Below are 72,089 nucleotides of genomic sequence, written 5' to 3' on the forward strand. Positions count from 1 at the left end.
AGATGAAATGTTTATAGTCTCCAGCTATCTACGCTAGCTTCTTTCATGAATAGTAACGTGTGTTCCCGGACGGCGAGCCTTTATTGCAGGGCTATCGGAATGTGTTTTTGAATTCAAATCGGACTTGCTTCGCTTTGGTAATGTTGACCATGTAATCGGTCAACGGCCATAAATTGCAATAATTTTCTTAAATAAATGATACCATTATTAACGGTCTCGGAGAACACACATAAGAAATATCGATATTCCCAATAACTCATGAAGAAAGCTGAGAGTAAATATTTTCTACGCTGCTTGAAAGTTAATTTCGTTTGAAAAGTATCCAGTGACCCTACTGTGACTAATTCAGAAAGTATTGAGAGAAAAAAACTATCTGATCGACGAAAAGGAATTTAAAAAGTCTCAGATTTAATTACAAGGAACAGACAGAGTAGTTATTAACACCGGTATGTTTTAATATAAAGATCGTTCAGCGACAAATTTGAATTTTTTAAGAATATAAGAAATAACTTGTGATACATTAATATTTCTTGTTATTATTTATTTTTCATGCCCTAACAGTTCACAAGAAACACAGCTTGGACGAGACAAACTGGAAAACTTCAGTCGGTGCAGTGGCATGAAGCAATTCTCAATTAAGATATTATTGCTTGTTTCAGATTTATTTTGCTTCCCACTGAACCGCAATTCTGGTTTGTTTGAGGTTCATAATTGGATTTATTCGATTCATAAGTAGCAAAATTAGTTCTAATTCCTTCATGAATATTGCAAACAAAATGGCAGGTGGATTGTGCTATGTGGCCCAGGGGGCCAAGCACTGCTACATTGTTTTCCGTTACCAGTGCGCCTTTAATTAATAACTGACCCTCAGTTGGTAATTAATAACAGTGGAAGCACTATTAATTTTTTATTTTTAGCTGATATACCTACAATAATATTGTTAGAATTTCGTATTGAGTCACGTAATGGCTAAAATTGTGAAATAACAATTTCGTATAGAATCTGAAACGCATACTGATTACGAATGCATCGACTGAACAAGCAACTAATAGAAATTTTCTGTTAATTAGAATTAATTGCTATGACCACGAACAGTATTATGAATGTAGCAGGCGAAATTTCTTCGGCACAAAATATACCGGCCACAGAATTGAGCGTAATTTCGTCAACACAGGCGACATTGTCGTCTATTATGCTAGAGGACCTAAGTGGAAAGCAGGTGAACATTGCGAAAGAATTAAAGGCTTAAATTGCGGGACTAAGATCAGCTCAGGAAGACTTACCGGAGACTATAAAGGAACTGACTGACTAAGTTTCGACTAGCAGTAAAGCACAAGAAACATCGTCGGACACCAGCAGCTATCTACAAGAATAAATAACATTAGGTACTGCTAAACATGACAGTACGCTGCAATAAAAATTTGATTTGGAAAGCCAGCAATCTTCGAATGCTTTTTCAGACTGGCTTTCTGAAAGAGACGACCAAATTAACCAAAACGTTGAATCTCAAGTAAATGTTGCAGTGCAACAGTTCATTGCAACCGTGATCTCTGAACGAAAGAGTTCAGAGGAAAGTAAGCTGATTGGATTGTTGAAAAATCTAGGAAAGACCTAACTGACGCATGATTCTATTTCCATAAAAAAAAGGACATGAAATGAGATCTAACAGAAGTGAATAACGTGGTACACAACGTTCTATCAGTCGCGTGTCATTTCGAAGTGTGTCACATCATGTACCACGATTAAACAGGTCATGGGAAGATCAGTTCGAGCCGACAAACCCAATGTTTACTGACACACGGTATGTGGAATGTCCTGCGCCTACTCTATCGTCAGTTATTCTTGAAAGAAAACAAAAAAAAAAGTCTGTGAATTTCTAAGGGAACAAACTGATGAGGTCATCGGTCCCTAGTCTTACACACCACTTAAACTAACTTTTGCTAAGAACAACACACACACCCATTCCCGAGGGAGGACTCGAACCTCCGGCAGGAGGGGCCTCCCAGTCAGTAACGTGGCGTCTCAAACCCCGCGGTCAGTCCGCGCTCCCTACTCTTGAAGAAAGCTTATTGAAATACAAGCAATTTCAGATGTTTTTGTCAGATTAAAAAGATATTCATTTGTTGTTTTTGTGAAATCCTTTCTCTATGTATTACCACGTAACAGGGCAGGCAGAAAAGCCCTTTTATAAGAGGTTTTATTCAGTATGAGGGCACCATGTGGGCAATGGAAACTGTTGCCAAACTTATGAACGATTTGAAAGAGCATTTCAAATCAGAGATTTTAATGTTTTGCAGAGAAGCCTTCACAAGTATTTTTACAAGTATGTAAATACAACAGGATACTGGGATGAGCCCATATCTCACGGAGACATTCTGCGAACCTCTCTAAGTTTCCTACAGATGTTCAGGAAAATCTAGTTGACTTACCAGAGGCATAACTGGTTGATTTTATGTGAGTGCTTCATTCAATTAACCTCATACATGAGGAAGCTGAAGGAAAAACTGTGAGTGTGGTAGGCCTGTCGCAATAACAATGGAAGGAATGAGTCACGTAAATTTTGTGCCTATGTAAGTCACTCAGACAAGCGAATTTTGCGAGCGCATTGAAATGAACTCCGCAGTACAAAATAAAAGGATGACACTAGAAAAAACATTCAGTCGCGGTTACCAAACTAATAAGTCAGGAAACCAGTGACAAAATAGCCATGGTAACCCATACAATAACGGTCCAGGTAACCCATGGACGAACAATCATGGTAACCATGTCAGTACTGGTCCAGGGAATCAGTGGAATTCAAATACAGACAACCGCTGGCCTACCCTAATCCAAGAACAAATGAGACAAAATAATCAAAACCGACAAGAACAACGTCTAGTGGTAACTGTGATTGAAGTGACTGATGAAAGTCACTGAGCCACTCCAAGCCTAGATAACTAAAAGTAGCAACATCTTCTCCCATTGTGTTGGCAACGGAATGAAGTAGAGGCAATCACTGATACCCGGTAGTGCAATTATTAAGATGTAATGAAGGATCGACATCACGGAGGAACTGTTCTCAGTACCAAACCAGTGCACTGAACAACACATTGTTGTGCTCCAATCATATATTAACGCAAAGGTAGCGGGTATATCATTACCGTTATGAGAGGCACAGGTGCAGCTGTGCATGTTGTATCGACTAATTTATAGAAAAGCGTTTGCGAGGAAACTGAAGTACCACCATTATTGTTTCTGAACTGGAGGCTCTTGGGAGCCACCAGATCTTGTTATGTTAACGTACCAGTTTGCCTTCCAATCACACTAGGACATGTAGCGGCTGTAGGTGCATTTTTGGTGGTGTATAATCTGATAGGAGACTATATCCCTGGTACAGAGTTCCTTAGGGAGAAACGGAAAGAAACATACAGCTCCACAGGCCAATGCCACATGAAAACAGAAGGGATGGCCATCACAGTAGATGTAATGAAATCGAAGGTAAACCATGGCAAATGCTACTAAGGTTACATAATTAAATTAATTAGTAAATGCATTCACAATTCAGAGCCGGAAACCTGATGCTAACAAGGTATAACTTTCTGAATAAATTATTAAAATCAAAGTTTCTGAATCGTTGTATCTATGCCCACATCAGAAAAGTGTCTTCATAAATACATGTTCAGACACTCAACTGTGTTTGAAGAAAAGTGTGAAGCTATCTATGCACGGTTATCATGCAGATTAATTTCGGCATGAAATGCACTTCTGACGTCCAACTCCATTCTGATGTCCTATCTATCTGTCGTTGACCATGAAATTCGGAAAATGTTGTCATGGGGTATAATAGGGCATAACAGAACCGTCAGCACCACCGTAGCAGTCTATTTTTGGCATGTTGATCCTGGAAGTAAGAAATAATTTTAATGAAACTCTGTAGACATGTTCAGGCGATAAGGAGTACTGTGGTATATCTTTTATAGCCCTACCATTATTGTTTGCTTCCAGTGACAGCAAGTATAAAGGCGTTAATTTTAGGAATTGTGTTAAAATGTATAGCTTTTGATTATCTAAATGATTTATTCAAATATGCTAACTGAAAATTTGGGGGCAGCTGATGGTCAAAGACGTATTACAAAAGGGCCTATGATGAGTAACAGCGGTTGCATAATTTAATTTGTGCTGGAAAACGTTTCACATGTGTACCTGTTGACGAATATTAGTGTTGAGAAACACTGTTCTAAGGGGACAAAATAATTCAAAGGTTTCTGTTTTGTAAGTACATACGTATATATTACTCATTAGAGAACATAGTCATGTGCATCTGCTCTGCAATTTTATAAAAAAACAGTTTTATAAGCAGGGCACCTGCAGCTGCTGAAGGCCAAGATGAATGAAAACACCGCTGACAGCTATCAGCGGTGTTTTCAGTCATCATCTGAAATTTTAGTTGTTTAGGCTTCACGGAGAGAGGTATATTTCTGCATTCATATGGTAACAAAATGCTTCAAAATTTTTGAACCAGTTGCTCAATACTGCACTTGGGGCGAAAATTATATGATGTTACTGTCTCTAGTGATAAATTCAATCGGGTTTTCCCTTTAAGTTTCTAGTGTTTGTGTCCTGGGACCTAATGAAAGACCGTTTCGTTGCACGCTTTGAACACGCTAGGTTGTGCAAAATATGTATCATATGTAGTGCGGAATTTCAAGTTTGAGAGCTCCCTGTCTCTTTTTCTCGTTCTCTAATTTTGTTTATACGTTATCAAACCTTGTCACTATTTGGTGCATAAATGAGAAAACTGACAGCTATTATGCAAGTAAGATATGGTATCAGTTTCATATTATTCTGTCTGTGCTATATATGACTTGTGTTCCTGAGGATGCCAGTCAAAGAGCGAAAGGGGAGAATAAGAATTTGACCTTGGAGCAGAGGTACAAGGTATTCAAATAGACGTGAGTAAAGTATATCACAGGAATGTGCGATTTGTTCATTGCACAGTTACTAGTAATATCTTTTGGGATTTTGAGTCCGGGCGACTATCTTAAAATTCAATAATAACAGAACTGTTGTGCTACAAACAATTTCTGTGAGTAAAAACATTATTACGTAGAAGTTCATTCTAGTGAAAGCAATACTTCCGCAGACGGAGATGATATGAATAAAACTGATTTTAAAAGCGCGTACTGAGAACTGTGTTTTGCCATTTACCTTTTACCAGGTAATGAATGAACTCGAACCTCACTGTCCATATAACGCCCTGAATTTTACATGAACATGTATAACGGATGTCATGTGCTTACTCTCTTAACTTCACGAAGAGAGGTATGTTTTCTAACCTTCCAGAAAGTGTATATTCTGATACAGATTGTAATGATTTATAGCTTCCATTAAATTCATTTTTTCGTAAATATGCACATTTTCTCTATTTAGATCAATTAGAGAGTGATCATAAATATTGAAACAGATATCATCGATCAGAGACTGTTCTTTTAATTACAAAATTTCAATGTATATACTGTATGTTTTAATTCAGTAGTAGGTATCTCCCAACCAGCCAGGCGTTAGAAATCCGTTTGGACATAGTTTTTACTGTTGTTACGCTAGCCAGTTAAGTCAGTGCTGCCGCACGTCCAGTCTGGGTAGTGAGGGGCGAACAGTGCCGTGTTTCTCCCCCGGCTCTCTCTGCCCATGATTCCTTGTCTTGGATTCAGCGAGCCTGCTGTGCCGATAATCTTTTTATCGTGGTTTGATAGCTGGTTTCGTTTCACTGAGTTGTGGACTGTATAAGTCACAAATAACCACTAGGAATTAACGTTTATAGTTTGCAATGACTTGCCATTACGATAGCTTTGTGTAAGCCCTAGAGCTTTTATTAATAGTGTTTCACATTCTGTCCATTTGCATTATGTTTTGGCCTCGCACCTCCTATGATTTCTAAGATCCATTTTTGATACTCTCACTACGCTTTTGACTTTTCAACCTTTCGACATGCTGCTGTCAATAAATTTTATAGTACTGCATATTTCATAGACACAGATGTGAGGGTACCGTTATCATTTAAACTAATATTTCTCTATGGAGCAATGTTAAAGATCTACCTCTTTCTCAAAGTTCATTTTAATGTATCCGATTCTGCTTTATGCAGAATCATTACGTTCATACTTCTGACATTGTGTGACACCATTGCATACCGCCTTCGACCAGCGACATATACGGCCACCCCTCCTCAGGCTTTTGAACCTTAGCTGTAAGCACAGTATGCCAGCGACGACCAGCCATTACGGGTCACAGTTGTTCACTATCCCGTCATGACTGTATTCTCGTGACGATGACATTTGTGGTTATTATTTTATTTGCTTGCTCAGTTAATTTCGTGAAGACAGTTACGCTTGCTAACCTTCCAGACTATGTACAATACGTTCTTGCTCGTAATGGCTGATAGCCTACTGCTACGTACAGCTTTTCGTAAATATGCACATATTCTGTTTTTAGATCAGTCTGAAGAGGATCATAATGATTGAAACTGGTAATTGAAGAAACAAGTATTCGTAGCCATAGATTATTTTGTTAGTTACAAAATTTTATAACATTGGGACGTTTTCACCTTCACATTGACTGTGTCACCCCTCATCAATATACATGGTGTACAAATCAACAAAGGTCGCTGGATGAATGCACATATGTAATTTATGGACAACAATGATATGTCATCAGTATTAAGTGTCCGTCACGACTTAGTAGAGAAAAGATAGTCAGCTGTTTGTGTAACAAGACGGTATAAAACGAAAACATATTCTACTGAGTCGTGTGTCGAAGGCTGTGCGCTCCAGCTCCACTTTAGTTTAATTTCAGTTGTGGTATTAAATTTATTAAAACAAGTATCTCCGTTTATGTGTACCGACGACGTTTATATTCCAGGTGGATTTAGATTTTGTGTGTTATTCATTCGTATTTACGAAGTGTTTCAGAATTCTATTTCATGCGCTGATTGCTGGTCTGATGAGCTGTCACTGATCCACTTTGAAGATTCCCCATTCTTCTGAGCCTTCCTCATACTTCTGGCTAACCTATTCACCAGTATGCACACTGCATCCGACCACAATCTACAGCATCTATGCTACGACCTGAAACATCTGTATTATAATCTACAAATTCTGTACTACAATCGACTCTGGGATTCTCCTGAATATATTTCACAGTAACATGTAAATTGTGTCAACTACCGTTCACGGGAATCAGTAATCCTGCATCAGCTAAACCTGCACTGTTATGACCTCAATAAATGTTAACGACTACGACGAATATAAAAAAAATCACTTAGATAAAGAAAGTATTACACATATTATTCTCATGTTATGACAAACTGGAATAATTTTTTTCAGATTGTCTGAAGACTATTTTATACTCTGCAGCGTGTAAAATATTAGAATGAAATGTTAAGTTGCACAGCCAATATAAATACAAAAAATCACTGTGCCATAAATGTTAATTTGAGGGATTGAAGACTGCGTCCGTCAGCTTTTTCGGGATTTCCCCATTCAACCTTGACCAAAATGGTCAACTACAGGGAATAAACAATTTCCCTGTCTCTTTTTAAAATATTCTAAACTCTAGAACAGTGCACACCTAACTTTCCTGTAATTACGAAATTCTTACATAACAACGTGAAGATCGTTTCTGACTTACTGTAAACAACCAAATAAAGTTTTTCCTTCTGTGGACTTAATGATTAATATAAAACGCTTTACTTTCATAATTTAAGGTAACTTGTGGACTTCAGATTATCAAAACCAGTAACCTGAACATCTATGTTCTATGTTTGAAAAATTCTCTTTTGTGTAACAACTACTATACCTACAGCTGAAAAACTGTATAGGCCCTAGAATAGTGAAAGCCATGATTACTGGCTATTTTCCCCATTCGGGTGCGATATGTAGTAGTTTTCGAGAAAAATCAAAAATCGCTGCAACTGTTGCACAAGTAATTTATATCACCTGTATTTCTTACACATTTATCAGTGATACTACAACAACAGCTGTATATATGGTTTTTGTTATATAAGTGCTGAATGTACTGCTTTCTTCCTACTTTTTTTGCCGCACTGATAGTATTTCAGTGCACTGATAATATAACTTACTACTTCTCATTGAAGGTTAATCCAAACATAAGATAAAATGTTTTTATTCTCCCGATACCGAAGCAAGATTCTTTTATGAACAGCAGATTGTTTTCTTTGATGGCCGAAAGTATTGAGCGTTTTTGCAGCTCTCTCACTGAATGTGTTTTTTAATTGAAGTCAGGCCTGCTACTCTTTGTTAATGTTATCAATGTAATCAATCAATGACAATAAAGTCAAATGTTTTACTTAAATAAATCGTGTCAGTATTAGGGCTCTGAGAATACATTTATCCAATATCAACACTGGCATTTATTCAGGAAGAAATGTAAGTAAATGTTTTATATTAACCTTTTATCAATTGTGGATTTGGAACACTGCGAATGTCTTCTTAAAGTTTCATGAATTACTGCATCCAATCGCCGTTTTTTCTTCAATTTTTATTTATTCATGACCGGTTTTGAATCGCTTGGCGATTCATCATCAGATGATACAATTTAGTTTGGAGTTTTGTGATGGTAGTGCATTTTTTGTATTCTTGTGGCAAGCCCTGCTCTGGAAAACATAATGTGTGCTCACCAGTATCGTTAAATATCTAGTGAAACAGGCACTTTTCCACAGATGGCGACTCCCACATACTTTACAAAATATAAACAAACCAAAGGGTGTGGCTATTGTTGTCTCCAAAGAGTTTTGTGGAGCAGAGATTTTCTTTGCTCGTTTTTCGTTTTGTGTGGCATTCGTAATAAAATATATATATATAACATTATTGTCTTTATAAAAATTATTATTATGTTCTTACATTGCAAAATATTCGTATGCTATTTACAAAATCTACAACAAAATGTATAGGACAATATTTCTGGTAGTGAAGTTATGTTTGGCATGTTTCTCGATGACCAGTAAACAGGATAGTATGCACATGTGAACAGGAGGTGGGGAAAGGGGGGAAGGACGGAGGGAGAATGGAGAGAATGGGGGGGGGGAGAGAGGGGGGAGGGACACTGTGTGTGTGTGTGTGTGTGTGTGTGTGTAAAAAAAAGAGGTAGAGAGGATGGCGTTTAGGTGTGGTATAAGTGAGGTGAGGAATGGGTATGGGAGTGGATGAGTACAGTATTTATTAGTTTTCAGATGTAAGGACACTAAAATTTTGGAAGAATGGGTTGTTTGCTAAATGAATTTGTTCATTTAAGATGGTGTGGGGTGTTTTATTGATATGTATGAAAATTTCTAATTGTACCAAGAGGTCCATTTTTATTCCTTTGTCTGCAGCGTGTAGAATGTGGAGGTTGGTTTTTATATCTATGACTGAATGACTATTTTGGGCTAGATGGGCTGCAAAAGTGGATTTATTTAAATTTTTTAAATGGAGTGCATCAGTGTGCTCTTTGCATTGGATTTCAAAATTTCTTTCTGTTTGTCCCATCTAGTAGCAAGAACAGCTGTCACAAGGTAGTTTGTATATACCTGATTTGTGATATAGTGGGCTGGTTGTCATAATGCTGTAAATTATTTTGTTTTGCATTTTGTTGTTTGTGTGGAAACTGATATTGACTTTGTGTGGTATAAATAGTTTTGCAAATTGATATGATACATTGCCAGGGAAAGGCATACAGGCATATTTAGTTTCTTCTGGTGCTGAGGGTAGGTTTGTTGACGGTTTTTCTTAGTTTTCTTTTTTGCATCTTGTTTGTCAACTGTTGTTGTGTCATAAGCATAATTGGGGCTATTGTTTTTAAAATGTTTAGTGGTTTTTACAGCAGGTTCAGCATGAATTTTGTTTAGACAATTGAGTGCTGATGTGAAAAATGCAAGTTTATGCTGAGTTTGGTGGTATGATGTGTTATTTATAACAGCATTTGTTGGGGGGGGGGGGGATCCTGCAAATTTGGAATTTGTGTTTGGTGTTGTGACATGTTATGTTTAAGTCAAGAAAATTAACTCCCTGTTGCATTTGGTGTTCAACAGTAAATTGTATTTTGGGATGTATATTATTTAGTTTAGTGGCTAAGTCTTCTATTTCAGTTGTTGTTCCATTGTATAGTATCAATGTGTCATCAACATAGCGTTTGTAATAAATGACTTTGTCTTTTTCCATTGGATTATCTTTAAGGACTTTGTTTTCCAGATCATTAATATAGATGTGAGCTAGTAAACCAGCTAAACTACTGCCCATTGCTAAACCGCATTTCTGAATATAGATTTTGTTATTGAAGGAAAACTAATTGTAAGCCAACACTAATTCAAGTGTATCCATAAGTTCATAGATTTCTATGTTACTTAGCTATTTATGATGCAATAAGTTGTCTTTGATTAGTTGGAGTGTATCTGTTATAGGTATGTTAGTGTACAGGTTTACATTGTCGAGGGATGTAAATTTCACTGTTGTGGGAATAGTGATATCTTTTATGCTGTCAATTAGTTCATAGCTGTTCTTTATGGAGTAGTTGATTGTAAATGTGTAGGATTTACTGAGAATGCATGAAGTTTTTTGGTTATTTTCTATCCAGAACAGTTTATTGAGTTAACTATTGGGTGGAGTGGGTGGCCTTATTTATGAACCTTGGGTTGTGATCTGAGATTTGGAGCTTTAGGATTCATTATTATGCAGTGTTTGGCTTCAGTGGTTAGACACTGGACTCGCATTCGGGAGGACGACGGTTCAATCCCGCGTCCGGCCATCCTGATTTAGGTTTTCCGTGATTTACCTAAATCGCTCCGAGCAAATGCCGGCATGGTTCCTTTCAAAGGGCACGGCCGACTTCCTTCCCCGTCCTTCCCTAATCCGATGAGACCGATGACCTCGCTGTCTGGTCTCCTTCCCCGAAACAACCAACCAACCTTAACCACAAGAGCATTATTATTAACTAGTTTTTATTAATTTGTTTTAATGTTGTAGCCTCATTATGTGTAATATTGTGGAGTTTTTTGTTTTCATGTTTTTCTTTATTATTTTATTTGCTTCATGTGCTAGAGCAATTTGGTGATTTTGATTTTGTTTTACTGATAGCCAGGCTACCTTAGTGTCAAATATTAGCCCTTTGCCAGTGTTTTCATCCAGTTTGGTGAAAATATTGTGTTTTAGCTCTTTATTTACTAATTTTAGTTCTGTGTTGTTGAAATTAATGTTTGTTGTGTTTACCACCCTCTCAGAAAAATTATGTTTGTAGTTGGAGTAGGAGTTAGTGGATTTTTTTTTTTGGCAATGAGGTTTCAGAGCTTCTTCCTTCGTTTGGATGAACTTTTCAACATTTATTTATCCAAAGATTGTTGAACTAACTCTATGAATGGTACCATTTGGGACAGCGTAAGGTGACTGCTTAACTCTAAGTGCAGCCTGTAGATGTCTTTGTTGAGTAAATCTTTTTTTATAATGAGACCTAATTTCAATTTTGGTCCTTGTGACTTCACATTTGCTTTTAGCTGCCTGAGCTGATTTACTCTGCTCATTGATTACAACTTTGACATAATTAGGAGTACTGTTTTCTAACATGCACTGCTTATTGAAGTTCATAGCAACAATAGTTTTCATTGACTTCAGTTTACACTTTCTATATGTATTCATTGTTCCTTCGTTAGGTAGCGAAATTAAACTTTTCACTAATATCAAGTGAAACAGGCACTTTTCCACCGATGGCGACTCCCACATATTTAACAAAATATAAAAAAACCAAAGAGTGTGCCTGTTGTTGTCTCCAAAGAGTCTTGTGGAGCAGTGATTTTCTTTGCTAATGTTTCGTTTTGTGTGACATTCATAATAAAATATATTTTTATTATATTACTTTCTTTATAAAAATTATTATTATGTTTTTACATTGCAAAATTTTCTTATGCTATTTACAAAATCTAGAACACAGTCCTTTTGACAATATTTCTGGTAGTGAAGTTATGTTTGGCATGTTTCTGATTGCTCAATAAATGGTGTAGTGTACATATGGGGACGGGAGGTGGGGAAAGGGGGGGGGAAATGGAGGGAGGGATGGGAGGGGAAGGGAGAGAGAGAGAGAGAGGAGGGAGGGGGAGATTTTGTGTGTGTGTGTGAAAAAACTGATGTCTTGGCCAGCAAATGTGCCTGATCTGTACCCACTGGAAGACATATCGGGCTCCAGCTGCGTGGCCGTAAACCACCATCACGTAATTTTCGGGAATTGTTTTACCTGTGAGTAAATTCTGGAATCCTGTTAAGGACTTGTAGAATCCACGCCAAGCAGAATGTCTGTTGTAATGTGTTTCAGAAGTGGAACCATGCGCTATTAAAGAGGTGGTCATAATGTTTTGGCTAATCGGTGGACATACAAACCAATTTCAATAGATATGTAGGAGAAGAAAACGTGAGAAACTGTTGCTGATAAAGACAATCAGTTGTACACTCTTAATCCCGACATGGTTTACTAAATGCATTGTATGTCTGAAGTTCTGATGATTTGGAAAATAATGCTAACTTGAGTAAAACATTATGAAACGGTTCATATAGAGATTTTCAATATTGATCCATGATTACATGAGTAAGAAAATATACGTATTTACCACATCGAACCATGTACTGAAAGCAAAAATACGATTGAATCTCAGTGAAATTGACGTATCGCCCGAAAAATAAGTCACTGAAAGAGTGGCTGTGGAGATTACAAATGGCAGCATTGAATTTGATGACCTAAGAAGGTCTGTTTAAAATAGGGAGTGGATGTATCATGTAAAAAAAAACGGAGAAAAAAATGGCTTCTGGGTAATTTAGAGGATTTATTGATGTATTTAAAAGTAAGTCGTCAGAGTGTCTGAAATGGTAAAGCTGTAATTTAAGTGTAACCATAAAAAAATCACAAATTTGTAAAAAGGCAACAGAAAGTATTATTTTAGTAATAGTGAGAAGGTTAATAAAGATAACTAATTGGCGGAGAGAAAATGCAGAATGGGAGAATGTGATTGTCGCTATTATAAACCGGAAATTAAGATGCGTTAGACATACAGAATGTCCCACATGGAGTAGTCAATACTCAGGGCGCTTGAGACTAATGAACACTTTTTCATCTCCGGTACCCTAAACAAATACCGTCTACTGAACAACTGCCCTGAGCTCGGTATGGGGTTTAGAGCTCATGTTCGCCAGGCACATTTCTTTTTCTTTTCTTCAATGCTGCCACCTCCAAAAATATAGACAACAAAGAGCTTGCAGTAGAAGAGATTTGTCTTGCAGTATTGAAGATGAAGAAGTGCTCATAGCTCTGAAAGCACGTGTTTCAGAGCCCGAGTTTACTGGACATTTTTGCTTCGAGTGATTGTTCCTGTCATAGCCCTAAATATCGACCACTCCTCCTGGAACACCCTGTATAATTTGCTCTTATAATAGAAAACGACAAACGCTACATTTTGCTTGGTTCTTCGTGTTTAGAAACGTTTTCTTCTAGACGCTGAAATAAGGGAAGCAGCGTAAGCTATATGAGGAACTGCCATGAAAACTTTGAATGTGTGTGCAACCGAATAATGGCGATGCCAATGATGAGACCGACGCAGTAACATTCCCTGTCAGTTAAGCCCTTGTACAGTCACCTGAATGAAAATTTGTTACAAAGCTGGGATTCAAACCTGGGTCTCCTGCTCACTAGGCAGATGCGCTAACCACTACACCACCCTGGCACAGTGGCTTTGCACAGCGACATAGGCTGCCATAGCACGCCTCCCTCCTCGATCCAAATTGCTATTCACGCCTCGTACCACTTTGTATTCCCTCTAAACTGCACCTCAGCATCGAGCGAAACGACGGCATAGATGCTTCAGTCAAGTGAAATTATATGGTTTTTAAGACTACGCATTGTTCTTACGATTGAGTTTCAGGGGGGATCCTTCGTTTCGTTCGGTACTGAGCTGCTCTTCCAGCACAGTTGGAGAGCCTCTGAAATGCTGTTGGAGTTTAGGAATAACACCAAGCGATCTGAGGCATGAATGATAATATGGATTGAAGAGGGAGGCGTACTATGATAGTCCGTGCAAATGTACAAAGCCGCGGCGGTAGCAGAATGGCTTAGTTGCCGCCACGGTACCTCACAGTGTTCGGTCAGTGGATTAGCTGCCCTCTGTAATAAAAAAAAACTGAGTTAATCGATCAACAACGAACTGAAACGGATGGCTTACGACGTCCGCCCCGAGCAGATGCAACGAACAAAAGCGAACAAAATGAGATTAAAAAAAAAAAAAAAAGTGGTTAGAGCATCAGCCTCGTAAGCGGAAGACCTAAGCTGAAATCCCGGCCTTGTTCCAAATTTTTATTTGCTCCTTAAAGCTGCATATAAACGTCACTGTGGTAAGGGTTTGTCTGTGTGTGTGTGTGTGTGTGTGTGTGTGTGTGTGTGTGTGAGAAAGCCAATGAAAATACGTAGGTTTGACTCTCTGGAATACGTCCACGTGTCTCTGCAACCATCTATCTCCGTTATAGTTATATGCACGCGATTCTTATCCTCGATACGTTTCCTTTCGGTATCGTGTCAACGGATACAGTGAACTGTCGTTGCGAAGTTAGAAAAAAAGTGATGGCCAGTCATGCAGCTATTTTCTGGTTTCCGCTCGAGTAGCAGTGCGGACGCTCCATCGGAAAAACAATCCACATATATGGACTCTGCGGTGTGTGACAGCACGCCACACATTGAAGCGGCTGGCCATTCCCATCAGCTGAGAGCGAGAAATGTCGCCTGCAGGCGTGGTTCATGTGCGACACCTGCCAGTGTGTGTGTGTGTGTGTGTGTGTGTGTGAGAGAGAGAGAGAGAGAGAGAGAGAGAGAGAGTGGTGGGAGGGGGAGGGGGAGGGGGAGGGTGAGTGTCACACGCGGTCCAAATGTCAGGGGTGGCGGCGTGTTTCTGCGGCCGGCCGCCAGCCCGCAGTGGTCCCTGATGGGCCGTGCTCGGTCGGCAGCGAGGCGCGGATGCGGCGCAAAGTGGTTACGAGTCCCAGAGCGCACACGGCGTGTGCCGCAGCAGCCGCCAGATCACACAGCGTCGTATTTTGCAAAACGGATATACGATAGATTTCTCAACTCTTATACTGCTGCTGTAACAAATCAGGGATGACGGTCCTAACTTTCAAGTACAACTGAAGAGGGGAAATATCATCAGTGCTATTGTGTTCTCGGTACTCTGCTACTTGCCCGACACTTGATGTAGGTGCGAAACCATAGCGAAAATGTTTCAAACATAATTTAGTAAGTGGCGCACGGCCGTTGTACTAAGCAGTGCTCCGCTCTAGAGTTCCACAATTTAAATGGGATGAGAAGTAGTTGTAACAAACTGCGCGTCTACTAGTAATTCTGTATTTCTATACTTCTATTGTGTGCCTCAGTATTACAGTCGTGCGGTGCGGCCGCGCAGTTAGAGGCGCCATGTCACGCATTGCGCGGCCCCTCTTGCCGGAGATTCGAGTCCTCCCTCGGACATGTGTATGTGTGTGTGTGTGTGTGTGTGTGTGTGTGTGTTTGTTGTCCTTAGCATAAGTCTTTTTAAGTTAGTTTAAGTAGTGTGTAGGTCTAGGGTCCGATGACCTCAGCAATTTGGTCCCTCAGGAATTCACACACAATTGAACATTATTAAAACGTCCCTTGCTGTTATTGCGTTGAAAACTGACTTTTTTGAGACCATAGGCGTAGACACAACGCGATCTGATTCTTGCAAAGAAGAAAACAACAATCATCCACTATTAACAATGCTATTCATCATCACATCTGTACTTCATTTGATGTTGGTTACATTATTTTAGTTTTTTTGTAACAACTGATGTAAAGAACACCAGACATAATATAAACGTGAGCAGCCGTCTGAAAATGAGCCTTTAGGTTCGAAACCGTTAACGGAGCTATTCGTGTAAATAAATAACATTATTAACAACGTCTGATTGCTGGTTTCTTCTTTGCGAGATTTTTCTTGTAAAAAAAAAATCCGTCGCTCCCGGCCGCATTTTCCCGCGCCGCGGCGCGCTTCCGCAGACCGCGACCCGTTTCTCCAGCAGAGGGCTCTGGTATTCGACGCTGTCTACGATTGGTCTTCGATGACGTTATGCCCCGCTGGCGCCTGCGCTGTTCTGGATAGGCAACATATAAATTGGCTTCTCAGGGACGCGACAGTAGCATCTGAAGATGGCGGGCAGTTGTCTCGCTGAAATTTTGTGCGGTTTCTACAATGATATCCGGCGTAATTTCCGGGAACCTATCAAGCAAAAAATTTCTCGATGGCACCTAAAACCAGTCCGTTTCCGAGTGTGGCACTTAGACCTTCTTCACAAAGTACTTAGTTTCTAATTTGTCTCCAGCATAATGCTATGGTATCAGGATATTTAGATACAAATCAGCTATCTACTAACAGGCATACATATTTTTTCATTATTTTGACAAATGTCGCATTTGGCTCTTAGAACAGTTGGCATTTCCCCTCTTCAGTTGAGGATTATTGCAAGTGATGAACTAAGCACGTGTTTGCTATGGTACCACCCGAATATGTTAGTTCAGTGATGAAATCCCACGTGAAATGTCATAAAGGAGTTCAGCGTAATGTCAGATACGTACACAGACTCTATATTATTACTCAGATAGCCAAAACTAAACTCTAAGAAGCCTCAGGTCATCCTCATAACTCACCGAAAGCTGATCAGCGGGCATTTACGTGAAACCGTTTCTCCATTGCTTCTTAATCGTATCCAGTAACAGTTGCAGAAAACCAGAAAGGACCTCGGCGTAATGCTGTATGAGCATCTGTATTTGGAAGAAGAAATAATGTGATTCTAAGTGAAGTATGGCTTGTGGGGTATCAAATTCATTGGGCTGATGCGTAGAATCGGTTTCCTCACATGAAAATGATATTAGGTGGTAAAAACCATCCTGCTACCTTACAACCGCTTCACCATGACCAACATATCCCACCAACCTTCCACCTACACCCTCTCCATCCCTCTCCCCCCCCCCCCCCCAGAGAAGTTTCAACCATCTTCCCCTCCTAGATCATAATCTCCACCCTGACATTTACTAATCCTACTAATTGTAGGTTCATCCCACCCAGTCCACCTTGTCACAGCTTCCTCTCACTCCCCTCACCACATTTCCTTACCCTCCTTTTTTTTGCAAGTTGCCTTTCTTTCACCACCCCCTATTCCCAACAACTATCAATGCCACAATTCCCCCCTCTACTCCAGTCCCTGTTCTATAATAGCAGCCATTCCTACTTCATTATTGCTAAGCACCAATCCTTCATTTTTCTGCCACCACATTCCTACTCCAATCACTGGCCAAACTTCTCCCAGTCAACAACTAACTTCCTGTCCTATGGCAGGTCCTTCTAACTTCTAGTGACAGGAAAATGCTTCATTTGATATCAGTGTTTCGGCAACATGTTTTGGATATGAGATTATTGTGTTTCATTGTACCTTTAATTATTACTGGATTTAGCTACCACCACAAGAATTTATCTGTCATATCTACCAACTTCCATTCTATTTTTCACCTTTAAAATGTTTTAAATTCAATGTAAATACCTCTGGTATCTGTTTCCTGTTTCTTTGTCTCATTTTATTTTATATCTTCGGTTAGCTGAAGAGCGGGTTGCCTGTCCTGCTGACAGCCCACCCACCATCACTTTTGAGCATGGAGGGATCAAATAATAACAAGGAAAGAAGAGCAGTATCGTCAGAGAGCACAACCCGCATATGTGCGCCTCTATATCCCCTACATATTCGGTGACAACCACCGAAGATCCACCTATCGAGTCTGCAGCCCATGGTCTAGTGGCTACCGTTGCTGCCTTTGGATACGGGGTCCTGGATTAGATTCCCGGCCAGGTGGAGAATTTTTCCGCCAAGGGACTGTGTGTTTCTGTTGCTGTCATCGTTCGGGAAGGTAGAGAAACTGTACAATGAATAGACTGAGAAATTCCAAGGGCACTGATGACCAGGCAGATGAGCGCCCCACAAACCAAATATTATCGTTATCATTATCATCATCATCATCAACCTATCGAACAAGAGCAGATGTGTGTTACTCGCCACAAGGTTAGTCGAAAAATCGTTCGCCACACCTCAGAAATGTTGCACCCGATCGACCTAAACAGCTACAGCCGTTGTTTGTGTCCTATTGAACATTCTTTAGTTTTGTTTTGAATATCGGGAGGTGTTGATTAAATACTTTCGCTCACGAGCTAATGTATGGGACGATTGTTCCAAATATTCTCGTAGTAAAGATTAGTATTCACACTGAAGAAAACACCTGCACTATCGGCGTTGCTCTGTATTCTGGCTTCATTTTAATACATGCAGTACGTTGCACATCGCAAGCGTTTACTGCCTAGGTTAGTTTTCATTAAAAGGGACAACGTGTGCTCAGAATGCAGTGAACTTCTGCCTAACTTCGATAACCATAGTGCTGACGTGAATATACAAAAATGATTATATAGTAACATAAAAGTTGTTCAATAATTCAATTACTTGAAGTCTGCACTTTAATATCCAGGTAATGATAATACTACCGTGCTATTACACTCTAGCTTCATCTCATGTTTGTCACCAAAACAGAATGGTTATAGTGTTCTGTTTACGAACTGACGTATGTCTTTTACTATTTAGCTTGTTCAGCTCGTACATTCAAAAAATCTGTTCGATGTGTTGGACGTTTGTGCTTCATATGGCTTTAGAAATGTTCGAGAAGCCAACGAGAGACGGTTCTGTCATTTCAGAGAGGACCACTTTGACATACGCGACTTGCAACGCTCACGAAATACTTCGACTTTTGAGAAAGACCTTCTGAATACTCTAATCTGCGATAATTCAGGTTAGTGCACCAAATTTCACTATTTGTGGTTGACGGTGTGACATTTTCATTTATGGGGAATTTTCTGATTTCTGATTTCATAAGCAATATTAAAAAATACGGTCCACTGTGCTGGTAATCACAAAAATCAATGGATGAATGTTTCTGCATCTCTGCTTATTCTTCAGCTTTTAGCTCGTGAATAACGTGCATCAATCACTTCTAATATTAGTGCATGTGACGACAGATGGCTTTATTTCAGCTCAGTTACACGTCAGATCAAAGGAATGGATGATTGTTTAAAAAGGCAACATTGCATACATAAGTTTCGTCCTGTCACAAAATATATGGTGGGTTAAAGAATGCTATGCGTCCTAAGAATTGCTGTAAGGGAACAGCAAAATTAAAGTCCACATAATACCCCCGAGAGGCGTTTGACCTGATGTGAAATTTAATGTAACATAATAATGACAGATTAGTTTACACTATCATCGCTTGTAAATAAATTGCCCTTTAATGCATCTCATGTTAAAACCAGTGAAGTGTGGAAGAGTGTTATCTAGCAAATTACTTTTTTCTTATTATCAAGGATACTCATATTCTTCGTATTTACGTTCGGTGTTTGTTAGCTGTGAAGCCAAATGCAACTAAACAGTGTGTGTGTGGGTATGCTGGATTTGATGCACATTATCGAAATGAATTTATCGTAGATCCTAAGGTTCAATACGAGTTTCGTAAAACATAACGATCTCTTTATTTTGGACACATTTCGTTAAATTAAGACTAAATTTCCGTTATTTTTACCAGTGCCATGAATAGCGTCTATCTGCACATGGTCCAGAAAATAATGAACCCGTTATATCTCCATTTGCTGATGAGGCTGCAGTGTCTCCAAAACTAGTTAATAATGCAATCAATCACATCACTTTCATAAACCAAGCGATTTCATATTGCACACACATAAACCGGCAAAACCCCAGAGAATTAAACGAAATGACAATTCTGCATAGAGAAAAGAAAGGGAGAAGACTTGATGTCTTGGAAGAACATGAAATTTTCAGGCACACACCAAATAAAGAAGACATGTTGAATGAACAAGTACAGCTGAAAAATAGAAATTTCTTTAATAAATACTTTAAAATCAGTGCTCTCAGTTTTATGATACCTATAATCCAGGCTCTCTCCTCCTTTTCAGAAACATTATTTTACCTCAGTTAAGTTACGCTCATTACTAACACACCAGATGACCTCTGCGCCCTAGTTATGCAAGCTTTCTTTTCAAATTTTGTGTCATATAATGATGTCCTTCATTACGTATGTTTTTTTTTTCTTCTTTATTGTGATTTTGATATCCGTACAACAACAGGTAGGCTGGCAGCAGCACATTACGCCGCTCTTCAGCCCAAGGGTTAACAATGATAAAACAGAGAAGACCCATGAGTTTGAACAATCGGCGAGTAAAAAAAACAGTAGACACAGTAACATAAAAAACATGAAGCCGTTCACACTCAATGATAAGCCACACGACAAACTGTTGACACGACGCACAAATACTGATGATAGCGATGGCGCATGTGAACGATGGAGCGTGACGGTGAACACTGGACACAAAACACGACGGCACACACGAGAAACGGATGGCGATGATCTCCGGCGCGCGAATGTCCACGTAATGTGTGCGAGTCCGGGGACCTGCCAAGAGGTTAAGAAGGGTGAGGGGGAGGGAGAGGGGAGAGCAAAGATGCCAATGGCAGAGGAGATGGAAGGAGGAGTAGAGGGATGGGTGTAGGGGAAGCCCAGGGGAGGAGTGGGGAGATAGGAAGGAGGGTGGGAAGGGGGAGAGAAGGGAGGGAGGGTGCCCAAAGGAACAAATACAGGAAGAGGGAGGGAGCATCAAAGTTGGTAGGAGGGGTAGATGGAGGGGAGGAGGGCATCATCAGAGAGGGGGAGCTGGCGGAAGCCACTTTGGGAGAGGGTAAGGAGGGTGGAGAGATGGAGAGTAGGTGGGACGTGGGATTACAGGCGCGGCAGTGGGTGATGGTGGGAGACGATGGGTGAGACAAGTGGGTGAGGAGGATCGAGTTTACGGGAGGTGTAGAGGATCCGTATCCTTTCGTGGAATAGGAGGAGATGGGGGAACAGAATTAGGTCGTACAGGATCCGCATGGGGGAGGGGAGACGGATGCGATAGGCGAGGCAGAGAGCATGGCGTTCAAGGATCTGAAGGGATTTGTAAAAGGTGTGGGGGGGGGGGGGGCGGATATCCAGGCAGGATGGGCGTAACAGAGGATATGGCGAATGAGGGATTCATAGGTGTGGAGTATGGTGGAGGGGTCCTGACCCCACGTACGGCTGGAAAGGGGCTTCAGGAGATGAAGTCGGGCATGTGCCTTGGCTTGGATTATCTGGAGATGGGGGGTCCAGGAGAGACGACGGTCGAGGGTGACGCCAAGGTACTTAAGGGTGGGGGTGAGGGTGATAGGACGACTATAGATGGTTAGATAGAAATCGAGGAGGCGGAAGGAAGGGGTGGTTTTGCCTACAATGATCGCCTGGGTTTTGGAGGGATTGACCTTAAGCAACCGCTGGTTGCACCAAGAGGTGAACCAGTCAAGATGGGATTGGAGAAGCTGTTGGGAATGCTGCAGGGTGAGGGCAAGGGCAAGGAAGGCGGTGTCATCGGCCTTTATCACGTATGTGATTCCGGTCATATTCAACTCTGGTTCTACTTGTGCTACGTAAAACGTAGTGAACTTTGTACTATTTTATCCCGTTTGGAGCTCATTTATAAATGTTATTCAATAATTTGTAAAATTAATTTTTGTTAAATGCTATATTGCCTATATGTATGATTTACTTCATAAAATGTGTAATATACAAAATTGTTTTGCTCACGTTACTAGTGGCCCGCTTGTGGCGCGCCCTGCATTACGTTTACTTGGCAGCGTGACTAGTTGCCACACAGCCAGTCTCCTCACACCACACGGATGTTAGTTATGTTTTAATGTTTGACTTTTTGAAGAACATTATGTTTTATATTTTAATTTATGACTTGAGCAACTCAGCTCTTAAATCAGTGTACATCTTTGACTATATGTTCTTGATGTAAGAACTTTTTATTTTACACTCGTTTACATTAATGTAAACTTTTATTAGATAAGATATTTAATCTGACATATTCATTTTAGGTAATTACCGTACCTTCTGATGAAGTCACCCTTAGAATTGACGAAACCTGGTGAAGGTATATAGGGAATCTATGCAACAGGTTGGCAGATTTTTACATATTTTTCAAATTTAAATCACACTTGCAGTTCGTCATTGTCAACGAATTTAAGAAAAGGAACATTTCTCATGGATGAGGACGTTTCCTTGCTACGACTGTCCGACTGCTGCCTAGAAGGCAGCACGAGAAGCGATGTATGATAATGGGACACGTGATCAGCATGTCGCCAGCCCCTCCTTCCCTTATTGCACAATAGATATATCCTGCTGCTGCCACTGCTTCTTTAATCAAACAGCTCCTCATTTGGACTCACGAGGCTGAGAAGTCTCCGACCCAGACCTCCCTTATCACAGAGAACAGCTGCGAACCCATGTCTCAACACATTCGAGGCAGTGAAGCTAATCATTTTTAACAGATAACTTTATTAACAAATGGCATTTACGTACCAGTACATAATTATTCGCAATGAAAATGGGTGTCTTAAATCATTCAAATAAGAATAATGTAATGATAAAATGTTTTAAGCAGCAATATTAATTTGTTTGCGAACTTCAATTTCATTTTGTAAAGAATATTGTTCCCTTCCCCGTCTGTTTCAGTGCTGCAATGTGGCTGTTAAACTCTTTTCGCTCATTAAAAACATTTTACGAAGATTTTTTTTATGTAACATTATTTATAATTCTTCTAGTACATTAAGTTTTCTACCATTATTATTGTTGTAGATGTCACTTACACTGTGTCTATTGAGATACATGTGGTTAACTATTGCAGATTTGTCGAACTGGTTGAGTCTGAAAGCATCAATGTTTTCTTGGCAATGTGTATGGAAAATCCTTCCTGTTTTTCCTTTTTAAAATGCATTGCTACTTTATGCGGTAATTTACATATTCTACTGTGTTCTGATATTGGGGTGTTTGTGTTTACTGTGTGAGGCATATGGTGTCCAAGTTCGTTGTTTGTGAAGAAAGATACTTTTGCATTAGCGTTTCAAAATAAGTTTGGAAGTTTTTGCTTTTCTGTGCCTCTGTAGTGAATGTTTGTGAAAATTTTTATTGTGTCGGTTGTTCTCAATAAGGGTTCTTTTCCTGATGTTCGCCTCTGGTTTGCTGGATAGTTTGTCAATTGCTTTTACTAAATTCCCTGTCATTTATTGCAATTGCATTGATGGTGTTTGTGCTTTTGGTTTCATAGGTAATGTCTGTGCTTTGTTCAGTACGGATCAAATTGCATCATACTTATGTGTGTTTGGATGGTGTGATGGTTCACGTCTTGTGACGTCAAGGCAGATTGTTTTCCTGTATATGTAAGATTTACGTTCTTGTTCTTCATTAACAATTGTGAAGTTTAAAACTTTATAGATGGGTTCGTTTCATGTTCTGTTGCAAAGTCAAGCCCATGTCATGTGCCATCAAATACGAGCAGTGACATCCACATATCTCCTATATTAAATAAGTTTTTTGAGAAGTTTTCTTTACTTCAAAAAATTTATTTGCTAAGTGGCTGGCTGTTGAATATGGCAGCCAGGAGGTGTCTTACCCATAGGTAAGGCTTATTTCTGTTAGTAGATTTTATCATTAAATGAGAAATAGTTATGGGGCAGTAGTAGTTTCAGAAGATTCAACTCTGAAATATGATATGTTTAGTTTTTGTGTTTGATAAGGTTCTTTCTAATAATTTCAATTGTCACTTTGACAGATACATTTCTGAATAGGTTAAAAATGTCAAATGAGGCAAATATAGTTTGTCTGGGGATTTTTCGGTCTGTGATGAGAGCTGTTACATCGTCTGTTATTTTGTTAAATGTGTTGTTTCAAAAGTGTAAATTTCCCTAAGGATATTATGTAATAGTTAAGAAAGTTTGTGTGATGGAGTGATTTTGGAGTTAATTGCTCTAACTGGAAAGTTATATTTGTGGATTTTTGGTTGTGCTCAGAGTTTGGGGCACAGACGTTCATTAACTTGCAACCTTTTATATGTTTATTCGATAAGGGAAGGTACATAGCCTTATTAACAGTGGCAGGTTGCTGTTTTCTTCTTTGCAAGAATCAACTTGTATTTTGTACAGTCACAGTTTAAAAAAATGTCAGTTTTCGACAAATTAATAGTAAGAAATTTTCTGTTGCAGGAATCATTAACACTGAGGCACCGCATTTTATTTGTGGTAATACAATGTACGGAAACACAACACTAGATGCTTAACTAGCAGAACCTTAGTCGACAAAAACCACTTCTCGTACGTTTTAAATTTTGGAATTCTAGAGCGAAGTGCAGCTTGGCACAGAGACCATGCGCCATCTGCATGTTTTGTCACTTGGATCAAGTCTACAAGCATGTAACAGAGAACTGAGAATACAAAAGCAATGAAAACGCGTTTTGTGAAAACGTAGAACTTAGAAAGTTTACCGTTTCCATTCTTCACACGACACTAATTAATTTCTCTACCCATTTCATCTTCAAATGTTTATCACGGTAAAAATCACGACACAAATTGTATGTGGCAGTCCTTTCCTGACGACGCTACAACAGTGCACTCTAAAATAGATTATACACTATCTGAAAATGGCTCTTTGGTAGGGAGCTACTGTTATTCCCGTGATAGCTAAAACGCCTGAACAAAAGAGTTATACAGAAGAAGAAAGGAGAGCTGTTGGCCAGAGCATCCAGATTGACCGTTTGGTTAGGGAACGTGCCAGCTGTTTATTGTGGAGCGCCGAAGCTGCCGTTCTATTAACTTTTTTTTCCCGACACGCGATAACCGACTCAGCGCGCAACCTCTCCCCAGTCCAGTCCAGCAGAGCTAACGACCAGCCGATCTCGTATCCGATGCTACTCGCCTGCCAACGACTGCACTCCACAAAGCCTTTTACCGGTTTTTTAAACTTTTTTTTTCGCGACGCGGCTGGCATCGGATTTTACTCTCGTTAAAAGTTCTGCCTACATTTCAGGGCGGCACCCGCCTCTCCGCCAACGACGCATATTTAGTGACAGGCGGAACGATCCCATTTATCGGCTGCAAATATTTGACGCCCCGAACGAGTCGTTATCAGTATCGGTGACGCAGAAGTAGGCTAAATTTTCGCGCAGTTACCTTTTAAAAAGTGCTGTGCCCAGGGAACGGAAGTTTTAATTTACTCACACACCTAAATGACACTCCGAACGATGTTGACGGTAGAGCAACAATAATGTGCGTCTTCCCAACAGCTGACTCATCCATTATCTTTCTCTTTTCTTTTGCGTTGTAAGAGAATTAGGTACGCACAGTTCTTCTCAATTTTTACGGCACTAAGATACGTCTTTGCAATGAGTAAAGTGTTCACCAGTAAACAGTTAAATAGCTAACAAGAATATTGAAACTTCATATTTTGAAAACAGTTGTGCGACCAGTGTTAACATGTGAGAAAGGAAAAATGAAGAAATGTTAAGGTTTAGCGTCTTGTCGACACCGAAGTCATTACAGGCGGATCACGAGCTCGGATTGTTTGAAGGATGGGGAAGGAAATCGGCCGTGACCTTTCAAAGGAACCATCCCCGCATTTGGCAGGAGCGATTTAGGGAAACTGGGTTAGTCGCACGCAGTTTTTAGCCGAATGCGAGTCCTTAATATATGAGACAGAGACAAGGACTCTGGGTGAGAATATTGAGAAGAAAATTATTACGTTTGAAAACAACTTGCTGAGAAAAAATATTAGTGGCAATATTTGAATATGAAAGATTCAGAGGAAAATAAATACTTAAATCCATGCACTATACACTGAACCGGAAGTGACAGAAGTAACAAGGAGCAGGAAAGTCCTGAGGTGGTGGGAGGATGAAGTCAGGAAAGATCTCCACAGCCTCCGTCCTGGCGCGAAAATGGCCGGAGATAGAAAACAGTGAAGGGGCTAAATGAGGCAATGAGCTAACTTCGGTTCGTGTATTCATGTAGGTAAGATGAAGTATACTTTATTCTGCAGTTCTCATTGTGACCCTTTGATATTCAAGGTCGGCGGTATCAGTGCGATTTGCCACGTGTACCAACAAAAAGTCATTCAAACTCATAGTTATAACTATGAGCCATGCGCGGCTCGCGCTCATGCCGTTTATTGCTCGTCATATTGTTTTTGTGGTTCTGTCGCCTCGTTTTTTCTATAATTCGATTTACTGGCGTCACTAGGTTGAAGGTTTGCTTGCCTGTCAGTGGCAGCAGCAGCGTGTATCGATAAGTGCACTGTCATACCATTTCTGGAGCGACCGCTGGTATTTCCGGGTCGTCGTGTGTCTGGAGTCAAGTTGGGGGCTCAGTCGGGTCTCAGCAGCAGTGAAGTCGTGACGCAGTAGCAGTGAGTCGGCGACGGAGCGCCAGTGAGGTGCGGACAGACAGTGCTCGCCGACCGCTGGCGACACACATGAACTGTCCGATGGAAGGAGATTGGAGCGGGATGACCGTTGGTTGGTCGTTCGGTTGGTCGTCTCATCGGGCGATGTGTATTGGGTATTTTGATCGTTTCTGGGCCGCGCCACTTGGTCATCGTGCTGGACGTGGGTCAGTTCCTTCCTTGCACAGAGATGTCGTGGCCAGATGGCAAGGGTCACCTCTGCATGGATGGGTCCGAGCCAGTGTGCCCGGGTCGCCGTGTCTCCGAGTCCCGAACAGACACGGAGATGAGTCGGGTTGGAGCAGCAGTCAGCTTCGGACAGCAAAGACTCGCCTGACCGTTGCCGACTTGAGTGGGAACGACCTGGGTTGGTCGTTCGGTCGGTCGTGTCATCGGACGACATGTATTTGGTCGCCGACCGCTTGTGAATACTCTCTGTGTGTCGAATTAATTACTCCTTGTTGTTCCACAGTGATTGCTTTTACGATTGTTTGGGTTCTTGACAAGTGTATTTACGTGAAAGCGTGTGTAGCTTCTGTGATTTCTACTGAGCAGATGAATGCTGTCTGCGTACTGGAGCAGTCAGTCGATCGGTTGAAATAGAGCAGGGAATGTGTCAGGTGGAAGGGAATTGATTAGGCTGTTGGTTGGTTCCTCAGCCATCCCTAGGTCATGTTGCCACCCGATTATTCAGTGATACGCTTGGCTGCCTGTCACACCTAAACTGTCGTTAGAGTTTCCTCCCCAGGCCGACCCTTGGAACTCTTTTGAATACCACTGTTTGTTGTGTGAGATTGTCATTTTATTTGGTCGCAGGTACTGTTCCAGGCTTTCAACCGTGTATTAATATTGTCTGTTTATGTTTAGTATATGGCCTTTAGCCGAACTTCATAACAACTATTTTGAGATTAGACATTAAGCCGTCTTTCATTTAAAATTCTTGTTGCTCTGTATTTAGGCCTTCAGCCGCGTTTGTTTCAGAATCTGTGGCTTTAATATGTAAATCTTTGCCTCTAAGGTTTCTCTTTAATTATCTTGAATTCTTGTAAATGTTTATCTTAAGGTTGTTTTTAATTATTCTTGAGTAAATGTTTGGACCCTCAGCCGACAAGATACTTCACGTTTTCTTAAGATGTTTTTCTGTTGTACTGTGTAAAAGCTTATCTTTAAAGCCTCTCTTTTTTGTGTAAAGAAAATTTTTTATTGGGTTTTCAGCCGAAGGATTAGTTTGAATTTTCCTTAATATGGCCTTTAGTCGAAATTTGTAAATTCGTGGCTTTTAAAGAATTCCCGTAGCTGATATCAAATATTATTTCGGCCTTTAGCCGAGAAGATATTGTAATTTTACTTAAATTAGGCCTTCAGCCGTTACTCTAAATCCTGATGTTATTGAAGGAATCATTTAAACTTATTTTGGAGTTGTTACTTGGGCCCTCCACCGTGAATTGATCTTTGTTGTTTTAAAGAGGAAACTGTGCTTTCGTTCGAGCAATAAAGTTGTGTGTTCTTGTATAGCTAACAGTAATTGACCTTGGCCCCTTTCCACAACCTGATCCGCTCTGTCCTGCGAAACCAGATTTCTAACTATTCTTGCTTGTTGGTTCACTTAGGAATGGTAACGGACGGGTGCCACTCGTGGCTGTCTCAGAACCAAAAGTTACCCAAAAATACATCAATGACAATGTCTTCGGGTAACCATCTGACACCAAACAAAGTGGCATACGGCTGCTGGACAAGGTCCTGCAGACTTTCTGGTATAAAAATTGAAATATGACTTATTTAGTTTTGTGTATTAGGTCTACAACTTTGCTTCCGCCGTTTTGCAGTAGACGGCATTAGTGGAAAATAGTGGTGGAAGTCGTAGGTCGTAAGTGCCATACAGTAAGCTTAGGCATTTGAGAACATAATGCCATCAGAATATTAGTCGATTTTTGATTGCATCTTAAAGTTATTCTCATCTGAATGTGTCAACTTACGAGCCAAATTCTCGTCAACTGAGGGAGGTTTTAATTTTCTGCTTTGATATGAAGAAATCTGCGGCTGAGGCTCATCAAAAGCTGGGTAAGACCTACGATGAGACGCCTGATAGTGACAGAACATTCCAGAAAATGGTTTCCATGCTTCAAGAACGGTGGATTTGACGTTAAAGACCGGTATGGTTGTGAAAGAGAGAAAGCTTTCGATGCTATTGCAACCGACGAGAACAATCACAGGAGATCGTCATCGAAACTGACTGATGTGTTGGAACCGAGCACGGGAAGACAAACCGCCACAGTACAACGATATACATGAAAAGGTGATTTTGTAGCATGACAGTGCTCGACGCCACGTCGCAAAACCCTCCAGTACATACCTGGAGTAATTGAAATGGGAAGTCCTCCCCCACCCGCCGTATTCTCCAGACTTTGTTCCCTCTGACTAACAACTTTTTAGTTCAATGACACCCGACCTGGCTGCCTGTCATATGAACAATTGCAAAACTGGATCGATGCATGGATCTTCTCAAAAGACGCCCATTTCTTCCGCCACTGGATTCGTATACTGCCCGAAAGTGTCCAGCAAGGGCCAGCAAGGGCCAATACTTTGAAACGTAAATTTTTTGTAAGATGCTCACAATAAAGACATGAACTTTGAGAAAAAACCGCGGAAGTAAAGTTGTAGTCCCAATGCATTTATGGTTTTTTTCAGTATTAAGAATAAGATGAAAATCTCAGCATTAGGATTAAATTGTAAAACACTACAAATATTTCTGACGTAGTTTTGATTAATTCGGTGAATGTACCTGGCGGGTAGCGAATTCTACGGCCATTTCCAGATAGGAATCTAACTCTTGCGCCAGCGCTGGAGAAATAGGAGACCCACGTTGAGGTGTTAATAAATTCGCTACATTGGACCTCAGCTGGACTGCAACGTTTCTGTTTTCCCGATCCGATTGATACCAGTCATTATACTCAACAATCGGATTAGCATCCATCAACGACGTCACTTCGTACGCCCGCATCACGTTGCAAATTTTCCACGAAGAAAATAAGGAGCACAAATCAGTAGCATGCTTCCCGTTTGCCGGCAGTACCCTCAGGAAAGTCAGCAATATCTTGAAGCGGCACAAAGTGAAATGTATGTTTCGACCACCCACTAAGAACTTGATACTACTAGGCTCAGTAAAAGATTATCTAAGCCTTCGCAAACCAGGTGTCTTCCAAGTCCCCTGCGAATGTGAAAAGAGATACAATTGGAAAATCGTAGAACAGAAGAAAACGGCAAAAGAGAGTTGCCGTGAACAAAGACGTCACACTGAATTACGCCAGACCACCAAAGCATCCGTGGCTGACAAAGCATTGAAACTGACCTTACTATAGATCACGACAAAACAAAGAGACTTCGGCAATCTTCCTCCCTCTGGGATTAAAGAGGCGACTGAAACTGTGGTGGAAGATGGTCTAATTAACTAAGCTAGCAGCCTACAGCGGAGTGAGGTGTGGAACCGTGTACTGAGCTGAGAAAAAGCAAAGAGTTGAAGTACATTGAGGTTCATAACCGACGGTGAAAGCGAGGGCTCCACCATTCATTGCGGTGACTGCACCGACAGCAAGAGGAGCGAAGTGACAGCGGCAGTATTGGCAGTCGTATATACACTCCTGGAAATTGAAATAAGAACACCGTGAATTCATTGTCCCAGGAAGGGGAAACTTTATTGACACATTCCTGGGGTCAGATACATCACATGATCACACTGACAGAACCACAGGCACATAGACACAGGCAACAGAGCATGCACAATGTCGGCACTAGTACAGTGTATATCCACCTTTCGCAGCAATGCAGGCTGCTATTCTCCCATGGAGACGATCGTAGAGATGCTGGATGTAGTCCTGTGGAACGGCTTGCCATGCCATTTCCACCTGGCGCCTCAGTTGGACCAGCGTTCGTGCTGGACGTGCAGACCGCGTGAGACGACGCTTCATCCAGTCCCAAAAATGCTCAATGGGGGACAGATCCGGAGATCTTGCTGGCCAGGGTAGTTGACTTACACCTTCTAGAGCACGTTGGGTGGCACAGGATACATGCGGACGTGCATTGTCCTGTTGGAACAGCAAGTTCCCTTGCCGGTCTAGGAATGGTAGAACGATGGGTTCGATGACGGTTTGGATGTACCGTGCACTATTCAGTGTCCCCTCGACGATCACCAGTGGTGTACGGCCAGTGTAGGAGATCGCTCCCCACACCATGATGCCGGGTGTTGGCCCTGTGTGCCTCGGTCGTATGCAGTCCTGATTGTGGCGCTCACCTGCACGGCGCCAAACACGCATACGACCATCATTGGCACCAAGGCAGAAGCGACTCTCATCGCTGAAGACGACACGTCTCCATTCGTCCCTCCATTCACGCCTGTCGCGACACCACTGGAGGCGAGCTGCACGATGTTGGGGCGTGAGCGGAAGACGGCCTAACGGTGTGCGGGACCGTAGCCCAGCTTCATGGAGACGGTTGAGAATGGTCCTCGCCGATACCCCAGGAGCAACAGTGTCCCTAATTTGCTGGGAAGTGGCGGTGCGGCCCCCTACGGCACTGCGTAGGATCCTACGGTCTTGGCGTGCATCCGTGCGTCGCTGCGGTCCGGTCCCAGGTCGACGGGCACGTGCACCTTCCGCCGACCACTGGCGACAACATCGATGTCCTGTGGAGACCTCACGCCCCACGTGTTGAGCAATTCGGCGGTACGTCCACCCGGCCTCCCGCATGCCCACTATACGCCCTCGCTCAAAGTCCGTCAACTGCACATACGGTTCACGTCCACGCTGTCGCGGCATGCTACCAGTGTTAAAGACTGCGATTGAGCTCCGTATGCCACGGCAAACTGGCTGACACTGACGGCGGCGGTGCACAAATGCTGCGCAGCTAGCGCCATTCGACAGCCAACACCGCGGTTCCTGGTGTGTCCGCTGTGCCGTGCGTGTGATCATTGCTTGTACAGCCCTCTCGCAGTGTCCGGAGCAAGTATGGTGGGTCTGACACACCGGCGTCAATGTGTTCTTTTTTCCGTTTCCAGGAGTGTAGGTCGCTGACGAGAGCAGAGCAGCAGTCATAAGGACACTATTGAAGACGGCAACGAGTCTGTTTGCCGAACTATCGAGGAGAAATTACGACAGGCGGACACCGAGAATCATGTAAGTCAGAAATACGCCGGGAAAACAATAATTCCCAGAGCGATATTACGTTTTACAAATCTATTTGTGTTAGACTGTAACAAAATCTATAAATTCAATATTATAGGGAGACTGTTCCTCAATGAAATATCAATTGAGAGTAATACTCAGATGGTAACGATGCCTCGTATCCGACAAATACAGGATGTTTCAGATATGAAGCAAGTCCACGCCAGCGGTTCGCGCCTTTTACCTGACGTAAGTGTAGACTAAAAGACAGCGCAACTAAGTTATGTTTAGCTTTATTTATAGCAGATGCTCGAAAGGACGTAGCTAAGGGGCAACAGTAGCTTGACATTTCTGTAAACGTTTTGAAGTCGTTGTAAATTTTTGAGAAACCAAACTTCTTGAAATCACGTGCTGAAGACTATCTTCCAACTCAACACGTATTTGGGGATTATTATCATATGCCTCATCTTTTAACATCCATTGCTCCCTTCTCACCGTCCAAAGACAAAAATCAGATTAAGATCTGGGGAACGAGGAGGCGAGTCAACTAATCGCTCACAAGAAGTATCTGAGTGACACTGACATAGACAGATTGTTGGTGTTTGCTATCTCCTCCATGAAACAGCCGCAGGTCTGTTCTTTAGTGCACTACTCTGAAACAATGTTGCAGCATATTGTTCATATGAAAGTACGGTTTAGTGGAAAAAGATCTTTCCAATAACTGGTGTTCCACTTTCGGCAAAGTGCTCTCTTGCAGAGGCTGTTGATGTAATGGACGAGAGTTTTCAGAACTCTAACGTCGACTGTTCTGCGAATTCACTTACCCGATAAATACAGCATCACTTCATCAGAAGAAGGATTGCAATGCAGGATCAACCTCTTCAACACGCACTGACAGCTACAACGATTTTCAGTACCAATATCGTGCAAACTGCCGTTACTTCGTAATCTTTCACAAAGGGTGAACGCATCTGAGAACTGATACTACTCACACAACAGAGTAAAGTGTCAAACAGCGTAGCCGTTTTCTCGGACATAGCTGTCAAGTTTTTTCTCTCAAGACATTGGATTTCAGAAATTTTTTCTTCTAACGCGAACTCAGCCTCTTGAATGTTGTTGTTGTTTCTTCTAACACGAACTCAGCCTCTTTAATGTTGTTGTTGTTCTTGTGGTCTTCAGTCCTAAGACTGGTTTGATGCAGCTCTCCATGTGCCCTATCCTCTGCAAGCTTCTTCATCTCCCAGTACTTGCTGCAACCTACATCCTTCTGAATCTGCTTAGTGTATTCATCTCTTGGTCTCCCTCTACGATTTTTACCCTCCACGCTGCCCTCCAATGCTAAATTTGTGATCCCTTGATGCCTCAGAACATGTCCTACCAAAAGGTTCCTTCTTCTTGTCAAGTTGTGCCACAAACTTCTCTTCTCCCCAATACTATTCAGTACTTCCTCATTAGTTATGTGATCTACCCATCTAATCTTCAGCATTCTTCTGTAGCACCACATTTCGAAAGCTTCTATTCTCTTCTTGTCCAAACTATTTATCGTCAATGCTTCACTTCCATACATGGCTGCACTCCATACAAATACTTTCAGAAACGACTTCCTGACACTTAAATCTATACCCGATGTTAACGAATTTCTCTTCTTCAGAGACGCTTTCCTTGCCATTGCCAGTGTACATTTTAAATCTCCTCTACTTCGACCATCATCAGTTAAATCTTCTCTACTTCGGCCATCATCAATTATTTTGTTCCCCAAATGACAAAACTCCTTTACTACTTTAAGTGTCTCATTTCCTAATCTAATTCACTCAGCATCACCCGACTTAATTCGACTACATTCCATTATCCTAGTTTTGCTTTTGTTGATGTTCATCTTATATCCTCCTTTCAAGACACTGTCCATTCCGTTCAACTGCTCTTCCAAGTCCTTTGCTGCCTCTGACAGAATTACAATGTCATCGGCGAACCTCAACGTTTTTATTTCTTCTCCCTTGGATCTTAATACCTACTCCGAATTTTTCTTTTGTTTCCTTTACTGCTTGCTCAATATACAGATTGAATAACATCGGGGAGAGGCTACAACATAGTCTCACTCCCATCCCAACCACTGCTTCCCTTTCATGCCTCTCAACTTTTATAACTGCCATATGGTTTCTGTACAAATTGTAAATAGCCTTTCGCTCCCTGTATTTTACTCCAGCCACCTTTAGAATTTGAAAGAGAGTATTCCAGTCATCATTGTCAAAAGCTTTCTCTAAGTCTACAAATGCCAGAAACGTAGGTTTGCCTTTCCTTAATCTTTCTTCTAAGATAAGTATTGTCTCACGTGTTCCAACATTTCTACGGAATCCAAACTGATCTTCCCCGAGGTTGGCTTCTACCAGTTTTTTCCATTCGTCTGTAAAGAATTCGCGTTAGTATTTTGCAGCTGTGACTTATTAAACTGATAGTTCGGTAATTTTCACATCTGTCAACACCTGCTTTCTTTGGGATTTGAATTATTATATTCTTCTTGAAGTCTGAGGGTATTTCGCCTGTCTCATACATCTTGTTCACCAGATGGTAGAGTTTTGTCAAGAATGGCTCTCCCAAGGTCGTCAGTAGTTCTAATGGGATGTTGTCTACTCCCGGGGCCTTGTTTCGACTCAGGTCTTTCAGTGCTCTGTTCAAATGGCTTTGAGCACTATGGGACTTAACATCTGAGGTCATCAGTCCTCAGTGCTCTGTCAAACTCTTCACGCAGTATCGTATCTCCCATTTGATCTTCATCTACATCCTCTTCCATGTCCACAATATTGCCCTCAAGTACATCGCCCTTGTATAGACCCTGTATATACTCCTTCCACCTTTCTGCTTTCCTTTCTTTGCTTAGAACTGGGTTTCCATCTGAGCTCATGATATTCATACAAGTGGCTCTCTTTTCTCCACAGGTCTCTTTAATTTTCTTGTAGGCAGTATCTATCTTACCCCTAGTGAGATAAGCCTCTACATCCTTACATTTGTCCTCTAGCCATCCCTTCTTAGCCATTTTGCACTTCCTTTCGATCTCATTTTTGAGACGTTTGTATACCTTTTTGCCTGCTTCATTTACTGCATTTTTATATTTTCTCCTTTCAACAATTAGATTCAATATTTCTTCTGTTACCCAAGGATTTCTACTAGCCCTCGTCTTTTTACCTACTTGATCCCCTGCTGCCTTCACTACTTCATCACTCAGAGCTACCCATTCTTCTTCTACTGTATTTCTTTCCCCCATTCCTGTCAATTGTTCCCTTATGCTCTCTCTGAAACTCTGTACAACCTCTGGTTTAGTCAGTTTATCCAGGTACCATCTCCTTAAATTCCCACCTTTTTGCAGTTTCTTCAGTTTTAATCTACAGTTCACAACCAATAGATTGTTGTGGCCTCTTCAATATCTTTTACTAATTTACTCTCGAACCATCAGGAAAGGTGGGTATCGTGTAATTTACAATGAGGGCTATCTGCATTCCGTGTAGTTCAACTGAAGAAACCCTCGTTGGTCATTCGCCTGTACGCTACTTGGTCAAAAGTATCCGGACATCTTTATGACGCCTTCGACTCTGCTGGGGACACTTTCACTAAGATCTGTGAATGCCTGCGGGGGAAAGGTAGCCCGTTCTTCCTCAAGAGTTGCATGAAGAGAAACAGTGACATTGGACGCTGTTGTCTGCGGTGAAGTCCACGTTTTAACTCATCCCTAGAGAGTTGCACTGGATTCATGTCGAAACTCTGGTCAGGACAGTCTGTTTCAGGAACTTTACTGTCCAGGTATCGCTGCATCACGGATAGCCCTTTATGACAGTCTTCATCTCCGAACTGTACCTCTAGTGTACGCAGTACGCAAAGACTTAAAATGTGTTCCGCATTTAGCGTTTTCTTAAGCCCGAAAAGGCGACCACACCCTACTGTAACACCACGTCTTCTGCACTTCACTGTTGGCACTTAACATGACGGCAGGTAATGTTCTTCAGGCATTCGCCAAACCCAAACACTTCTATCGGGTTGTCACAGTGTACAGCTGGATTCAGTGCTCCAAATCACTCCTTTCCAGTCGGCCAGTGTCAAAATGTATAGTACATGAAGAGTTATTTGAAAATTGTGCCCTATTCTTTTTATGTCGGTACCCACAGTAATAGAGCTAGCTGGATTGCTGGTAGCCTTTTGAAATTTACAAGTGACTTCTGCCCCTAATTTTTTACAACGACCCTCCGCAAAGCTCGACTATTCCTGTTTGTCAGTCCATGGGGTCTGCCTGGTTCTGGTTTACCTGTGACTGTCCCTTCGCGTTTCCACTTGACAGTCACTTCACCAACAGTCGACTTGGGCAACTTTAGAAGGGCTGAAACGTCTCTGATGGGTCTGTTACTCACTGCACTCTCCAATTCATTGAGTTCTCCTGATTGACCCGTTCTGCTATTACCGCCTCTCTAGCCCGACCGGCTAGCCACGCGGTCTAAACGCGCTGCTTCCCGAGCGGGAAGCCGTGCCGGTCCCCTGCACGAAACCTCCCGGCAGATTACTGTCGAGGTCCGGTGTGCCGGCCAGCCTGTGGATGGTTTTTAAGGCGGTTTTCCATCTGCCTCAGCTAATGCGGGCTGGTTCCTATTATTCCGACTCAGTTACACTATGTCGGCGACTACTGCGCAAACTCTGTCTCCACATATGCGTACATCATAACTACTCTACCACGCAAACATTTGGGGTTACACTCGACTGGTATGAGACGTCACCGGGACGGGGGCTCCACTGGGGGCCGAACCGCACAATAATCCTGGGTTCGGTGTGTGGCGGCAGCGGTGGGGTGGGTGAACAGCTGTGGCCTGTTGTGGTGTTGTGAACCACTGGGGGCTACGGAGGGACAAGGCTTCTCCGTCGTTTCTAGGTCCCCGGTTTAATACACAAATAACACCGTTTCTCTGCTGACAACCAATATTCCCAAACTCCATTTACACTGGTGGGTCAGCATCTCACAGAAATTAGAGGTCAGTTCCACATTACATAAGGATTTACGGATACTTTTGTTCAAGTAATGTACCATAGTGATTGGAAACTGCACACAGCAACAAAAGAAACACCGCACATTCTCCATTCTCTGTCACATAGCAAAGGGGGCAAAGCAGACGCTTCTAACCGACGCGACACCTGCCGCACCATTCCTAGCATCATGTTGGCGTTAGAGTGATTGCAGTCCACAGAAGGCGCTGCAGTTGTTAAAGTGATATATGAATTCTACACGTACAAAATTCCGCTTAAAACAGCTGTGCATATATATCTGAATGAATGAAACGGACCTGGTGTCCACCACATACTCTGCCAAAGTTGCATGATATGTATAGGTCAGACAGTGAGGACTGCCGAAGATCTTTGCCGAGAAGATCAACGGCACACCAGACTACAGCAGCCTGACAAGTCGGCAGTGGATACTAACATACTAAAATTCTGACACAGATCTCTATATACACTCATGCTCATAAATTAAGGATAATGCTGATACATGGTGAAACAACGGTCTGGTGGGCGGTTTGCGGGTTTATATCACCTCGGGGCATGACCATGCGGCGCATTTGACCTGCGGTCGAAGCACGGTGGCACTGGCAGCAGTCCACATACGCAGAGGTGTGTTGGTGCATGTCAGAGTACGGTGCTGGGAGTAAGTGTGCAGACGTTTCCAGACGTGCTAAAGGTGACTGTGTGTTGAAAATTGCTCAAAGAACACATAGTGATGACGCTATGAGGGGTAGAATACTAGGGCGACTGGAGGCTGGTCAGAAACAGCAGGTCGTAGCACAAGCCCTCCGTGTGCCACAAAGTGTGATCTCAAGATTATGGCAACGATTCCAGCAGATGGGAAACTCGTCCAGGCGCTGCAATACGGGACGTCCACAGTGTGCAACACCACAAGAAGATCGATATCTCACCATCAGTGCCCGCAGACGGCCACGAAGTACTGCAGGTAACCTTGTTGGGACCTTACCGCAGTCACTGGAACAGCTGTGTCCAGACGCACAGTCTACAGACGACTGAACAGACATGGTTTATTCATCCGCAGACCTGCAAGGTGCATTCCACTGACCCGTGTTCACAGGAGAGCCAGTAAAGCCTGGTGTCAAGTACATGGTCATTGGAACAGTGGTCCCAGGTTATTTTCAAGCACGATTCCAGGTATAGTCTAAACAGTGATTTTCACCTGGTTTTCGTCTGGCGTGAACGAGGAACCAGATACTAATCCCTTAATGCCCTTGAAAGGGACCTGTACGGAGATCGTGGTTCGATGGTGTGGGGTGGAATTATGATTGGTGCCTCGTGATGACTGGGTGTTGTGTGATGTCCTTAGGTTAGTTAGGTTTAAGTAGGGGACTGATGACCATAGCTGTTAAGTCCCATAGTGCTCAGAGACAATTATGTTTGGTGCACAAACATCCCTGCATGTCTTTGTCAGAGAAACTGTAACAGGTCCGGTGTATCGGGGCGTCATTTTGCACCAATATGTCCGCCTTTTCGGGAATGCAGCGGGTCCCACCTTCCTCCTGATGGATGATAACGCACGGCCCCACCGAGCTGCCATCGTGGAGGAGTACCTTGAAACAGAAGATATCAGGCGAATGGTGTGACCTGCCTGTTCTCCAGACCTAAACGCCATCGAGCTCATCTGGGATGTTCTCGGTCGACGTATCGCTGCATGTCTTCAAATCCCTACGACACTTCAGGAGCTCTGACAGGCATTGGTGCAGAAATGGGAAGCTATACCCCAGCAGCTGCTCGACCACCTGATCCAGAGTATGCCAACCAGTTGTGCGGCCTGTTTACGTGTGCATTGTGATCATATCCCATATTGATGTCGGTGAACACGCGCAGGAAACAGTGGCGTTTTGTAGCACATGTGTTTCGGGACGGTTTTCTCAACTTATCACCAATACCGTGGACTTACAGATTGTGTCGTGCGTGTTCCCTATGTGCCTATGCTATTAGCACCAGTTTTGTGTAGTGCCACGTTGTGTGGCACCACATTCTGCAGTTATCCTTAATTTATGAGCGTGATGTACTTAGGGAACTATCAAACGAAGGAGACCGCTGGTCAGTCATCATAGTGGTCAGTTTTTAGTAAGTCCTCCGAACTCGCATTTAACAAATAAACTGTCCAGTCCGACAAGCGGTAACCCACTCTGAAAGTTTTCACATTGTAAGGATACATAGAAAGAAATGCACTGTCAATATTTAGCCGCTAAGGGACATTGAAATTATTTTTAAAAAATTTGCCACATGAAGAACCGCTTGGAGCAGTGGTTTGTAAAGCTCTTCCTAGCATGAGAAACGACGAATAAAAAGACACAGCCGTGACAATCGATCTTAGAGAAGCGTAGTTCGAAGTCCAGAGTTCACACATGCGAATTTTAAGCTCTCAAACCACAGAAAAAAGTCATAACTCATTCATTTTTGATTAATTTGAAGTTAACAGCGGCAGTTAACTGTTGTTGGTGTACTCGTAACTGTTACTAACAGAGGACTTACACACGGCATCCATCAATATCGACTTCAGTCCGTTGACATGACATATTTTATAACAGTTCTTGTTGCACAAATATTGTTATAATTTTTGAATAACGTATAATTCACAAACAACGATACAGTTCCTTGTTGATTCCCTGTAGTCGTCACAAAAGTGTGAAGTGTCTATTGGATAACGAAAACAACATTTTCCTGACACCATGTATGCCAGATAACAGAAAAATTAATGCACTCTGCAGTAATTACTAGTTTTATTTAGACGAAATTGGAATGGAGTAAAAAAAGGTTGTGACCGTTGTTCTGTATGCTGTGCTGTGAAGGATTCATACTTAATCAAATTCGTAAAACGTACAACTAATAATGTACAAACGACTGAATTTAAGCAACACTGTTCCGCTGATAAACCTTAATTAACAAAGGACTATTGGAAATTATATAGTCCAACAAGACGAAGCTGTCGTTATGTCCAGTCCGAAAGTTCAGCAACGACAATCAATTATTTTCTATGGCTGGTAGGAAGACATTTTGGATGTAATACTGAAAATTGTTTTCTCTCGTTCTTCAAGATTCTGCTACATCGATTACAAAATTTTTGATAATAACCAGTCCCTGCTCCAATTCTTGGTGCTAATTTGTTCTGAATATCCTGAAGACACACACACACACACACACACACACACACACACACACACATATATATATATATATATATATATATATATATATATATATATATATATATATATATTAGTTGGAGGACCACGTCTTTCGCGCTGTGATAGATGGCGCTGTAATAGCTACAAATATATGGCTCACAATTTTACACGAACAGTTGGTCATATGTAGGTTTTTTAAATTAAAATACAGAACGTAGGTACGTTTGACATTTTACTTCGGTTGTTCCAATGTGATACATGTACCTTTGTGAACTTATCATTTCTGAGAACGTATGGTGTTACAGCGTGATTACCTGTATATACCACATTAATGCAATAAATACTGAAAATGATGTCCATCAACCTCAGTGCATTTGGCAAAAAGTGTAACGACATTCCTCTTAACAGCGAGTAGTTCGCCTTCCGTAATGATCGCACATGCATTGACAATGCGCTGACGCATGTTGCCAGGCGTTGTCGGTGGATCACGATAGCAAATATCCTTCAACTTTCCCCACAGAAAGAAATCCGGGTATTGTGCTTCGACGACCAGTCCACCTGTCATGAAATATGCTATTCAATACCACTTCAACCACACGCAAGCTACGTGCCGGACATCCATCATGTTGGAAGTACATCGCCATTCTGTCATGCAGTGAAACATCTTGTAGTAACATCGGTAGAACATTACGTAGGAAATCAGCCTACATTGTACCATTTAGATTGACATGGATAAAATGGGGGCCAATTATCCTCCCTCCCATAATGCCACACCATACATTAACCCTCCAAGGTCGCTGATGTTCCACTTGTCGCAGCCATCGTGGATTTTCCGTTGCCCAATAGTGCATATTACGCCGGTTTACGTTACCGCTGTTGGTGAATGACGCTTCGTGGCTAAATAGAATGTGTGCAAAAAATTTGTCATCGTCCCGTAATTTCTCTTGTGCCCAGTGGCAGAACTGTACACGACGTTGAAAGTCGTCTCCATGCAATTCCTGGTGCAAGGAAACATGGTACGGGTGCAATCGATGTTGATGTAGTATTCACAACACCGACGTTTTTGAGATTCCCGATTCTCACGCAATTTGTCTGCTACTGATGTGCGGATTAGCCACGACAGCAGCTAAAACACCTACTTGGGCATCATCATTTCTTGCAGGTCGTGGTTGACGTTTCACATACGGCTGAACACTTCCTGTTTCCTTAAATAACGCAACTATCCGGCGAACGGTCCGGACACTTGAATGATGTCGTCCAGGATACCGAGAAGCATATGTAGCACACGCCCGTTGGGCATTTTGATCACAATAGCCATACATCAACACGATATCGACCTTTTCCGCAATTGGTAAACGGTGCATTTTAACACGGGTAATGTATCAGGAAGAAAACACCGTCCGCACTGGCGGAATGTTACGTGATACGACGTAGTTATACGTTAGTGACTATTACAGCGCCATCTATCACAAAGCGGAAAAAGTGGTCCAACTAAAACATTCATATTTCTTTACGTACTACACGAATATGTAAAAACGCAGTTGATATTCGTTTGACCTATGGCAGCACCATCTAGCGGGCCAACAATAGCGCCATCTGGTTTTCCCCTTCGAGCTAGACAAGTTTCGTTCTTGGTAGTTTTTTCGTTTGATGCTTACTTCGTGAGATATTTGGCCTTGGCCGTTGGAGTGACTTGGATTGCAGCGCCTGGGTATCGCGAGTGACGCCGAGTGTGATGACAGAGCCGGAGCAGTCGGCTGTTGTGTGTTCAGTGCGTCTGTCACTTGATTATTGACGTGGCCCGCTTTGTGACTGCTGTAGGCAAGTATGTTACCAAGGGCTCTGTCGGCATCCTGAAAAACAAATCAAGGTGCTGCATGGTACTTTGGAATTCTGTAGCTGGGACTCTTGTGTAGTCCGCAATGAGTTGGTCACGTTGCGGCGGCGGTGCGGTTAAAGGCGCTGTAGTCTGTAACCGCAAGAGCGCTACGGTCGCAGGTTCGAATCCTGCCTCGGGCATGGATGTTTGTGATGTCCTTAGGTTAGTTAGGTTTAACTAGTTCTAAGTTCTAGGGGACTAATGACCTCAGCAGTTGAGTCCCATAGTGCTCAGAGCCATTTGAACCATTTTTGAACCACGTTGCGGCGGAATGTTACGGGCGTCTTGTGAGTTGTTTAGCGTATAATTGCCTTCCCTTATATGTAACTTATGTTTCAGGTACTTCTTCACTCTCGCAGCCTGTGGCTGCCATGTTATTTCTAGTTGGTTTTCAGCTCTAAGCTATGGTGCAGTGGCTCTCTTCTCCCGGGTTCTCCAGAAACTAGTGAGAATTACTGTGCTTAATGCGCTGTTCCCGCGCCATGACTACATCCGAAATACGGGTAGTGTGTTTGCTCACCTGTCAAGTTTTGAACTGCGTCGTGACCTCATGTTAGCCGCATTTTGTTAAGTGTTAATGAATAGCTATTGTGTGCAGCAGATGTCACTAATTCGGTCCTTGTTTAGCGTATAAGTGCCTTCCCTAATATATAACGTATGAGGCTTTCTTATGGTATTATACTTCCGTTTCAGGTACTTCTAGCAAAATGTTCTGCTCTATTTACTCCATTGTAAAGGCCACGTTGATGACTGATGCTTAAAAACTTTGTGCCTGTGTGTTATTATTTGGAGCCAGGCTCTCAGTTTAAACAGTCTGTCTTTTTTATCTTTTAACTGCATTGAACTTTGACATATTGTCATTTACAAGTTTCAATAATTTGTACAACAGTTGCAAGTTCATATTAGGTCCATAGGTGGAAATATAGCTGGATTACGTCAAAATTTCTTCAGTTGCGTTGATAAGCTCAGGGCTTAGCTCGTACGTCAAATGGATCTGTCATTTTATAGTTGTTATCTAAAGTCTTTGAAAATCGTTTCATTTTGACAGCTTCTCTTCTTCTGAGCTATAGTCGGGGAGCAAAATTTGTGCTTACATCTTAGTTTCATGTGGACCACTATCAAAATGTTCAGCTGTTAGTTCTTGCAGCATGATGTCATCAGGAATATAATATGAGTTACAGAGCGTGTGTTATTCATTCTGAAAAAGTTAAAACAAGGTTTTTGCGTTTTAAGATTTAAGTTTGTGTTCCTGTGCAGTAAATTATTTTAAGCAAAATGTGTAATGTAATTTCGGCCCAGCAGCTTACCGCTTCCTCCTCACTACTACCACTTTAGTCATTCTGAAGCAAATACAACTGCTCTTGTTTCACAAGTATTTAGAGTGCACCTCCCTCGGGCAGAGGCACTGTAATAAATTTCAAGGAAATTCATATTATAAGCGTTTATGAACAAGCCAGCTTCTGAAGCGAAGCTGTCTAGACCAGATTTTTATCTGCGGCGAAATCTCCATGGTAACTCCTTTAGTGAAAATTCCTATCTTGTTATGTGGAGACATACGCGTTTTCATCTTCAGCTATGAGACATCTAACTTCAATCTCTTTGGAGCTCTAAACCATTCTGCTGAAAGTAAAGCTAATTTATACATGAAACAAAAGTGGTCAGAATCAGACTGCTTTTTTTCTATACGCCTGACGTTTTGGCCAGTGGTTTACGTTGATGATGAGTAAGAAAGAACACATTCACAGAGTGATGCACCATACACAGCCAATCTGGCCGACGTTTCGGATCATTCAGCCTGTCAAACTTCAAAAAGAATACGGGAAGTTATCAGTGCACGTGCACTGTCGTCTTTAAATTGTAACATTTTAAACAAAAAACTCTTGGAAACGGACCCCAAGCTCATTATTATGAATTATACACAAAGTCATTGAGGCATTCGTGGCCGCTTGTGGACTTAGTTTCTATTGTCTGTTGTCTCGGTGTGTTAGTCCGACATCTGCTTAACGATTTTCCTGACACGGGCTCTACTGCTGTCCACCACCAACAATGCAAGATGAGCCTTTGACAGTGTCAGAAAAATTGTTAAACAAACTGCGGCCGAAGATCCAGAGACAAAATCCAACAGACAATACGTCATTACAGTTAGCTTTGATAGTACCCCGTCCCAACAGTTTGTTGGTTTGAATGGGCCAAACCTGAAACTAGTATATGTTAAAAAACCACACAAAAGAGACGGATACCTGTGTATATAGATACAGTCAGATGACAGAGAGCTAAAATAGATCCTATCAATCGTGATACCACTATGGGATTCATAATCCGGTTAAGAGACAGATGCTGTGTTTCAACACACTATATCAGTATTCAACCAAAGAGGACAAAACAACCATTTCGAACACCAGTAACAGATAAATATGGTACTTTCCTTGAGTCACGGGTTGAAATCAGACGCCATATTACACATCATTTTCAAGCTTTGTATGGAACAACTCAACTTTAACAGAGACGTCCATTAATGAAGAAATTATAAATGTTATGTCATCTCCGGCGATACGTAATACCCTGGGATTTGTAAGTGTACCAGTAGATTTGCATGAGTAATACTGCCATTTAAATGTTGACTAACTGAAACTTATGATTTGTTGAGAGACACAGAAGCTGTGACAGTTCTGTTGCTGGAATCACCGCACCCGATAGGTTTTATGGTTTACCTGCCCATCATGCTATTTTTAATTACTGCTCTCGTCTTTTGAAAAGTAGACAGAGAAGAGAACCACGCCTTATCAAGTTACGCCAATACCAAGGAGCACGGTCATGGACATTTTATCAGCATAGAGAAATTTAATCCACTGGACCTCGGAATCATCATTGGCAGAATGCGTCTCCTTCCTAGATTTTGAAGGGGTTTGCTATAAGGTGGAGAACAACTACTTAATTGCAACAATGGAGACGACAGAATTTCTTAACGAATTTGTTGTACTTTTGTCTAGAAGCGTACGGGGCACACCCACCCTTGTGAAATTTAACGACCCTCTCACATATCAGCCTGTAGGCTAAGACTTCACGGAATTTTTTAACACAACTTTTTCGCGATAAATAACACAATAAATGTGGACCCAGTGTTGTGGCATATGACGTGGCTACACTGTACGAAAATTAACGCACACTGTCGAAGAAAAGGCGCGTCCTCGAGGTTCCTGCCGCAATGAATGGCCCTGGGCCCACTTTCTTGCCTCAAAAGACGCAAGTGGTAGTTGCTACACGTGCGTTAAATAACGTAGTGCTGTGGCCAGCGGATGCTGTGGCCACTATTGTTGAGGGTTGCTCTACATTCACGTTAGTATGTTTGGGTAACCCGGCACTCACAATGACCTTTATTGACAATTAAGTGCTTATAAAGAAGGTTGAAATGTACGATGTTTATACGGTGTTCGCGACAGTGATTATGGAAATCGATTCCAGAAACAAGATGCATGGAAGAGTTTATGTAAAATTGATCGAAAATTGATGGAAAATATGGAAGCAGAAGAAATGGAGCAGATAAGCGTTTGTAGTGTCTTTGTAGTATCATTTATATATAATTCTTAAAATAACACTAACGCCTTCATAAGCACATTAATGCTACTCGGTATCACTAAACAGTGTACATATTACTATGTACGTTTGAAAGTAATTAGATGCATAACGAATATAATCTAAAAAATTGTAATATTGTTAATTACATCTCATTTTTCACAGAAAGTAATTCAGTTCCACTACCCATGTGCAAACATTCTGCCACGGAAGTGGCCCATGACTTGAAGTGCAGTACGCCGCAAAATTTTCTCGAATATGGATTCCCCTTTGGATTCCACGACATGGTACACTTCCTATGGAACGCAATAGTGTGTCTTGAAAATCGAATCCATCCATTTTACTGAGTAAATTGTGTCGCTAACAACATATTTTGATAATGGTATTCGCCGACTCAGCGTGAACGTAAGGAAGACAATGAAAAATGCGCCACGTATTGGATAGTATTCCAAATGCACTTTCGATAAATATACGGGCTCTGTTAGGTCTATAATTGAAGTTTTTTTCGAATGTTAGGGTTTTTCCTCGATAAGGCCTCATTTACATTTTGACAACGTACGAAAGTTTCATCACCTACAAAGACGTCCGGACTTTGTTGGGATTTATTTTGAAGTGGGTGTGGTAAATTTTGGTTTCCTAAATATTAAAAACACCAGCAAATGCTGGTTTATTATGCCTTCTAGCTATTTTGTGTCAGTGTAGTTAGCCGGCTTTTGCTTGTGTAAGTAAAATTTCATACAATTCATGATATTGTGTACCTTCACATTATCAATGCCTAATTTCGTAATGAAATTAACGAGTAATATTCTGATTCACAAAAAGATGTGCAGAAGAAGTGGACGAATCCGAACGACGCACTTATAAAAGAAAAAGTATGAAACATGCACTCTCCAGTGGCGTTGCAGTGCCTAAGAGACTATATATACTTCATAAACAAATGAGCTTAATTTCAAAAACACTGGAATGTCGAAGACAAGTTTTTAGACTTAGTGTCACAAACCAATACAGCAAAGCTCACAGGGTGCTACATGTTTTGAATATGTGTCTTAAAAAAATACTTTCCCTTTCAGTGCGTGCAGTAACATAAAGGAAGCAATCTACGAGGAATCAGTTTACCACCTACATGGAACTCCGCCTGCAAGTGAGGCTATAGACGCCACAGCAGAAGCTACAGTTTCTACAGTCAGAAGCGAATGCAAAAAACAACAAAAAGCGGCAGCTTTGTGAAACACCTGTTGTTGTTGTTGTTGTTGTGGTCTTCAGTCCTGAGACTGGTTTGAGGCAGCTCTCCATGGTACTCGATCCTGTGCAAGCTTCTTCATCTCCCAGCACCTACTGCAGCCTACATCCTTCTGAATCTGCTTAGTGTATTTTCTCTTGGTCTCCCTCTACGATTTTTACCCTCCACGCTGCCCTCCAGTACTAAATTGGTGATCTGTTGATGCCTCAGATCCCTTCTTCTAGATAAGTTGTGTCACAAATTTCTCTTCTCCCAATTTCAATTCAATACCTCCTTACTAGTTACGTGATCTACCCATATAATCTTCAGCATTCTTCTGTAGCACCACATTTCGAAAGCTTCTATTCTCTTCTTGTCCAAACTATTTATCATCAGTGTTCCACTTCCATACATGGCTACACTCCGTACAAATACTTTCAGAAACGACTTCCTGACACTTAAATCTACACTCGAAGTTAACAAATTTCTCTTCTTCAGAAACGCTTTCCTTGACATTGCCAGTCTACATTTTCTATCCTCTCTACTTCGATCATCATCAGTTATTTTGCTCCCCAAATAGCAAAACTCCTTTACTACTTTAAGTGTCTTATTTCCTAATCTAATTCCCTCAACATCGCCTGACTTAATTCAACTACATTCCATTATCCTAGTTTTGCTTTTGTTGATGTTCATCTTATATCCTCCTTTCAAGGCAATGTCCATTCCGTTCAACTGCTCTTCCAAGTCATTTGCTGTCTCTGACAGAATTACAATGCCATCGGCGAACCTCAAAGTTTTTATTTCTTCTCCATTGATTTTAATACCTACTCATAACTTTTCTTTTGTTTCTTTTACTGCTTGCTCAATATATATATTGAATAGCATCGGGGAGAGGGTACATCCCTGTCTCACTTCCTTCCTAGCCACTGCTTCCCTTTCGTGTCCCTCGACTCTTATAACTGCCATCTGCTTTATGTACAAATTGTAAATAGCCTTCCGCTCCCTGTATTTTACCCCTGCCACCTTCATAATTTGAAAGAGAGTATTCCAGTCAACATTGTCAAAAGCTTTCTCTAAGTCTACAAATGCTAGAGATGTAGGTTTGCCTTTCCTTAATCTTTCTTCTAAGATATGTCGTAGGGTCAGTATTGCCTCACGTGTTCCAACATTTCTGCGAAATCCAAACTGATCTTCCTCGAGGTCGGCTTCTACCAGTTTTTCCATTTGTCTGTAAAGAATTCGCGTTAGTATTTTGCAGCTGTGACTTATTAAACTGATAGTTCGGTAATTTTCACATCTGTCGACACCTGCTTTCTTTGGGAAGACCTGTTACGGATACTTAAACAAGGACAAAACACCTATCACAAATGTGAATCCGACACTCCAGATACAATGTTTCTCCTATGTTTATAGCCAATATTTACAGAACGAGCCATATATGACAAATTAGAGTCTCAAACTTATGATAATCTTCCTAAATCACACTGTAATATACTGATTTTCCCTTCTCGTGACAAAGCTATTTCCATCACGTATGTGCTGCCCACAGCAGCATCTACTTTTCTCATTTGAAATAAAACATTCGAATCCGAAGATAATTCAGTCTCATATATCCATTTTTCATGATAATTGAATTGTACTGTCAGTATCTCAGATTTTGTGGTAAATACAGTAAATTTTTATGAAATTTGTATAATAAATAGCAGTAGAGCTGTGTTGCCGTATGACCAATTGTTTATTATCATTAGTACTTTTATTATTATTTTATTATTTTGTTTGAGTAACTCTTACTTAAAGCATTTAATAGCTTTTCTTGAGATTCTATAATATCTTGTACACTGCTGTTCTACGTGCCAGCTTTTCACGAACTTTACAAAGGAGATACTTAAATTATTATACTGACATACGATAATGATCAATTAATAATGTCGAATAATATTTGAGTCCTTCGTGTCCATTTATGAACTTTCCTTTGTGAGGCCGATACAGTTACTTGGTGTATGTAAAACTTTCACTGTTTCTCCTGTTTCCGTCATCTGACATCCAAAACCGAAATAATCGCTTTTGATGTTACGCTCAGTTCCGCCGTTATATTTATCAGTTCTTGACACGCATTATTCTCTCCAGCTGGTGCACAATGGACCGTGCTGCCAAGAATATTGCGTTCACAATACATTGTGTAGCGTGCGTGCTCCCAAACCTTTGTCATTTACCATATAAACTTTGCGTTATTTTACGCATGGTATAGCCAGGTATCTGTGTAATAAAACTTTGCAGAAATTTCCGTAAAACTGTTGAGTTACGAAATCCCGTGAACTTGAGTTTTAGTCCTTCCCTCCAGCCCACCCATTGAAATTCATATTACGCTGAGAAGATTTTAATACTAAGATTCACACTCAATACAGCATGCGTCAACAGGGGCGGTCGAAAGCGTTCGACGATAACGGCGTGCCGAATAGCCGTATAGGCCCGATAGCTGTTACAGGTCGTTGAAGTATCAACGGAAGTAGCGTACATCACATTTAACATGTAACTCCAGCACCAAATGACCAATTAATTACTTTTTATTATTTATAACCAACTTATAGTTGTAAGAAACAAAAAAAAATTCAATTTTTCAAAGTTGTAAAAGTGTGCAGCATAATTGTCATTTCTCTCTTAAGACGATTTTGTTTGTGGACATCTATTTTCTCTCGAAACCAAAATCTCCTTCTTCTTTTTAGAGGTATATTATTGTGCAATTCGCGGCATTTTAGAAGAATTAAAGTTGTGTTCTGGGTACATATGAAATAAGGCAACCATGTGATACATCTATATTAGCTCGAGATTTCCTTTAAATGGTAACTGAAGCGCTTAGAACCGATCGGCCACAACGGCCGGCTCGGTTGTAGATTGACCTTCATCGTTGATGATGTAATTTATATAGGAATATACACTCCTGGAAATGGAAAAAAGAACACATTGACACCGGTGTGTCAGACCCACCATACTTGCTCCGGACACTGCGAGAGGGCTGTACAAGCAATGATCACACGCACGGCACAGCGGACACACCAGGAACCGCGGTGTTGGCCGTCGAATGGCGCTAGCTGCGCAGCATTTGTGCACCGCCGCCGTCAGTGTCAGCCAGTTTGCCGTGGCATACGGAGCTCCATCGCAGTCTTTAACACTGGTAGCATGCCGCGACAGCGAGGACGTGAACCGTATGTGCAGTTGACGGACTTTGAGCGAGGGCGTATAGTGGGCATGCGGGAGGCCGGGTGGACGTACCGCCGAATTGCTCAACACGTGGGGCGTGAGGTCTCCACAGTACATCGATGTTGTCGCCAGTGGTCGGCGGAAGGTGCACGTGCCCGTCGACCTGGGACCGGACCGCAGCGACGCACGGATGCACGCCAAGACCGTAGGATCCTACGCAGTGCCGTAGGGGACCGCACCGCCACTTCCCAGCAAATTAGGGACACTGTTGCTCCTGGGGTATCGGCGAGGACCATTCGCAACCGTCTCCATGAAGCTGGGCTACGGTCCCGCACACCGTTAGGCCGTCTTCCGCTCACGCCCCAACATCGTGCAGCCCGCCTCCAGTGGTGTCGCGACAGGCGTGAATGGAGGGACGAATGGAGACGTGTCGTCTTCAGCGATGAGAGTCGCTTCTGCCTTGGTGCCAATGATGGTCGTATGCGTGTTTGGCGCCGTGGTGGTGAGCGCCACAATCAGGACTGCATACGACCGAGGCACACAGGGCCAACACCCGGCATCATGGTGTGGGGAGCGATCTCCTACACTGGCCGTACACCACTGGTGATCGTCGAGGGGACACTGAATAGTGCACGGTACATCCAAACCGTCATCGAACCCATCGTTCTACCATTCCTAGACCGGCAAGGGAACTTGCTGTTCCAACAGGACAATGCACGTCCGCATGTATCCTGTGCCACCCAACGTGCTCTAGAAGGTGTAAGTCAACTACCCTGGCCAGCAAGATCTCCGGATCTGTCCCCCATTGAGCATGTTTGGGACTGGATGAAGCGTCGTCTCACGCGGTCTGCACGTCCAGCACGAACGCTGGTCCAACTGAGGCGCCAGGTGGAAATGGCACTGCAAGCCGTTCCACAGGACTACATCCAGCATCTCTACGATCGTCTCCATGGGAGAATAGCAGCCTGCATTGCTGCGAAAGGTGGATATACACTGTACTAGTGCCGACATTGTGCATGCTCTGTTGCCTGTGTCTATGTGCCTGTGGTTCTGACAGTGTGATCATGTGATGTATCTGACCCCAGGAATGTGTCAATAAAGTTTCCCCTTCCTGGGACAATGAATTCACGGTGTTCTAATTTCAATTTCCAGGAGTGTATAAGCCACGTGATTAATCTATTCTTTGAACTGGGAACATATTGTAATCCGTGAACATTACCTTCTTGATGTGAACTTCATCCGCTGTTGTCGTTAATAGCATTGCCCATAAATGTAATCCAGTTCCACAAGCCTAGGATTAGTGAACAGCCTACTATTCGGTGCAGCGCTGTGTCAGTCACGCCAAAATGTTCACAGTAAGGACTTCCTGTGAGTCTCAGGTGGTGTCGCCATGACGCTGTCGGAAACAGACCGTTTAACAACATTGAAGCGGCTGATTGCAGCGTTGAACTTATGGTTGCATCTGAAAAGTTACACAGCAACAGCTTCCAATTAAGATCTTTGTTTTTATTTGGCTGCTGGTGTGTGGACTGTTTCTTTCTGTAGTTCTCCCGTAATATTTCTCGTGGTGAAGTTCTTTTCATATGGGAGTTTTTATACGATTCCCGTTGTGATTTTAAAATTATGAGTAACATACGTGGGTGTCCGTCGTTGAGTTCTTTTGCGGTAATTCCCCACGCGAGCCGGCCGGAGTAGCCGAGCGGTTCTAGGCGCTTCAGTCTGGAACCGCGCTACCACTACGGTCGTTGCTTCGAATTCTACCTCGGGCATGGGTGTGTGTGATGTCCTTAGGTTAGTTAGGTTCAAGTAGTTCTAAGTTCTAGAGAACTGATGACCTCAGATGTTAAGTCGCATAGTGCTCAGAGCCACTTGAACCATTTTTTGAATTTCCCCACGCGGCTTTCAACAGATCAGACTGACCTGCTGGTTGTTTCAAAGATTTTATAGGATTTTCAACTATGAGGGTGGTGCATTTTTTTCTCACAATGTATTAATCGTAATCCACTTTCATTTGACGGTTTTCGTAACTGGTCTCTGGCTGCACGCAGTAGCATCCCTTGGCAGATGAACCATAGTATATACTTCTTCATTTTAACAATATATTGATCCTCAATTGGTATTGTTTGAGCTCTATACTACATTTTTGAAAGGGCCTGCGTATTGACGTGTTGTAACCCGTGAATAAGATTTAAGTTCCTAGTACTGTTCGCTGTTAGGGAGCCTCTTACTTTCTGCGCCATTGATTTGGAATTATACTCAGCCAGTTAGTTCATGTTCTTCTTCAGTTTAACGCCAAGCACTTTTATATCGTCGCATTCTGTGAAGGGATGTGGCATGAGTTGTGAAGTTCTATCCAGCCATAGGTGCCGGGTTTTGTTGTTGTTTACTGCTGCTTCCACTGCTTCCTTGTAAGAATCCTTTATTTCTAATAACTTCCCAATGTCTTGACACTACGTGAGTACAATTGTTATATCGCCGGCATAAGCGTTAACGGCGAATCTTTGTACATCAACATTTACTCCAGAAATCTGGTTGGTGATTGAGCGGATCACTGGCTCCAAGGAAATTTATAATAGAATCATGGATAAGGGGCTAGACGAGCAGTAGGCCACTGCACACTGCCGTTCACTTCAGAACAGTTTTTTTGTGAAGGTCGTGCCAAAAATATGGGGTACATCCGAACTTACGTGCACTTGGAGCCAGTGGCACCCACACAGTAGTTTGCAGTGGGGGCCAACACTTGGCGGTATGGAGAATTTTTAATATTTTGGAAGACAAATGGCGACTTGTAAGTAGTCATCAAAAAGATCTAATGTGACCTGCATAAAAAACCTACGTAATACCGACTTTTAAATCATTTTGAAAGGAAAAAAACCACCTGAGTACTCTACATTCTTTCTTTGTCTGAGAGATAGGGGGAGGATGTCCCCTCCACCCCCTTATCCCAGGCATAGGAGTAGTAGGGTAATGAAGCTCTGGGTGCACTTCTGAAATCAAATTGATATGAAAATTAATTAAATTGATTAATTATGCCCCCAACACACATCCCAGCCATGGATGTCGTTATGGGGTTTCTCCAGACATGTCGTGAGTTCCCCCTACCCTCCCCTCCTTTCCCCTCCCACATCTACCTTACTGGTGGAAATTTCGAATTTTTGCAGCAAATTCAAAAAACTGAGGGAATTTTAAAATGGGTATTTCGTTCCCCCAAGGCGGTGCTAACGTCCCACCCTACCCCTCACCCAGAAATTAGCAGAAATCCTAAATAGCTATGTCTTTTCCAAACTCAGACCCCAGACCTTCTGGGTGAAAAACCCAAGTGCACCTCCCAACACTAGAAAACTGTCCAGAAGCAGGAGAGGAAAGTTATGTTGGTATAATTTATTTACTTTGTGTGACAAGGAACTTCTAAAATAGCAATACATATCAAAAATTGACGATGTTATACAACTGGTGTTACCACTTGAACTTATATAGTGGCTGATGTACTCTAACTATATATAGGTTGCATCCCACAACAGCAAGCCAGTGGGAAGACTGGAGTGGAAGGCACTATCTTTATTATCGGCATGAAATATATTCAGCTGATGAGATGTTGGTATTCGACAGAGAGGAGTTCAACAAGTATATTAACTGTAGGCATACAGTGGACAACTGTGTTTATCGCTGTTTGACGTTGGATTTCGCTACATATGCCTTCCGCTTCGTATCTCGACAATCACACTGTAGCCCATGTGCTCGAAAATCAGGAAGCCCAATACACGTAACAACAACTGATGGAAAATGCTTCACTGCTCTAATAACACGTCGAAACTGTCACGAAAAAAAGGAGCACTCTCAAACAATAGGTCATTATGCTACACATGTTCAGGGAATTGGGAAAGATCATCATAATACAACTACTGCAACAACCGACGCCAAAATACTGCATCAGGAAAGAGGGGCAGAAGTTGCACCCCCGTTCTCTTCGATGTGCAGTCATGTACTAACCAACTTAGATCGTCTTAACTCCACCTTACCATCCCTCATCGCCGGCCGGTGTGGCCGAGCGGTTCTAGGAGCTTCAGTCTGGAACTGCGCGACCGCTACGGTCGCAGGTTCGTATCCTGCCAGGGGCATGGATGTGTATGACGTCCTTAGGTTATTTAGGTTTAAGCAGTTGTAAGTTCTAGGGGACCAATGACCTCAGATGTTAAGTCTCATAGTGCTCAAAGCCATCTGAGCCATCCCTCATCCTTCCCTCTCCTCACCACAGGTAGAGATGCAGGCCTGTTCTATCCTAGCACTGATGGTCCATGAAGAGATCCGTATGGTGAAGGACTGTCTCCAGTCTGTGGAAATCAGTCACAGATGGACACTTCCTGCATGATGTTAAACATATTTCTTGGGAAGACCAGACTCCCCAGTGTTGTGTGCATAGTTTCGAGTAGTCAGCGCGTACACAACTTTCCCACTAGAGCGCGCCCCGCTAAGCACAACAGCGCAGGCGCAGCGCTCGTCCGTCTCCCCACTACGAGATGGCACTGTCATAGGGACGGACCAAATTCTTCTTCCACCGATCCGCGTATTAATATGTAATGCAGCCAATGAGATTGCTGCTAACGTAGAAGCTTTTCTCCTTGCAGATCACACTCGCGCAATGATACATTAATGTGTGAGGTATTAAAACAAGTGTACAGACCTCCAATTAGTCAGTCTGCATTTGTCTGCACCAATCTGTACCAGTCTGCATTAGTCTGTACCAGTACGAGTTCTACATTTGTCTGTACCAGTCTATAGTCAAGTTTCAGTCTGCGCCTGATAAGATTATCACATTCCTGTACATAGCCATGAAGATAAATGTATAGACACTTTTGTCAATTATCAGAGATATATGTGAGAATAAGATTAACATACCAGTACCAAAGGAACTTGAGATTGTCAATTGTAAATAGCATCCAGAACCAAGTTGAGTAATTTTTATGCTTGTTATTATTTTAATAAATGTGTGTGAAAATTAATCAAGTTCTGTTTAAAGTTTGTCACCGTCAATCTGCTACTCTAAGCGTGCAAGTGGCATTTCTATCGTCTGACCTAACTGCAGAAGATAAACATGCCACGATAAGACCACGAGACATATTGTTGACACTCGCCTACTTCATTAGAGTGACAGGTCAAATAATCTGATGGTGTGTGTACTGAAAGTCTTACAGTACGCACACCACACCCAGCAACAATGATGAAATTTCAGAAACTCTCCAGAATGCTTTTTCAAACAACCACTGGTTAGGGAAACAGACAGCTGCCACCCACCACTAATTTCCATAGCCAAGTACACAGCCTCTGACCACCGCCATGCACTCTGCCCCACCAGGCAGGCATGGCCAGCCATAGCCGGGGGCCCATGAAATCATCGCTATCAGTGCCTACGGACACAATAGGCCGTGATGCCGGTAGACCATGGAACAAAGTGGGACGCCTGATAGCTACCCTGACCATGGGCTGTTTGTCTTAACCTGCAGCTCTGCTGCACTGTCCCTACAGTAACTGAATGCTTCTTCTGGCACACCCTGTTTAGCGTAGGAAGACATTTCAATGTGATAGTTGTATTTAACATCAGTCCTTTATGAGTATTAGTCTTATATACAAGATAGAATGGCTCATTAGTTGCACAGTATAGTACAGCAATATACTTGAATGCACTCAGTCACTTACAGTAATATATTTTACAGGTGCAGTGCATTTGCTCTATTTTTTGTATGTCTATGTCTGTGTGAGTCACACAGATGGCTCACATAAACCTGACCCAGTCCTCTCGCTGGTGGAGCTACCTTCAAACCCTAGCCCAGACATACTGCATTGCAAATCATTCTCTAGACACTGCTCTGGATATAATGCATTGGGGATTCACCTTGAGACCCTGTCCCAGACGTAGCACATTGTGGATCCAGCTCTAGATACCATTTTGGATATACTGCAGGTTGGATCCACATTCAAAGACTAACTCAGGCCTACCCTGGGTCATGGGATTCATCTGCAAGACGCACATAGACATAGACATTGACATAGACATAGACATAGACACATAGAAAGGAGTGCAAACACACTGCATCTGTGTATTGTGGGAGCAGCATAGTTTATAGCATGTAATGTCCTGCTTTCTGTGAGAGCCAATAGAAATAAAAGTGTTAATGTCAGTTTATCAACTGACACAGACGTGGAACTCGTGGCTAGAAAAACAAATGTATGGCGTTTACAAAGCTGTAGTCATACACTGCTTGCATGTGTTACAGCTGAGAAGCTACGTATCAAACTGCTTATGAAAGAACAATACAGAAACCGTCTCCCGTGGCTGAAAGTCTGTGGGATATGGTCTTCCTTCAGTACCGTTGACAAAAATGTACACAGGTCTGTCCAAGCAAATACGATCACTGGCCACCCAATCCAGTGGACCAATGCATGTATGTATAATGTGGCCAATGTCAACACATAGACAGTATTAGTTTTTCGATATACTGGAACCAAGAGATGTGGTAAAATCTTGTAGGAGGTTCTATTACAATGGGTGATATGACTGGTTAAAGCTTGGATGCACATAGTTCATAGATTTTTTTACCTACATTGAATGTTACACAATAACGATGAGGAGTGCTCTCAGATTTAGTGATTGACTGTATAGATGCTGATCTTTATTGGTATTTCATATGTCTGAAATGAATTCAGTGCCATCGTGCATGAAAATTAGTAACTTGAGCACCTAGAATGCTCTCAAACTGTACTGATTTCGCTCATAAAACTAGTAGAAATCGACTGTATCTATTCACCTGGAATCATGACTGTTTTTATTACTACTGCGACGATCGTGTTTTAAAAAAAAAGTCTTACTGGAAGTCTTGTGTTATTTAATATTTCATAACTTCCAATTATATACTAGACACCTCTTGAATTATAGCTCATTTTAGAACCTAGAAACGATAGCATTTTTCTGAACATGTGAGTAGATTGTGTGAAACAAGCTGTTGTGTGATGACCAAATTGCTTATGAAAGTACAATGCAACACTCTGCTGCTATTACGAACGGTAGTCTGCTGAGTGACAGAAGCGTTATACACCGGTCGCCAGAGGTGAGTTATGGACCAAAATATCAATGTCAGCCTGCATACAGTATTTGTTTTCGTAGTATCAGTGGAATCTTATAGGGTTCTCTACTAGGTGACTTACTGTTTCGTTTTGTAAGTGCCAGTGCGATGTAGCACTGCAATGGTAAAACAGGCCCTGGAATAATGTACAAGACAAAACGTGCTCTTGAGCTGTAGCCTGTTGTTGCTGAACGTAAAATGATTGGTTTTTTTTTGCGACATGTGAGCTAATGGTCTCAAAGACTGTATCCTATAATGTTATTTCATGTGTCCGAAATGTTTGTAATACCTATGTGCATGACAATTTATTCACAGACATTGATTTGAACGCCAGGAACACTCTCAAATCATGTAATTTTGTCCATCAAACTGAAATCTCGCTTTTTCTTTACTCCAATGAAACTTTCGACATGTCGGGGACATTCTGCAGTGATCGGTAACTTTCACACAAAAATTGTGCAAGTTTTTTCGATTTACATGGGAGATAAGTTACTACATCTGTCATATGTATCGCTATGGAACTCTGACCTCTGTAGTTTGGTCATACACTATCAGAGGCGGTGCTGTAGATTTTTTTTATGTCGTTGGATAACACAAAATAGTGGGAGGTTGGGGAATACATGCGAATTGTATCCTGGAGTTGAACATAAAAGAATGACTGTATGGATGCCTTCTATATTTAATTCAATCACTTGAAGAGATTGTAATCCCCTCATGCATGACAATTTATAATTTGAACATAGTTAATGCTCTCAAACTACACCAATTTCGCTCATGAAACTAAAAGAAAATGGATTGCACCTATTTTTGTGAACAGAGGACTCTTTTTTATAATCATTGCGATTCTGATTTTTTAAATAGATGCCATGTAAGGTGTCAGGCAAATCCAACACCTTCCATGAAAACCTTGACATGATAAGCAAATCCAGTAGTATGTCACATAGCTCCGAATAAATCGTGGCATTAAATTAACCAAAGTAATACGACTAACGAGTAAGCAAATGGAATACCACAGACTAACACAAGAATGCCTAAATGCATGTCATACCTTCCCACCGTGAGACAGACGCAGTTCTGTGGGGACAAACGAGAACAGAAGCCGAGAGCAGAACCGTGTTAAGCTGGAAGGCCCTACGATAAGGGACAGACACCCACGTCGCCAGCTAACTCATGAGAGGTTAGCCAGATGGATGGTAATACTACAAGAATTTGACTTCACTATTACACACATACCAGGACCAGCGAATGTATTAGCAGATGTCCACAGGGTGCATCCAATAACATAGGTTTGGAAGCAGCAGAAGACCAGTTTACAATGTACTATATGAAACAAGTAGCTTTCGAAAACTACATTACAACAGAATTGAAAAACATAGGCAAAGAACAGGACAAGGATCCCGAAATACTAGGAATCAAACACAAGTGGAGAAGAAAGGATTTTCCAGATATTCGACAGCACTATCTCGTAAAAAACAATGTTTTATTTTTTAGACAAAATGTCGCAATGCATGAATGGTTAATTTATATCCCAGATGAACTAATTAATAAATACATATGGTACACACATTTAAGTAATGTCCACTTTGGACCAAAGAAATGCTTTTTAAAAATAAAACAAACATGCCATTTTCCTAATATGGAAAGACGAATTACGACAGTATTAGTCAAATGCAAAAAATGTATGAGAGGTAAACACGTCACTTTCCAAACCAAACAACCTATGTTTCCAATAATCCCTAAAATATTAAAACAAATAGCTGCAACAGATTTGATAGGGCCCCTCCCACACACTAAAAATGGATATATTTTCATATTTATCGTTTTGGAACTTACTTCTAAATATGTTACCTTGACACGATTAAAACGGGCAGCAGATCTTACTATAAGTAAAGCATTTAGACAAGATTTTCTCAGACAAGTAGGTCGAGTGGAACGAATAATTTCGGATGATGGCCCACAATACAAATCAGTGCAATGGCAGAACACGTTAAATCAACACAAAATAAAACCCATCTGCATATCTAAGTACAAACCTAGTGCAAATCCAGCAGAACGATGTATGAAGGACATAGGCACTTTATACCGATTATATACAGGCAAAAGACACAACACTTGGGATATATACCTTAAAGATTTTGAAGAAGTAATAAATGAAATGGCACATAGCACTACACTACTACCTCCAGTTACTGTACTTAAAAATATTGAACCCCCAAACTTAACCAGAGAAAATGTTGGATTTCCTATTGTACCATGTAGACAGCACAAACAAGTCATAGCAACAGCACTCTCCAACATCAGAAAGGCAGCCATTAAAAGAAAAGAAAGAGGAGATAGAACAGGAATTAAAAGAACATTCTCAGTAGGCCAGAAAGTATTTGTAAAAACACACCATCTCTCCAGCAAACAGAAACACAAAATACATAAGTTTTACGCTGCATACAAAGGACCTGTCATAATTAGCTGAATTGCTCATAATAATGCTGCGGAACTAATGAACCCCAAAACAGGCAAAACCTTAGGACTTCACCATGTGAGGCATATCAAAAAGTTTGAAGATTAATTTTATTACTGGTAAATAATCAGCACAATATTTCAAGATTATGTTGCGGATAAGATCGTCAGGAGAAAGAAGAATGAAGAGAGAGGAAGGTGGGAAAAAGAAAGTAGTTTCAATAAAAACAAAAACAAAAATAACACCAATAGTACCATAGATTAAGGTGAAGGGATAAAGCGTAGATAGTCTAACAGCATGAAATACTAAAATGCTATACACCACAACACTACACAAAAATAAAAAACGAATTTGATGATTCTTGTAGATGTTAAGACTCAAAATATCTTAGAATTGTAACATGCAAGAGGCGCCGAAATTTGTAAAGCTTTTAAGAAGGTGTAAAACAATGTAGGTACTAGACATATGTTAGATGATTATAAGTAAAACTTTTTGTAAGAACCATTGTAAAAACTGCAGCAAGAACAAGGTGCAACGACCTACAAGTTGCAACACGAGAAGTATCAAGAAAGGAAAGGAAGTAATTAGCAAGACACGATTCCTACAAGGCAGAAGTGTCGAGAGAAGGGAAAGGACAGCGAGACCAACAGAAGGCCCTTGTAGCTGAAGTGGGCAGTAAATAAATCTGCTGCAAAGCTGAACCACAGGGTGATGGAACCCTGCTGGGACACAGTGGCGGAATGCTGCAGAGACACGGCAGGACACAGAACGCCAGAAGGGTCTCCGAACGCCCCGACTCAGTGGAGTGAACAAAAAACGACCCGATGAGAAGACCGCTTGGGCAAGCCACCACTAGAAAAAAAAAAAAAAAAAAAAAAAAGGTCACACTACTGCTATTAAACAGCACGCTGATGCATGAAACTGAAGAAAACTTCCACAAAGTAAAAATGACATGCCCAAACAATTTATCAAACTGTTACTAAGAGGTGAACTTCAAAGCGACTAGTTATCAATAAATATTTCCATATCCTGCCCAGAGAAGAAGCAAGTAAGAAGCAGAGAAAAAGCAGGAAGAACAGAAGTTGAAGATTTGCAAGATTGAGACCAAGAAAAAAGATGGGTGAAGAATAGACGACATACCTTCCCAAATCCCTATCCTATTGTAAACTAGTCGTCAGCGAAATATTACGCCGAAAAACGATCACTTTCAGCGACACATAACAATGACTTTCACGCATACAAAGCCAGTAAAGAACGAGATTCTGCACTCACAGCTCCATTCCATTATGGGACCTCCACAACAGCAATAAACACTTGCAAAGCCAACACGGAACGACGAACGAAGCTGTACATCAAATACTTGTCCACATCCATCTCGCTCAAGTCCATCACTACACTCAGCTGGCGGCTACACGGGTTGCGGTGGCTGTGTGGCGTGGACTGGGCGGTTTTTTAGTTTAGAAGGCCTCGGGAAAGTACAGGGTGGGCTGTAATCTCAAAGGGTGCATGGCAAATACAGGACGTGCTTGGATGAAGCAACAGTCGAAATTGTGGTTGTAAATTGTTGTAGTTGTGCTGGGAAAGTCCCATAGCTTCAAGCACTAATAGAAAGCACAGAAGCTGAAATCGTTGTAGGTACAGAAAGCTGGCTAAAGCCTGAAATAAGTTCTGCAGAAATTTTTACGAAGTCTCAAATGGTGTTCGGGAAAGATAGATTAGGCAGAATTGGTGGTGGAGTGTTTGTGTCTGTCAGTAGTGGTTTATCTTGTAGTGAAGTCGAAGTAGATACTCTGTGCGAATTGGTATGGGTGGAGGTTATACTTAACAGCTGAACTAAGTTAATAATTGGCTCCTTCTACCGACCCCCAGACTCCGATGATATAGTTGCTGAACAGTTCAGAGAAAATTTGTGTCTCGTAGCAAATAAATACCCCACTCATACGGTTATAGTTGGTGGGAACTTCAACCTTCCCTCAATATGTTGGCAAAAATACTTGTTCAAAACCGGTGGTAGGCAGAAAAACATCTTCCGAGATTGTCCTAAATGCTTTCTCCGAAAATTGTTTCGAGAAGTTAGTCCACGAACCCACGAGAATTGTAAATGGTTGCGAAAACACACTTGACCTCTTAGCCACAAACAATCCAGAGCTGATAGAGAGCATCATGACTGATACAGGGATTAGTGACCACAAGGTCGTTGTAGCTAGCCTCAATACCGTTTCTACCAAATCCACGAGAAACAAACGCAAAATAATTTTATTTAAAAAAGCGGATAAAGTGTCACTAGAAGCCTTTCTAAGAGACAATCTCCATTCCTTCCGAGCTAACTATGCAAATGTAGACGAGATGTGGCTCAAATTCAAAGATATAGTAGCAACAGCAGTTGAGAGATTCATACCTCATAAATTTGTAAGAGATGGAACTGATCCCCCATGGTACACAAAACAGGTCCGAACGCTGTTGCAGAGGCAACTGAAAAAGCATGCGAAGTTCAGAAGAACGCGAAACCCCGAAGATTGTCTAAAATTTACAGACGCATGAAATTTGGCATGGACTTCAATGTGCGATGCCTTTAATAGGTTCCACAACGAAACATTGTCTCGAAATTTGGTAGAAAATCCGAAGAAATTCTGGTCGTATGTAAAGTACACAAGCGGCAAGACGCAGACCACACCTTCGCTGCGCAGTGCCGATGGTACTGTTACCGACGACTGTGCCACTAAAGCGGAGTTATCGAACGCAGTTTTCCGAAATTCCTTCACCACGGAAGACCAATGGAATATTCCAGACCTTCCTGCTGCTAGTATGAGTTTCTTAGAAGTGGATACCTTAGGGGTTGCGAAGCAACACAAATCACTTGATACGGACAAGTCTTCAGGTCCAGATCGTATACCGATTAGGTTCGTTTCAGAGTACGCTGATACAATAGCTCCCTACTTAGCAATCGTATACAACCGCTCGCTCACCGATAGATCTGTACCTACAGATTGGAAAATTACGCATGTCGCACCAGTGTTTAAGAATGGTAGTAGGAGTAATCCAACGAACTACAGACCTATATCATTGACGTCGGTTTGCCGTAGGGTTTTGGAGCATATACTGTATTCAAACATTATGAATCACCTCGAAGGGAACGATCTATTGATACGTAATAAGCATGGTTTCAGAAAACATCGTTCTTCTGCAACATAACTAGCTCTTTATTCGCACGAAGTAATGGCCGCTATCGACAGGGGATCTCAAGTTGATTCCGTATTTCTAGATTTCAGGAAAGCTTTTGACACCGTTCCTCACAAGCGACTTCTAATCAAGCTGCGGGGCTATGGGGTATCGTCTCAGTTGTGCGACTGGATTCGTGATTTCCTGTCAGGAAGGTCGCAGTTCGTAGTAATAAACAGTAAATCATCGAGTAAAAATGAAGTGATATCAGGTGTTCCCCAGGGAAGCGTCCTGGGACCTCTGCTGTTCCTGATCTATACAAATGACCTGGGTGACAATCTGAGCAGTTCTCTTGGGTTCTTCGCAGATGATGCTGTAATTTTCCGTCTAGTAAGGTCAGCCGAAGACCAGTATCAGTTGCAAAGCGATTTAGAAAAGATTGCTGTATGGTGTGGCAGGTGGCAGTTGACGCTAAATAACGAAAAGTGTGAGGTGATCCACATGAGTTCCAAAAGAAATCCGTTGGAATTCGATTACTCGATAAATAGTACAATTCCCAAGGCTGTCAATTAAACTGAGTACCTTGGTGTTAAAATTACGAACAACTTCAGTTGGAAAGACCACATAGATAATATTGTGGAGAAGGTGGGCCAAAAGTTGCGTTTCATTGGTAGGATACTTAGAAAATGCAACATGTCTACTATGGAGACAGCTTACACTACACTCGTTCGTCCTCTGTTAGAATATTGCTGTGCGGTGTGGGATCCTTACCAGGTGGGAATGACGGAGGACATCGAAATGGTGCTAAAAAGGGCAGCTCGTTTTGTATAATCACGTAATAGGGGAGAGTGTGGCAGATACGATACTCGAGTTGGAATGGAAGTCATTAAAGCAAAGACGTTTTTCGTCGCGGCGAGATCTATTTACGAAATTTCAGTCACCATATTTCTCTTCCGAATGCAAAAATATTTTGTTGAGCCCAACCTACATAGGTAGGAATGATTATCAAAATAAAATAAGAGAAATCAGAGCTCGAGCAGAAAGGTTTAGATGTTCATTTTTCCCGCGCGCTGTTCGGGAGTGGAATGGTAGAGAGATAGTATGATTGTGGTTCGATGAACCCTCTGCCAAGCACTTAAATGTGAATTGCTGGGTAGACATGTAGATGTAGATGGAGATTACCTTCGTGCAAAAAAACATTCGCCAACCTCCATCCATCTCGCTCAAGTCCATCACCTTCGTGCAAAAAACATTCGCCAACCTCACGATTAAACATTCATAGGATTGTGTGAATGTGTGAAATCAAATTATATGATGTAGGAACTGTGCAAAAGAAACGTGTGAAAAACTAAATAAGTTAAGCACACAAGACAGCTAATAAACTACAAAATAACAGTCATTGACTATGGACTTAAGTAAAAAATAGACTATCGATAAAAATAAGTCATTAGTTCTGAAATGGACACTATATAAGGAACAAAAGTAAGGCATAATAAACACCAAAACTATATGCCACTTATTTTCTTCTCATAAAAATAAAAGCATAACTATATTTTACTTATTTCTCTCCTTATAAAAACAAAGAGTAAAAGATTATCTTGTTGGATGTTTTCCCTTTTTATTTAACATTTGTATCATTTGTTAGGATAATATCTCAATACTTGTGTATGTATATTTCTTTTTCAAAGCAATTCTTGGAAATAATTCTTATTTGTTAGAGTAACAATGTTGAAATGAGTGTCTAGAAACAAAAACATTTTACTTGTACATGATATTTAGAAAATGTGTTAGGAATAGATCTTACTTAATTACTAAATTTATAAAAAAAAAATATTTCTAAGAAAATCGATGTGAAAGACTCCTCACTTTTGCTAACAAACTTCTTAAAAAACAAACTTCACAATCAAAAAAAGAAAGAAAATAATTATAAAAATAATAATTATAATAGAATAAAAATATTCTTCCCTTGTCAATATAAACATATTTTTGATAATAATGTGGAAGAATGCGAAAATGTAAATTAGTAATACAAACTAGTATAGAACAGAATAACGTGGCTGAACAGTAGGCAACAAAATTTAGATAACGGAATAATTTTTGACTGACTTAGACAACGATTCAATCATTGCCTAACTTCAGTGCAAAAATTAAGTTCGAGGGGTGGTGATATGTAAGGTGTCAGGCAAATCCAACACCTTCCATGAAAACCCTGACATGATAAGCATATCCAGCAGTGTTACATAGCTACGAATAAATCGTGACATTAAATTAACCAAAGTAATACGAGTAACGAGTGAGCAAATGGAATACCACAGACTAACACAAGAATGCCTTAATGCATGTCATAACTTCCCACCGTGAGACAGACGCAGTTCCGAGGGGAGAAACGAGAACAGAAGCCGAGAGCAGAACCGTGTTAATCTGGAAGGCCCTACGATAGGGGACGGACACCCACGTCGCCAGCTAACCGCTAGGACCACCCCCCAGCCCATGTTAAAAGCCAGAGCCCTCCAGAAGAACAGTATAGATCTTACGATAACACAAAAAGGGCCACCACCCAGCTGCAAGTTTTAGCGTGAGACTTTTCGCGTCTCTGTTACGTCAGGACTACCCCCCAGCCAATATTAAAAGCTAGAGCCCTCCAGAAGAACAGTATAGATCTTACAATAACACTAAAAGGACCACACTAGCTGCAAGTTTTAGCGTGAGACTTTTTCGCGTCTCTGTTACGTTGCAAACTTTAAAAACATTGCCCCACCACGAAAAGTACGTTTCTCATTGGATAGACAGAATTTTTGTAGGCGGAGCTTAAGGTTAACATTGAGACCCTGATTGGTGAGATGAAAACACAGCCAGATAGATTTTTTAAACCAACTTCGGTAAATTGTAGTAAGGAGAAGTTAGAAGAGAATTGCTTCCGAGACGGCGAGATGTCAGGAGTTGCGCCGCCCTGACGCTGCCTAAACACTGACAAGGTAATGAACGCACGCGATGCCGCATTTTTGAGCGCATGAGGCTTCACTCAGAACTGCAGAAGTCTCATCAGTTACATCCCCGTTTTGCGTAATACTAGTGTCGATCGTCAATTAAATCTCATGGTATTCACATTTGTTACGTAAGTTAAAATCTGAAATGCGGTGATTTCTCTGTTATATAATTATTGAGAAGTCACATCAGCCACTGTAATTTACGACAAGTTAGATAAGTAATTAAAGATAATTGATGGTCACTGTAGACCATTTTGATAGTTTTATCTCTTGTGAAACTTAATTTAAACCTAGATTATAGATGTGATGTGGCATAGGTCTTCCTTCGATCCATTGTAGAACTTGGAAACCCACTCAGGGAATATTCGTCCACATTTTTGTTGAACGCAGTTGGTTTTTATCATCCTGTATTAAAATGTTTCCTTTTATCAATAGTGCAATTTATAAACAATGTTTTGTGAGTAGAATAAAATTTCCAATGGTAAACTTAACTGCTTTTTCGACGTTATTTTACCAGCTAACTAAAAATAGGAAAGCCTTGAACCCCTTCCACTAAATTTAGTTAGTATTAAGATTCTTTTACAGGGAGTGCAGTGGAGCTGACGCTGAAATCATTAAGTATTTGGTTATATCATCGCTAGTCTCACTGAACTCTTCTGAACTCTACATGTCATGTGTGGTCTGGCGTCTCCTTACCAGCAACAGATCCCAGGTTTCCCTAAGAAACACGCTCATAGCGTCGTTGCGCGAAAGTGGTAGGGAGTCACGATATAGAACAAACAGACACCACGCGGCATGTTAGAGCCAGCATATAAGAGGTCCGTTGATATTAAATACAACTGTTACAATGAAATGTCTTCCCTTGGTGTGTGCCAGCAGAAGAAATGTGTCATGGCATGGACATTGCAGCACAGCTGCTGTCTGAGACAAACAACTCGCGATCGCAGTAGACATCATTGAACTTGCTTTTGTTCCATGGCCCTCTGGCATTGCGACCTATCGTGTATGTCGGCTTTGATGTCGCTGACCGCGTGGACCTCCGGGTATGGCCGACCACGCCAGCTTGCTGTGATAAATTGCATGGTGGTGGCCAGAGTCTATGTACTCAGCTATGGCAGCTGGAGACGTGTAGTGGATGGCGGTGGCAGCTGTCTGTTTTCCTAAAACCAGTGGACATTTCAAAAAGCATTCTGAAGAGTTTTCCGGCATTTAGTTGCTGTTCCAGAGAGGAGTGGTGGGGGGGGGGGGGGGGGGCGGGGAGGAGGACAGTCTTTCCGAGAAATACATTCAACAGCGTGCAGGAAGCATCCATGTGTGACTGACTTCTGCAAACCGTAGACAGTACACCACTGCCACAAAATGGATCTCCTTGTGCACCATCAGCGACGAAATAGAACAGACCTGTATCCTCACCTATAGTGAGGAGTGGGAGGGACGAGTGATGGTAGGGGGAAGTAAGACTGGCTCTAAGTTTGTTGGTTCGTGACCACAAATCGAGGAGAACACACTTGCAACTGCCACCCCTCTCTACTGGTGCAATCTTTTGGGGTTGGTTTTTGCGCTGGTTGCGGGATTACAATGATTTTTCCCAATCCCCGGTACATTTGATGCACTGTGACCCATTTTTTAACAGTGCTGGTTTCATTTTCATGACTATTTCGATGTGTAATAAGTACAGTGAAGCATTTTCCATCGTTTGTGGTAGCACTTATTGGCCTTCCTGAATTTCGAGGACCTGGGCTGCAGGGTGATTGTTGAGCAATGCAAGGGGATGCTTCTGTAGCAAACTCCGACATTAAACAGTTATAGACAGAGACTCAGCTGTATGCTTCCAGGTAATACATTCATTAAACTCCTCTCCGTCCAACAATAGTATCTCTTCAGTTGAAAATATTTTACGCCAAAAATATACAGTAGAACTCCAGTTATGCGAATTAATTGCGGCTGGACCCATTCGGATAGTAAAAAATTTGGATAATTGTGTATATTTCGAAAAAAGGGTCTATGTACTTAACGTACACAGCTTATATACTGTATGTAGAGTACTATATGTTGAAAATGGTAGAAAATTTTTTTTAACGAAAAAGCGGTTTTAGTTAATTTAAATGAAAACGCAACACTTTTACATACATGTTATAGAGCGAACTCTATAGTACAGGTGCTGAAAGTCATTGCTTGCTGAACACCTCAGTCAAAGTAAGCTTCTTGATTGTATTCATCTATTTTTGGGCTGCAAAGTCACATGTCTGCTTGGCAGTGAGAAGTTGCAAATGGTCACATCTGGGCACTTCAATGCAGTTTCAAGTCCGCCAAACACTTCAGCAGAGTATGGTCCTGTGTCTGCTTCAACTTCAACATTGAGGTCATCTTCTTGCTTGACACTTTCTTCTCTCACACCTTCAATAGGTTCATCATCATTTAGAATCTGAGACCCAGGTTCTGACGAATCATACGCCATCCATTCTGCCATATCTTCAGCATTAACTTCTGAACATCCAGGAATTTTCAAAACAATTTTTCATAATTCCTCAAGTGACATCATCCTCATCTTCTCCTGCCTCATCTATTTTCTTTTCTTCTTCCTTTTCCTCCTTTTGCTTCTGTGCTTCAGTTGATATGCACTTCAGTTTGTTCCACGCAGGTTTTAATGTGACTGCCTTACTCAAGCTCCAAGCTTTTGCCGACATGCAAGCGAAATCTTTAAAATTTATAATTTTGTGGTTAGCCAACACAACTTCTTCGTCCTGGCTGTCTACCAAAAGTTCCTTTAAAAGTTGCCTTCCGTAAAGGCGTTTCATGGCTTCGATAACAGACTGGTCCAGAGGTAGCAACAACGTTTGGCAGTAAAAATATTGTTGTGAACTGGACATTCCCTCTTTCCAACAATTCTCCAGTGGAATGAGTTGGGTGTATTATCAACAATCAAAACCGATTTACTGACTTCGTTTACAAGAGATTTTTGTTGCTTTTTCACTTCAGGGATGAAAATTTCGTCGTATCATCCAGTAAACAACGCTGCAGTCATCCAAGCAGTCATCTGGTTTTTTATAACAGAGTGGATGATTTTTCACATTTTGAAATGCTCTTAGACTTTTTGATTTCCCTATCATCATAAGGGGTACTTATGGCTTCCCATAGAATCTGCACGGGTAAGCACTCTTACACAGTCTTTACTAACTTTATGATCTGGAGCACTACACTCCCTTTTATATGCTAAAATGTTTTTAGGCAGAGTCTTCGAAACAAGACCAGTTTCATCAGCGTCGTACAAAAAGTCAGGACCGTAGGAGTCTGCTACAACTTTAAATCTTTCAATAAAACATTCTGTAGCTTTGGAGTCTTCTGATAACTACTCACCACTTAAATACAATTCATGGACACTGTGACTGGACTTAAAATTTCTTAATCAGCTATTACTAGCTTTAAAGAATGAACAACCAAGCTTCTGAGCTAAGATTTTAGCTTTTTCACAAAGAATCGGACCCGAAGTTGTGTTTCCCGTAGAACATTGTAGCAAGAACCACTTGAAAAAGGCATCCACTAAATTTCTGTTTGTTGCTTTCTTCGTTGTTTTTTTTTTAAGGACTTATATTTTCGTTTTCAGCCTCTGACACGAAGTTTAAAAGTGTACGTTTTCTCTATTTAACATCTGAAATCATTGTTTGTCCAGCACCTTAAGTCTCAGCCAACCGTTTGCCCATAACTCCTTTTGCCCTACAATTTTTAATTTACCCGGTAACAGTAACACAAAACATGTTCTTTTGGAAGCCACAAACAAAACAATGCGTACAATCAGCGGCCTCACAACACACAGACTGACTAGTAATCAAAGGAACAGTTACAGGTGGACCCGCCCAGCCATCAGGTGACGGTGGCTCATCATCCCAATGAAGATCGCGCTGCGCCTGCACTAGCTTCACGGAGGGAAGGACAATAGCATGAGTAGAGAGAATTATTATTTTGCGTTTTGAATAATCAACAATTCGGATAGCCAGGGTTCATATGATTGAAGCTCTACTGCAGTACTTTCCACTTCAACTTTTCCCTGCCAGCTTGTAGGGGAACAGATTAGGTTCGAGTGGTATTGCGAAACTTTTTCCCAGCAGGATAACAATAGCTGTATGACATCGTAAACTTTTGATCTGTGTTGCTATTTTAGGCGTTCCTTTCGTAGCGCTATGAGTATAGATGCTTAATTAGGCCCAATCTTTATGATGAACTACGTAATTAGTACTGATCTTTAATTCAGTTTCCCCACCAAAACTTATAAAGTACACTGACGTAAGATTCCTCTCCTGTATCTGGACAGTTTCCTTGTGTGCGTGCGGGGGGGGGGGGGGGGGGGGGGAGGAGGGGGCTGCACTTGGGCTTTCCGCTCAGAAGGACTGGGGTTTGAGTCCCGGAAAAGGCACCGTCATTTTTAATTTCCCGCTAATTTCCGGGTGGTGGGGTGGGACGTAAGCACAGTCCTTGGGCAACGAAATTCCCGTCTTTTTTTAAATTTGCATCTTTTTTTAATTTTCCACCAAAATTTGAAGTTCCCACAAAAAATCGAAATTCTCACCAATAGGGTCGGTGGTGAAGTAGAAGGGAACAGAGGGGAATGGAGAAGAGTGGGACGGAGTGGGTACCCAGAAGCCTGCTGGGGTGAACCCATGACGTAGTCTGAGGGTGGGTGAGGGTGGGGCTGTGGTTTGGGGGTAATTAATTGATTAGTTTAATTAATTTGCATATCAATTTGATATCAAAATTTCTCCCAAAGCCCCATTACCTTACTACTTAAGAGCGCTCTTGCTTGGGCCTTATCGTGCTTTTAATGGTATAAGACGCTAATTTAGTCATAACTTTAAGAAGTTTATGAAGCACTGCAGCAGGTACAAGGAAGTCCTAACTGAAAACAACAGTTTCTGCAGAGGAGACTATTGAATTTCTACATTTATCCTCACTCTGAGCAAATCTGTTTTGTTTATCATCCAGTGTCACATACAGTACGCTCTACTTTCGTGATCGGATGAAGCCAAAACTACACCAAATGAATTGTAACCAACTACCAGACAAGCACCAGCCCCAAATGCGTGCACAAACATTTATATTCTTTATGGTATTATAATTTTCACTCCACCCCTCTCAAATTGAAATTTAATTAATATGAATGAATAACATTTAGTTATTGGATGGAAATTTTCGGACGAGATAATTCGCTTCTCCAATATTATTACACAATTATCTCCCACTCTTCCAGGTATAAAATTAATTACTTCACCTGCAATAAAATGTCTGTAGCTCTGCAGAATTTCGGCAATCGTCGACTCTGGAAATTCTAAAATAATCAGAGGCTCAATCACACACTGTGGGGAAGCCGTCTTGGGTGGTATGACACACTCACTCTGCAACATGGGAATCAGTGTCCAAGCTGCGTATCAAATTCGATGAATTCCAGAATTTAATCTCTTAAAATAGAGCATAAACGACCCTGGTGCAGGCTCTACTGACACATCATCCTCTTGCATGAGATGAAATATTTTCATAATTCATCAACTAACATCGGTATTCAAAATGGCAACTTACAACAATGCCACTTATTACAGTTCCACTGCGATCCTACTCCCCGCATTTCTCAATCCGAAGTAAGTAAATCCATTGTTCACGTAATGTTCCATGTTATATTCACAGAGTTTATATATCAAGAGTCACAGATAATCTGTCTTTTGCAGTCGTAATAAGTCTCTGAGCCATATAGACCACTTGCTCGGTTATACATAAGCATTTGCGCTACCTTAAAAAATAATAGAAACAGAGTGTTACTACAATAATGTTCTCCAAAACTAAGTTTAGAAGATATACAGAAGCTAACAAAAAGACTACTCACAAAGCCAACGCTGTAATTACTAAAAGTGGAATCTTATTTCGAAATAATACATACCAATAAGTGGTTGAAATAGCAGTGCTTTTGAAAATACATGTTTCAATAATAGTATAAAATATAATGTGCATACGTAACCAGATTTTCTCTGCAAATACGAAGTTGGAAAGTTCCGTTTGCAGAGCCCTACTGACTAGAGGTGAGCCTTAATACATTTTGGAATCGGAAAGGAAATTGCAGAATTACTTTTTTATATGCCTCCGAAACATAGTTCCACTATAAAGCAGCTGTTGCCAAAATAATTTTTCAAGTGGCGAGAAGAAATGAGTTTCTTCTAGTCCTGGTATTTCTTGTCATTTTGGACTTTTTCTACCTCAGCGCAATCTTACGATGAGTGGAGCAGACTTCAGGAAGCATTGAAGGGGAAGATATTTTCATTGCTAGCGAGAGCAGCGTTGTACACTCCAGCCCTATGACTATTTATTTTTTGCTTCACATTATCTGCTCTGAGACTATTATCAGTTGAATTCATGAAAACGATCCTCGTATTGTAACAGTTTTATATTTCTGTGTGTCAAGGAACAGCACAGCATTAATTTCTGGGAAGTTTAATTTGCGGCATATATGATTTCTTTCACTGTCTGACAGTTTTAGAATACAGTGATGAGACAACATCAGTATATCCCTAAGATTCGCAATTTTCACGGCTGAAATACGAACCACTATTAGCATCTCAGTTTAGTGATTGATTTACAGTATATCGCAGTGGAAAGTATTCTCGTGTCTTTTTAGCTTATGTGTCTGCTTCAATACTGTCAGCAGCGTGGATGGTGGAAATAAGAAAATTT

Source organism: Schistocerca serialis, chromosome 2, assembly GCF_023864345.2.
Source record: "Schistocerca serialis cubense isolate TAMUIC-IGC-003099 chromosome 2, iqSchSeri2.2, whole genome shotgun sequence".
Classification (NCBI taxonomy): domain Eukaryota; kingdom Metazoa; phylum Arthropoda; class Insecta; order Orthoptera; family Acrididae; genus Schistocerca; species Schistocerca serialis.